General features: G+C 38.3%; 2 protein-coding genes across 13 annotated transcripts; both read left to right on the forward strand.

Moving 5' to 3' along the window:
* The first annotated feature begins 7563 nt into the window (after positions 1-7563).
* On the forward strand, positions 7564-42173 carry mbnl1 (muscleblind-like splicing regulator 1). Of its 12 annotated transcripts, none has more exons than XR_013771402.1 (12): positions 7564-8077; positions 14652-15677; positions 31939-32109; positions 32326-32550; positions 34545-34784; positions 35831-35884; positions 37020-37173; positions 37941-37976; positions 38765-38856; positions 39274-39329; positions 40488-40559; positions 40760-42173. XR_013771402.1 is itself a non-coding variant. In XM_079244192.1 (12 exons), the coding sequence occupies exons 2-11, from the start codon at positions 15504-15506 to the stop codon at positions 40542-40544; spliced, it is 1248 nt and encodes a 415-aa protein (XP_079100318.1). In that variant the 5' UTR covers positions 7564-8077; positions 14652-15503; the 3' UTR covers positions 40545-40559; positions 40760-42173. The 12 variants fall into 12 exon arrangements, 11 of the variants coding, with proteins under 11 accessions (XP_079100318.1, XP_079100324.1, XP_079100326.1 ...); XM_079244192.1 differs by having other exon boundaries at positions 39274-39318; XM_079244198.1 differs by having other exon boundaries at positions 39292-39318.
* Positions 42174-45600: 3427 nt separating this feature from the next.
* Positions 45601-47659, forward strand: LOC306758660 (ras-related protein Rap-2a-like). The gene has a single exon (XM_079244002.1). The coding sequence runs from the start codon at positions 45928-45930 to the stop codon at positions 46474-46476; it is 549 nt and encodes a 182-aa protein (XP_079100128.1). The 5' UTR covers positions 45601-45927; the 3' UTR covers positions 46477-47659.
* Positions 47660-58990: the final 11331 nt, after the last annotated feature.

The raw sequence follows: 58990 nt of genomic DNA on the forward strand, positions 1-58990 counted from the left end.
GGCTCAAGGCCTTATGTGATTGGCCAAGAAGGGATATAATTATCTATTGCACGTTTTTAGAATAACAGTAGGTCCCATGTTGAGTTGATAGCTAGGTTACGAAAAGAATATTTTATTGGTGGTCAAACACTTTTTAGGTGCCTACAATCAACCCAGTGATCAAACTTACTTAATATTGGAAATGTCATTATCACTTATTCATATCATGAGCGGTACCCATTCTCTCTCTGATTGTGTTTTGGTGCAAATATTTGTATTACACTGAATGGATAATTGCACTTAATTCTTCAATCACTTAATGTATTATACTGAGTTTTTCTTGTGTTGCAGCAAAACATTCTATATTCTGATTTCTGTGAAGATGGCTGAGGCTGCATACAAATACTTTCTTTAACTATAAGAAGGCTTCTGGCTCAGCCAGGGCACTTACTTCCGTACTCACCTTGTACCTTTGTGGATATTTTTCCCAGTAAATAAATATTGTTAGTTTGTTCTGTTGTCCAAAAGCATGCATGTAAGATTAATTAATCACCTTAGATTTGTGTGAGTGCAAGTAGACCTGCCTTACCTCTCACTGTACAGGGTCCAGCCCCCTCCAACATTCAACTAATGTAGAAATTAGAACGCTAAATGGATAGATGGATGGATTTAGCAACATTGTTTAATATTAGACTAAATAATATATAGAAAAGGGGTTTTCAAAGTGTAACACAGGCCTCCCAAGGATAGCTCTTAACAGTTCCAGGGAGGGCACAATGAACAGAGAGGGGGGTATATTAAGTTAGTTAATAACAGTAAAGTGTCGTGTGGTCAAGGTGTTTAGACACACTAATTTTGGGAATTTTTGTCTTTTTCTTTTTAAATAAAAATACTTATGTATTTTCAAAAGTTGTGATTTTACGTTAAATCTGTTAATCTGCCTTTTTCTTCCTTCTTTCCTGTTAGTGGCACACATTGCATGCAAAATTGTCGACATCAAGCCAGTTATTGGATATCACACTGGCCTTGTCCCCTCAATATGCATAACATTCGGACAAGGACCCTAAATAGACTAATGGGATTATGTCAGTTGGTATATGCTGGTGTTGTTTCACACACATGCAGCAAAATGACAGCCGTGTATTTATCTACACTTCCCATACGAGGTGGTAGCTAAACATGATGCCTAAACACACAACCATAGCTAATCTTGTTCTGTTTGCCATACCATGGCTTATATGATCACTGTATGCAACTGTGCACAGTCATATCACAGAAAAAAATATTAAACTGTAAGGAGGCTTAAAGCTAAATGACTAATTGAATCCATTTATTTTTAATACACTGGCTGCTATGGTTTTTAGATAAAGATGTGTGTATTATTTTTATGAATGGACAAGAGTTGACATGTCACTTTGCTCTTTTTTTTTAGGTGTATGTGTCATCAGACATATGTAGAAACATTTAATTAGTTCATTCTGTATTTAGTTAGCTGAAAATTGATTTAAACACAGATAAAACAAAAATACTAATACTATGATAACATCGGTAAGATTGGGTAGTTTGAGCAGTGTTATGTTTCTAGTCTTTCTAACTCTGTCACATGAAATGCAGTAAGCTTATGATGGAGAAAAAATACACTTTCAGGCAAGCTGCATCTAGTTTTAGTTAAGTGTGGCATTATCAAGATTATATGGCACCATGTCAGGGCTTGGCTGAGTGAATAGTATAGGGTACTCTTTTCAGGTTAGTCTTTACACCTCATTACCAGTGTGATCTTTTTTTTCTTTTTTCTTTTTTGCTAAGTTGTGTTACTGTGAAATTGATCCTCATGTCTGAGGCAGACAGTAAAGCTGACTAAATATACTTTGAGAGGTGTTCAGATAAGATGGGTATAAATGTGTTACAACCGGATGGTGAAAGTAAACCTACAAAGAGAGAAATTTCTGTCAATGTGAAATATTTACATATTTTCAGCTGTACTACATTTAGACTTTTAGAGTCTGAAGATTTTTAAGGTGCATCTGAATGCCATTATTTAAAAGTCACTTTTCTACATTTCTCTCTATTTCTCTTTTCACCTCCTTAGTATATTTAAGAATGCAGTAGTGCCACTTGACTGCAGTGTCCAAGGAGCCTTAAAAAGGGAAGGAGATGCTCTCTGATTCCTGGCAGCTTGTAGAGCAGTGGAGGCTAAATTAGACCTTGTTTCATTGACTTCCAGTCCCTCGAGTCACAACACTGTTCAGCCCCGAGCAGGGGTGCATCCTTAGAGCTTCTTCTGATGCTGACACAGTAAGTTAAAAGTGGTATATTTATAAGTATAGGCAGGACAATATTCGGAGTAAACAGAATCGAAGCGTCAATGTAAAGTTTTGCATTGTGTACTGTTTTTACATCACATAATCATCAGTTTACTTCAGTGTAAGTTCACTGTAAACAAAGAGCAAAACTATTAAGCATGGTTTATTTGTCTTTACATTTTTAGATCTGGGAAAAAATGGAATCAAAATAAGTTTGAAATTAATTTTACATTTATGCTCCTTTATCTGGGCTTTAAGAAGACTTAAATGATTGTACCGGTTATTTTACTAAATACACAATTTATGTAGATGTTTTCATACAGAAAAATCTCTTAGTGAACAACTTTTTGATTGCCTAGGAAACTGTCAGATGTTTATCAAAGAGCACTGAACTATTTATATATGATCTTGCACATTACTGCGAAATGATGCAATATAAAATGAAGAATGTGCAACCATGATCAGAGAAATGCAGGAAAAGTGAAATAAGATGAAGTTGATGTTCATCCATACCATTAATCAAAATTTATTTTCAATGTCGCTGGTGGCTTCCAGTGCTGTTCAACACAAGATAATCAACATGAAAACAATTGTTGCTGTGCTCAGTTTAAAAGAGATGCTATCTTTTGGTCTTATGTCAAACCCATCCGACCACTTCCCTTCAAAGTAGTGTGTTCAGCCCTAAAGTGAAACTAAAAAACTCAAACTGACTTCCTTCCAGGCTGAGGCATGTTTAGTTCAACTTGAACTTAAATGACCAGATTGACCAGGCCAACCTGACCTTTTGTCAGCAAGAAAGGTGACACCGATTTGGCTTTTTTGGAAGCACTGTGGTTTAGGGAGTTTGAAAAGAAAATTTTTGTTTTTAAGATTCTATGAATTGTCATTTTTTTCAAAATGTACATTTTTTCAGCTATGACGATATTAGTATTTTAACATATGTGGAGATGTTTGTTCATCCAAAAATGATCCATTATTTTAAGTCAGAAGGTACTTAAAATCAAGGTACTGTTCTTCAATAGTATATTTAGCTGATGAACTGTCTGCCACCCACTCTACTTTTCTTTCCCCTTTGCTGTGCTGTCCTGTGTGATTGACCGTGTCGCTTTCTCTGTGCTGGCAGTTGGAGACAGGTGCTGAGTGCTGCTGAGTGTTTCTGCGTGTGTGGGCCCCAGGGGCCTGGTTCAACATTCCAGTGATAGTTTGATAGACACAGTCCTTTGGGGAGGAAAAGGAGGGGAGTAAATGTTGCACCAGTCCTCACAGAAAAACAACTCAGGGGTAAGTGAAGTCTTGTGATATGGGATGGGGTATCACACCAAGATCAGAGTAAAAGCCCCTGCTTCCTGATTTATTGAGTTGTTTTAATGCTTATTCCTCATAATGAAAACTACTGTAAAGTCACATGCTCTTCCTCTTTTTACACACTCTGTGTTGCACTTGCTTCTATGGACGTATGTGTATGTGCACCAACATTCAGACTCTTCTTCATCTCATACAACAATTTTGCTGAAAAGTTTACTGTTGAAATCCTAAAAGGATTTGTCTCTTGTTGACATTTTTATTCAGTGATATATTCTGTTGTAGTCCACGACAAGATCACCTGTAACTATTTGGCATGTTTCCAACCATGACCTCAAAGTCCAGTTTTCAAAAGCTTAATTTTTTAAAAGGATAGACATTATGGCAGGACTTTTGCATCGAACTGCAGTGTTTCATGCATGTGTTCATAATAAAATGAGTCCACGTGCATTTGTGCAAATGGAGGTAAAGAGGAAGTTACAAAAAGAGGATCTAGAAAGAGGCGGGGAAAATAACAAGGTGACCATATTTGGCATAAGTATATAATGCAAGCAGACGATGCAAATGTGATAAGGAGTGGTTGTCATGGAGACTTAATGTTGCACAGCGATGGTTCGCTGTAAACCACGTTTGCGGTATGGCCGTTGCCAAGCAGAAGGTGCTATTATGAGAGAGCAGAGTGAGAGAAGTAGAGAAAGGGAGAGATGAAGATGTCAGTTTATCCCACAATGCATTGCATCAGCATGACCTGTGCTGAAGTGGCTTTGTCTGTCCCAGTGGTATATCAGCGATAGACAGACACACAGGTAAAGCTTCTGTCCATAAAATCTTTCTCTAGTATCGATGTCTGTTGGTAATTTGAAGTGAAACCATGAGCAGATTGTTTGTCTTTTATTATATTCAATTTTTCTGGTTCTTTTGTTTTTGCTTAACTGCGTCTTTAAACTGCAAGCTGGCAAACTTATTCTGTCTTAAGTGTTGCAAAACTTTTTCTACCGCATCATGTAAATACGTAAGATGTTGCCCTTTCCTCAAATTAATCTTATTTTTCATTTAGCTGTGATGGGTTTGTGAGTTTAAGATGTAAGGGGAGTGTAATGGGCATCCATATCTTCCAGCATCTGGACAGAAAAATAGATGGAAGCTCTAAAGAAAGCTTAAGGAGAGGATGCTTCTACTCCTTTTCATTTTATATCCACGATAAGCTTCAAGCTTGAATTGTGTGTTTTCTTAGATTCACACAGCTGTGTGAGAAAGGAACAAGACAGTGTGCTATTTCCTCTCACTGTATTTCAAACCTGACATCTTGAATTGCACCTGCTTCCCTCCAATATGTCGAAATGGAAAGGAGTTAGGAGAAAACCTCAGAGACTGCAGCAGGCAAATGTTGTTGTAAATCTACACCGGGGGAGAATGCTTGTTTTGAATTAAAAGACACAAACTATTCAGCTTTCAGACAGAAACAGCTTGAAAGCAGCATTTTTCATTGACATCCTTCCGTGTCTTATTTTAACTATTGCGAAGTGGTCAATTTGAAATCCACTTCAAGACTGTTATCCTTTCTCCAAGACTATTGCAGTTGTAGTGATGATTTGTAATGTGAGTCTAACGTGTATTTGGAGACTTAGTGACAGATGAGCTGTCAGAGCTTGGCACAAAAAGCTCTGCGACGTTTCTTCAGAGAAGTGAGAGTTCACATCTGCCAGCCAGTGTCATTTACAGAGCACTGAGAAATAGCAAAGCAATGAGATGATATGAAAGTTTAAAGTGGAAAGATTTGCTCTGTAGGGTGGAGGGAGGAATAATAAAACTTGAAATGTTAGGATTCAATAGTTTGAACAATACTCAGCGGTTGTTCATGACAATCAGTGTTAGTTAAGGTTTTCAGGCGTAGCAGTTATCTTTTATTCATTATCCTAACCACTTAATCTGATGAAGGGTCACAGGGAAGCTGCAGCCTATCCCAGCAGTCTTGAGGCAAAAGGCAGGGTACACCCTGGACAGCTCGCCAGTCCATCACAGGACACATAACAGTTAATTGTTAAAAATTTCTAAATGAATTTCAACATTTTCTTTTTTTTAAAGTTTCATCTTCAATGATCCTTTTAATCTCAGCTTTGATTAATTTCTAAGAATGTGTGCAACATGCATAATAAAGATAAATTAAAGCAATAATCAAATTCAGTGTATTGAGGAGAAAGAAAAATAATTTTTCATAATGTGTCTTGATGATGGTATTGCAATGACTACATCCACAGACTTGGCGAAGGTCCCTCTAGATTTACAGCAGACAATATATTACTGTTGTTTCTGCTGTTAATACAGAGTGAGTCTTACTCCCTGTGAGTAATTCACTACTCTACAGTTCATCATAGAAAAGTGGTGGAATTTCCCTTTAGTACGCCACATTCACACCTCTTCCTGTTTTCGGTTGGTTGCCATTAGTTTGTACATGAGCAGTTTGCTCAACATTAGTAATTAAATGCGTGCTCTTTGTTCAACTTCAAATAGACCCATTGCCTGACTGAGGTCTAAATATTTTGGAAATGTGAAATTTGGACCATCTGTCAGGCCTGCAATTGAACCGAATTTGGAATTGAACTATAGGGTTTTAGAATAAACGATTGATTGTGTGGTAGTTTCCAGGGGTTTTCTTATGAGAAAAAAAGATGCTGTGGTTGAAAATAGATTATTCCATCATTAATAACTTACAGTTGAAAACAGATATGTCTAACGCTATAATTTCTTTTTGTCATTTGAATTACAACCTGTTTTTGTTTTCTCTCAATGTGCAGACACATTTCACCAGGCTATTGGCTTGGTAAAGCATCAGCATTACGTTTGGCTGACATGCAGATTAACACCCAGGGTTTAGGGATCTGCTGCGTAAATTAGAGATGACTTAACACCCGCTTTGTATTAAACAGTCTTTCAGCCGTACAGGCTTGGTTAGAGAGATAAGGAATTATAAGAACACAAAGATAGATGATGCAAGACAGCTTTATATTAGCCATATTTTTCATGCAAGTTTAACCAAATATGCCAAAGAAAGAATTATGCTATGGTTTTTACCTAGCAGTCATGTTCAAGAAAAATATGTCAAATTGCTACTGTAAGCATGGTCAAAAGAAAAATATTATTTAAAAAAAAACAAAAAACTCCTAGCATGTATTCTGCCTTAATAAGAATTCCTGCAGATGCCAGGGTCACTATATCCTTAGCTACCGGATATTGCAGCATCAGGTTCAAATGAAATTTTTGGAGGCTCCTCTAGTCTCCCTGGCTTTCCCATGGATGCAAGACTGGAAAGTTGGAAGCAACGGTTGCATTAGTGTTTTTTCAGTTTGACTGTTTGTGTTGCTAACCTGTAATAAACTGCAATGGTCTGCTTCTTTTTTGTAGTGGTACATTTAAAACTTCTTACATTGCATTTAGAACTCTGTATATATACAAGAGTACTACACTTTGATTTAACTTACTTTGCTGTTCAGTGCAGTTGAAATAAGGGCAAGCTCTGTGAAACTGAGCACAGGATGTCACAACAGAAAAGTGGTATGAAACAGAGAGAGGGGAGTTGGACAGAAGCCAGTCTGTTTCACACTCACTGTAGATCTTTCCATGGTTGTTCCATCCACACCCTTTAATATACTCATTGTTTCCAAATGCCTTTTTCTCCTTCTTATTCTTTGCCTTTTTAAGTCACTTGTTTAATGTTTACTTTTAGCATTTTCTTTCTGATTTGTATCATTGCATCTGGCACATCAGTGTCCTAACTTCTTGCTTTAGAGATCCTCTTTCTTAGTTTTCTTCTCCAGCCTTTTTCCTCTCTCCTTCTTCAGCTTCAGTGGAAAGGCAAGGGCAGTGCTGCTGTAACTGAGCCAGCACTTCCTGGTGTTGTTGTGGGGGGCGTGGCGAGCTTTAGTGTTGAGGAAAAGGAGGGAGAGGGAACTGCAGGATCTCTATGCCCAGTGCGGTCAGAGCTCCCTCCTCCTTTTCCGCCTCTTCCACCTCCACAGCTGTTGCTACTGCCGCCGAGCGAGCACCACTTCCCTGCAGCAGACAGACGATCCAGAGGCTGGGGAGTCTGTAAAGACACAGCCCAGGCTGTCTCAGCACAACTCCGCACAACCCAGCTCAGCCATTTGAACAGGCTAGGGAGGGGAGACACTAGCGCACACAGCCAACGCTGCATAACACCCACACACACACACACACACATTCACACAGACAAACACTCCTCCTCTCTCTCTCACTCTGGTGCTCTGCTCCGCACAGCTCCTTTACTCATTCGCTGCTGATTCACTCGCTCACTCGCTTGCCTCTCCTCTGCCAGTCGCTCTGCCTTGCTGTGTTCTGCCTGCCTGCCTGAGAATGGTCCAGCCGGTGCCTGAGGGTCTGCTGTCGCGGCCTGTCTGAATAAACGCATAAACATACAGTCAGCCGAGACGCGGAAGCACACAAACGCACACACTTACTGAAGAGCAATGTGAGAGGTAAGAGCTTGCTTCATAACCTTCCTGCCAGTCTCATTGGTTTATCTGGAGCTTTCGTGCTGGTTGTGCTTCTGTCTTCACTTTCCAAAGTCAGCGTGCTTGCAGTGGAGCATAGATACATGGATGTTATTAGCCTAAGTGTCTGTACTGTGTGTGTGTTTAGTATTGGGACCACAGGGCTAACTTCTTTTTGTTATGGCATGTTTTGTAAGAACGGACACATGCATACACACTGAAAGACATTCTTGGCTGAAAGCAGGCAGTCCCACAATTGCTACTTCCTGAAGGTAGCGCTAGTTAGCAAGAAAATTTGTTTTTGTGTGCAAGTGTGTGTGATTGGAGGGCTATGGTTGTTCCAGGAAGCAGTAGAGAGGATCAATAGATCGCCCACTCAGCTTTCATTCCATCCATCTGACTCAACATTGGACATGTTGGGAGTTATCCTGCAGGGCTTGGTCAGCATAGAGAATGGTGAAAATCTTCTTTCCCTTCTTGCTGCGTCAGCCTAAAGGTGGGAAGCATGCTTTTGCCTTAGTGTGTGTATGTGTGTTTCTAACATGTGTGTTTCGTGTAAGGCAAACTCCCTCCCCAATGTATGTAAATTATGCGTGACATGTGAAGCTGCTGCTACCTTATATGGTGAGCAGTATTTCAGTATAGTAGAATCTTGCCAAGCATTCCGGGTCGCGGGAGGAGAGTGTGTTAGAGGGCGACTCTGTCTGTGGGACTGCATATGTGTGTGTGCGCGTGTGTCTAGTTAAGTGAGAACTTGCATGCATCTGACAGAGGGGGAGTAACTAAAAGGAAGGAAGAAAGTTTAAGAGAGAAGGAAAAAGGGAGAAGAAGTAGAGAAAAAGGAAGAAAGAAATCCAGTAAATGGAGGGATTTTACTTGTTCATGCTTAAACGGGAGTGAAAGTAAGTCGCTTCATGCCCTGTTGCATTTTCTTTCCTTAAGACGATAGGTTTGTCTTAGTTGATCGTGATAAACAGGCCAAAAGTGTTTTTGTTTGTATAAATTAATTTCCTTCCCAAAGTCTTTTTACTGCTTCAGTTATTTGCTCTTTCATGATCCAAAAGTTGTCTAAATTTAATGAATGAGTAGTCCTAATTCAGTTTTGTTTTGAAAGGAAAAGAATAATCAGATGATCAAATGTTCATTATGTTTTAAAGACAGAAGATCTTCATAGATTTAAACTCTCGCCTTTTTATTCTCTCTTTGTCCCACTCTTCACCTTCTCTGTACCTCCTTGCCTCTTTTGGTTTCTTCTCGGTGGCGTGTCCGTGGTTGGGGCAATCATGTGGAATGTTGTTGTTGTGACTGAGTTGCACTCATGGTGGCCCGGACAGTAGCACACACAACCCAAGTTTTTGCACTCCTGGAATGAGGTGTCACACAGGCAGATGTGCAACATAGGCTACTGCACTTAGATTTATTAAAAGCCCCCAGGCTGCATGGTTGCTAGTAGACTGACAGTTGCTGTCTGGTAGAAACTTGGGTAGCATGACCGTACTGTCAGTGTAAATATAGATGGCAGTTATGCCAAAGATTATATTGCTCTTATTTTGTAGGGTTTTACACGCATATCGACTCTAGGGCAAATTGCGTTTGTTTTATGTGTGTTCCTTATGATTTAGAATATGCCCCAAAGACAGAATTATTTGCATGTTTGAGCCTAGTACTGACAGGTTAAGCCTTAATTACACAAGGATTCCTATAGTTCTTCCTGTAATGTTATGATCACATTTCTACCCCTTCAAGAAACAATTTCTAGCAGCTTTGGTTGAGTAAGATATCCTCCACTTTGCACAAATCCAAGTTAAGTTAGCATAAATAGGCTTCAATAGCTGTCAGAGGCACAGCTCCTTATTACCTTTTTGATAAACAAGTTTATAACCTGCCATAATACTTGTTTGTTTCTGTTCCTACCAACACTTACCATTTTTTAAGGGTTATGACTCAGTAACACATTGCAATACATAACCCACCCTAACCTTAGTCTGATTTTAAACTGTGCCTCTAATATGCAGCATAAGGTTGTTTTTTGCAGCTTCTTTCTGTGGAATAGATAGCTCTTTAACATTCTTCACTGTAGCACATATACCAGTGTAAGTCTGTCCTTGCGTTTCTTCTACACAGTTGTATAGTGTCCTGCTTCCACTCCTGACAATGAAAACTTTCCAACTAGACAGAAGTGACACACAGCTCAAATATTCAAACTGCTCCCTCTAATTCACAAATAAAAGAATCTGCTTTAGAAATTGTGTCTTGACTGAGTTTATCAGTCTAATAGAAGCAGGCTTCAACAAAAGTCAATGAATTCACTAATTTGGTCTTATTGTCTAAATTTATTTTTCTTTTCTACCCAGAGCAGGTAGCATTTTATAGACCTACACATGTTTTTGTACATCTGTTCTGTCTTTTTATGTAGAAATCAGCCTGTGTCTCAGCAGCTCATTATACCATACAGCCAAGTATTATCCTCGTAGTCTGTTGATTTTACCTCATCCTAACACTGACATATGTGCACAAAGATGCAGTGTTGGACACAGTTAGATATATTCACCACAGCTTAGGAATTCTCAGTATTGGTACAGATAGCGGTTTGTGTATTTGCAAAGGTTTGCATTTATGTGTGTTTTCAGTGCGTTTTGTGTGTGTGTGTGTGTGTGTGTGTGTGTGTGTGTGTGTGTGTGTGCGCGTGTGTGTGTGTGCATGGCTCTGACTATGTATGCTAAACAAGAGATCTCATTGTCCCTAGAGGTTTGCCTCAAGAGGCAATCAATAGCCATTGTTTGTTTTGCATTCCTAGTTGAAGCTTTGTTTTAGTGATACTTTATATAATTAGAAGACAAATAAATTGGTAAAACTATTACGTGAGAAGAGTTAATTATTTAATCATGACAGCAAGAATGATGACAGCAGTAATTAGAGTGATAGTATTCTTCTCAAAATAACTAAATGACTGGGATCTCTGGGATACAGCTCTCCATTTGAGTTATGTTTAATTAATAATGAAGTAGAAAGATATTGTCAGTTTAAACAGGGTACTAACTGAATTTTGCTACAACATACATATTTTTGCTCTAGCTATTGGATCCATTTACTGTAGAGCTCTGTGGGTCTCAACCTAGAAGAGTTTCAAGAGAGATGTGCAAAACCCAGGTAATGTGAGGGTAATGAAAGAATGTCAGTCTGCAGTCTATATATTTTTTTGTTTATATTTTTGCCACCTTTGCTTGGGAATGTAATCCAAAGTGATCAAGAGACACATGAAAGAATATTCTTGTGTGTTTGTATGAGCACAACTGTATATGTGTTTAAGTAAAGGTCAGTGAGGACAATATTGACAAGCTTTATTCTGAGCACATGGAGCAGTACCGGCCGGAAGGCCAGGGTGTTGCATTTCTTACTGCATTATCCACTGATACTTTGTGTCAGCACACTGTCACCCTGACTCCACCTCTGTCAAATTGCTGAAACCGCTCCCTTTTATTGAACATACATAAAGCAAAAAAAAAAAAAAAAAAAAAAAAAAAAAGATCAACACCTCCGTTACTGTTGGCAAAGTTGAAACAAAGTGCATGGTGCAAGATAATCATTAGTATGTCTCTACTGTTAATTAATGCCAGTATGTGTAACATGCCAGGCGAGTATTTAAGAGGAAATATGTGATCTTTGGAGATTGCATCTTTATCTATTTGTTTGTAAAAGTATGTATAAACTCCCAAGACAAACTTTCATGGACCTTTGTGGAGAAGAGGGATATAAGGAACAGGGACAGATCTGGATTGCTTTCATTAAAACTGCAAAACACAACATTGGCCGTGTTGCATTATTACTTTTTTTTTTTTTTTTTTTTGCATTATGTACACTTATACACTTTGAAATGTTCAGTGTCTCATGACGTCTGCTGTCAAGCTGTGTAAATATGCACTTAATTTAAATTATAATGTGCAACTCATTCATTTTTCAGGTAGTCTTATCATAATTGTGAACCACATTCTACTTTCTTTTTCTCTTAGTTTCTAGCTGTAAAATTAATAACCCCACTTCAACCCCAGCCCACTGTTTAATGACGCACAACCAGGAGAAAGTAAAAGATGGCTTGTTTTTCACGAAAGAAAGTGTGAATGCTGTTCAGGCATTTGCTGGTCTCACATGATTGTGAGCTGTTGGTGAAGAGCTGATATTGAAGACACACTTCTTCTTTTTGTAGCCCGATAATATTTCTACCACGTGTTCTAAACCCAACAGGAAGCACACATTCTCTTGCTTGCTCTCTCTCACCATCCCCTTCCTCCATTGTGACTGACCTTGCACCAGCTTGCAAGACCTTGGAATCTGAGGGAGTGTTGCTGAGGATGGTGGAATAGAAAGCATAGGCCAGACACTGAGATATGAATGGAGTTGAGATGGTAAAGAGCTGAAAGATCAAAGAAGTCAAAGATTTGCCTGTAAAATATAATTATGAATTATAAATGATGTAGTAAGAGCATCAAAAAAATGATAGTAAGCAATTGTGTATTTGGACACACAGCAAACCAAGAGCACTGATAGTTTAAGGGGATTCTGGCTTAGGGAGTGGTATAGCAACAGGAAAAATCAAGGAGATAATCAATAACGGAAGGATGACCACATCCAGACATGATGTATCATAAGCACTAATAATCATTCTTGTACATAACACCATATGTGTGTGTTTCTAACAGATTTACGCTTGTTTGACTCTGAGTATCACGTCAGAACTCCGGGAGGATCAGTTTTCATTCAAGTCATTGTACTTTATTTTACTGAAAAACCTACAGATAAATGAATGAAATGAAATGAAAATTACTTTTATCCCAGAGAAAAATTTTAACAATAATAGTAATCGTAATAATTCCTCTGTTCTACCATCATTAGCTTTTGTAAAAGTGCTGTAGTAAAAGCAAGCAATACCAATAGTACATGTTATTAAAATACAGGTTCTCAGGCAGACATTGCTGACTTAGAGTAGTGAGAAGGAAATGATGAAAAACTTGATATAAACAGAGTTTATGGGAAGAGAAACCATGCTCTTAAACATGTAACAGGAAAGGACATTTATTCTTTTTAAACTGAATGATAGCATGTAATATATTTTTTAAATTTTTTATTTGCCAACATGTAGAAAAAATTCCCCTCTGCTTCAATAAACCATTCCCTCCATCATCATCCATGGCATGTAGCTCATTTACTGATCTTGTGGGTTTGTGCACTTACATATACATAGTACAGATCAGGCAGTTGTATCAGTTGCAAATAGTTTCATTTTTATTCCAAACGTCTTCTGCAGCAGTAATGCTGCTTATGCTTTAGGGGTCATCCAAGGTTAAATTGCGCAGTTTTCTCTTTCAGTCACACTCTCACTCTAAACATATTGTATATGCAAGTTGCCAGGTCACATCCATGTTAATGGTTTGAACTGCTCTGCTGCAGGGCGGTGATATAGAGTAATGCAGTGTTGTAAAGTTGGCAGTGGTACAATGCATTGCTGAAAGTGCACATGCTTTTCTGGGTAAAGCTGTTTCTCTACGATGGGTGTGGTGTCTCACACTGCCTGTGTGATAAGAGCAGAATGGGCCCCTGGGAGCCCAATCATGCAAATTCCCCAAGCATAAACTGTACAGTGGATATGCCAAAAATAGACTGTCAGCAAAACATAATCAGAAAAAAAAAACAATCCATGTTTTTTTCCCTCTGTTGAAAGAGATATAATAAGCAGAATATTACTGCTGCAGAGCAGTTAACGTCTAGGCGAACATGTAAATCTTTGATATTATTGTTTTCTTTGTTTTGACAGACTACACTATGGAAACTTTTACTAGACATTTTACAGATTGTCTGATGGATTTATCATCTGTTTATAGGATAGTAAGTAGTACAAATAGGAAGCTAAACCATTATCTCAGTATATGTCTCTGTCTGTCTCCAGCAATGGGCAGGTCAGTCTTCAATTTGCTCCTCCTTCTGCTCTCACCTGGCCCTTAGCCCAGAATGTTGCTGCAACTCTGCTGAATCTCATTGGTCCCCACTCTCACAAGACTTTGCAAGAAAGGAAATGACTAACCTCTTCTCCCTCATGCCCTGCCTCAACTTCCCCCTTGCTTTCACTGTCCTCCATTTGTTCACCTCTAAACGCATTAGTAATGGCCGACTTTGCCTCACTGCATGGCAAGTGATACAGAATTTGATATTATTTTGCATCACCTAAAAGAGATGTGAATTGCTGCACTGTGCTTTTTTGTTTTGTTTTTTGTAAGTCTGAGTGCAGCTGTGTTATAAAGTATGTTTGTTTGGAGCAAAGGGCAGGGTGAAAGTTGTATTTGTTTTAGCTGACTCCCCTGCATATCTGACATTTTTACATATTCGTCATTCCTACAGCTACAACAAATAGCACTAGCATGATTTAGAAACATGAAGCTGAACAAAATCTTCTCTGGGACATACAAGGGAGGGATGATAAACAGAAATGTTTTTGTATATATTTGCATATTTATAATCAGACTAATCTTTCCATCTTCCCCTCAATTCTATGTCATTCTCTTCTCAGAGGAAGTGCCTTCCCTGATGTCTGCTGCAGCTTTGACCTGCTTCTACAGCTGAAGCTCCACCCTCCCCCCTGCCTCGCTCGCTTGCTGCCACAGAAACACGAGTACAAGGACAGCAACCACAACCTCCTCGCTGCCTACACTCTGACCCGGTCGTCCCTCCTCCACCATCACCATCCACTCCACACAGCTGGGTTTAAGTCTCAGCTCTCTTCACTAGACAACCCTGCTGCCGTACGCTCACCATCAGCTGACCAGCCTTACCACTGCAGCCCAGCACACCACCAGGCCCACACAGCATTTCACCTACCTTGCCTTTCACCTTCGCCTTCAACCCTTGAAGCCTCCACTCAGTCCTCAGTGCCCTTAACCTTCCTGAAGCAGATTACAACAAAGACTGTCACCTTGGTTGCCTGCTTCACTGCACCTAACCAGAGGGCTCTCAGTTTGGCCTGTTTATCTTTTTGCCACCTTTGCTTGGGAATGTAATAGATGAGACTGTCGTGTAAGCAATAAACAGAAAGTGAGAAAAAAAATCAAACTAAGAGACAACTGATTAGGCTAAGAATTCTTCTGGATATAATCACGTTACCAGCTGCTCTTTGGAAAATGAACCATTAACATCCACAACAAAAGAAATCCTGTTACATTTCACTTTGGAAAAAGAGCCCTCTCAATCAATAGCAACTTTCCTTTTTGAATGTTTTTTCCCCCCACTTAACACAGATAGTAAAAACATCAACGAATACATTTTTTTTAAAGAAAGACCCTAAAGTTGTGGATTAAAACACTAGAGGTACTTTATTACTGGTTGAACATATTTCTGTTGAGTGGTTTTTCGCCAGCGTGTTGCCATGGCAGTGAACATAGCACATATCCGTGACACGAAGTGGCTGACACTGGAAGTATGCAGGGAGTTCCAGAGGGGCACGTGCTCACGCTCCGACCAGGAGTGCAAGTTTGCTCATCCAGCCAAAAGCTGCCAGGTGGACAATGGACGGGTGATCGCCTGCTTCGACTCACTTAAGGTAAGAAGTGAAGTCAATTATACAAGAAGAGATGATCAGGAAGTCAGGAGGTCATGTTATAGGCAGTGGGATGGGTCACAAATGAGAGATGGCTCACACATGCAGTCTGATAGACAGTTCGAGTAATAATCTAGAGGTGCAAACTGGAAATAGCATGCTACAGTGCACCATCTGGCCACAACATGTGCTCGTCTTAGTCCCGCCTATTTCTGGTCATGTGACTGTAACACAAACAAGGAGGTGGAAGAAGATTGCATTTTTTTAAATTCCGAAAGCTGTCTTCTGGCACTGAAATTTTCTGGAACAGTCTAAAATGTTTGACCCATGGACACTGCACTTATTTGAAACATGAATTATTGAAGAGTCAGCTTCATTTTCAGATTGATTACACTTCACATAAACAAAGTTACATGCATGTCTACAACAGCATCATTGCTCTGGAGGCAAAAACACTGTGTTTTTCCAGCTTTTCAGTAGAAAACACAGATGAAGGGGTTGCTATGTGTTCAAACTCATTTAGATGCCTTAAGTATGACACATCTCATGCAGCTGGAGAGGAGCAAGGTGATAGCATCACCATATTGCTTTCACTCACTCAAACCACTTCCTGTGCAACAACCTGGGGCAGCTAGAGGGGGTTAATGTGTGTGTATTTCTATGCATATCTGTGCTTTTGAGCACAGTTAGGAAACTGTATCTTTAGATATCAGTAGGAAAGTAAGCACTCATTTTTCCATCTTTTCCATCAAATCTTTTAACCATTATTGTGCTTTTTCTTTTTTTAAATACAAGATCTGAAGCACAATCCAACACTTCCAATACTAACATGACACATACAAATAAATATTGGACCCTGTGTATTTTTCCTTTTTTGTATTTTTTCATTGCAGACACTTTTTCTTAAATTATCTATGCTAGTCAATAAGAGCAGAGTTTACACTTTTCAGGAAGTTTGATAAATTGTAAAATAAACTGTGTGCCTCGTGGTCATTGCACCTATGTGAGCATGAATAGGATTAAAAAAAGAATAGCATGTTTAAATCTTCTCACAAGTATTGATATTCAGATGTGAACAGTGGAACATCTTTCGACCCACGCCAAGTTTTAATTTCTTCACAGATTTCTTGTTCCAAGGGTTGTGTGTAAGTTTCTAAATTCTTAGTCATACATCTTGAAAATAGTTTTTATTGTGGCCATCATTCCCAGCAGATATAATTGCCACCAGCATCTATTTCTTGAGTGTATCTAATATAACTCAAAAATTAAGTAAAACTTCACCTTTTTCTGCAGAGGGAAGAATGGCAAGAACTTAATCATAAAGAAGGACATGTATTACCTAAACTGACTTTGAGTTAGTAAGTTATGGAGGTAAAATGTTAATAAAAGTAATAGAGAAGTTGACAACTGCCAAAAATAAAAAAAATGAAAAATCTCAAACCCATGCTGCAGAAGTATAACAACCGTAAAAGCATGCCGTAATATTGTCCTGAATGTCTGGAAGTCACAATCCTCTTGGTTGCTCAGCAAGCTTGTGCCACATGACTGTACAGTTACAAAGAAATCAGCCTATATCAACAGGCAGAAGGATGCTGATATGTTCATTTGAGCTTATATTGTCAGTGACCGTGAAGTAAACGTCACCGTTAGAAAGGAGTTGCTGGCAAATGTATTGCAGTTTTTTTTAAGACCCAAGGGGCCTATTTTAAGAGTTTGGATTCATTTTCCATTGGATTTGTGCATTAATGAAGCTGGGTGATGCTTTTTTTAACCACTTGCCCCATTTTTTCCACTGGTAATGAAAAACAGAGCAGGTCTTCAAATCTCAGACCAGAAACAGGAGAAAAAAGGAAAAGATAGAAATAGCAAATAAAGATGGATGAAATTAGAAAGTGAAAGCTGTCCAATTGCCATTGAATGTGTACAATAAACAGGCACACCTGCATTCACCACTTTGTAAAAGTTTTCCTGTTACACAGTAGCACAAACGCATTTACTGAAAGATCCGTTGCCCTATTTTGCTTTAACACAGACTGAGTGGTTGAACTAGGACAAACTCTCAGATGAGTAGTGTTACATTAAACTGCATTGCTCTCCTTTAGTCTTGCACACACTAATGCACTCTTTTGGACACGTGCACATGATTCCTGCCCAAGAGAGAGGATCGACCTTCTTCTTGAGAAGTGTATAATTAGAACAGGTCTCACATGATCACCATTGCATAGCTGAGCAGGTCACACCCAAACCAAGTCATTTCCCCACCATCTACTCTATCTCTTTTTGGCTTGTGATTTTACATGATGCACACACACACATGCAGGCAAATACACTTATACACACGTACATGCTCACGGTTACAGCTCCACATTAAAAAAAAAAAAAAAAGGTAGATTGCAAGACAAACTGTCATAGTTGCATGCTCTTTAAGCCACTGAATTACACTTTTTTAAATATTTTTTATCATTATTTGTATTTCTGTGTGAATGTCTATACATAAAAAATATATGCATGGGTGCTTTCTGGCCTTACACTTGGCCTTAACCCTGGAGCATAGCCCTTTCTGTTGGCTGTCTATCTGGTTGGAGCAGCACAGACAGCTCAGCTATGTTGAGGCAGGGTAAATATTTGGAGAGGGATAATGGTAGCCTAGACTTTCCAATTTAAAGTCAACTTTGTAACCTGGTCTGTTGATGATTAACTGCTGAGCAGATAGGTTAGGTGTCATATGCTGACTTTGAATCTAAAAAACATGTTTATAGCTAAAACTGCCATGAGGAACAGATGAGACAGGTGAAATATTGTTGCCCATGCTCCATTTAACTGAGCTATATCAGGCAATTACAACAGTGGAGTTTATTGCATTATCATTAAGCATTATCATATTTTAATGAAGGATGCTTACTTTTATCCTTTGGCATCTGTCATCTCTCCATTTTACATCCTTTTAGTGTAGCAATAATGCTTTTCTATTATAACTGGAGCGTAAGGATAGTTTAGGGTTGCAGAAACAAGGAAGTTAATCCCTGCCTCATTAGTTTATACTAGACTGTAAGTGAAGCGATAAGGGTAACTCTGCTTTGAAGGAACTTGTTGTTGCTTGTTTTCATTCCTGGTTGGTTCCTTCTTCTTGATTTCCTGCTCAGTCTGGTTTGTGCCTCATTTAGTCCAGGGCACACCCATCCCTTTACAGCATGGCTCAAATTACACCCTGTTAGCATCCCCCACCAACAGACACACACACACACACACACACACACACACACACACACACACACACACACACACACACACACACACACACACATTTACATACATAAACTAATGTGGCTGGAGTTTAGGGGCTCTAGTGACCTTAGGTGATGTTATGTGAACTTATCAGCATGTGCAAGTCCTTTTTTACCCCAACACTGCTTGCTATGTTGTAAAAAATAGGAGTGGTTAATGTCTACCGAGGGCAACCGTTTGAAAACACACTTTCATGGATCATGGACTTTGCACTCTACCTGCTAACGGACACACCCATTATCATCACAGCTCAATTCTGAGGAAAAATAGGCTAAATCGGAGTCTGTGCCTTCTGTCCATGTGGATAGTGTTGCTGCAGCTGACTTATGAGCATTACTGCATAGTTCTCAGCCATCATTCTGTCCCTGCATCCTTTTATCTGTAGTCGAAGAACAGATATTTGGAAAACAGATACATGTTGGCTCATATGAATTTGTGCTTCAACATATTATTTTCAGAATTAATGTGGAATTCCTGAGCTGAAATAACAAGCATTTATCATGTTAACGTTGGTATGGGAATTGAAGTGGATTTGTCTGCAATGATGGCCAAATACAATAATTTAAAACAATAAGGAAACAGGATTATGGAATATTACTTAAAATTACTTAAATTTAGGAGCAGATGCCTGGTGCATAGCTGCTAAGTAATTTGCATTATGCATTAAAACACATGTATGACTGTGAAGTAAAGATATTGTACATGATGCAAACCTCATATAAACATATAAACATTTAATACATGTTGCAATTCTGAGATAATAACCTTAAAAAACTTAAATATTTTATTTATCAATGAAACAGAATAAAACCTATTTTTAAAGGATAGAAGGAGTAGGAGAAACTGTTATAAAAAAAAGAAAACAGCTCATGACCCAAAGCACTAAAAAGATACAAAGCATCTGCTGATGGTTGTGCATTCAAGAGTTAGGGTGGTCACTGAGTTCAAAGAGTTTTCCATAAAATATAAAATATGATGCTTTTGCTCAAATCTTTCCAGTTACATTTCAACTCTTAAAATCTTGGCAATCATGTATTTTGTAGAGAAGATCTTTTATATGGTTCTGTTTATTGATGTAAACGCACTTTAATGCATTATAGGTGATGTCATTTGAATGGGATAAAGTACAGTCCTAGAAACACAACAGTAAAAAGAGAAGAAATAGATGAATGACCATATACCTCCAGTCTAGACAATCTCTGTCTCTGTCTTTCTTTATCTGTGTCTCCATGACTTTATCTGTGTTTCCTCTCATTTTGTTCACAGTGTTTTGACAGCATGATTATATTTAGTGGTCAGGTGTTAGTCAGGTTAAACTCACACTCACTTGCTTTAGTAAAATAAGTGGTGTTAGCCAGACACACATGAGGAATAAATATTACCTTTATTGTGTTGATCCTGTTTTTATTGTTTCAAACAAATTATCTTTGACAAGTAAAATCAACATTTTGTGCTTTCTGTGTATGTCAAGCACAGGGTCATAAGTTCACAAGGCTAATGTGTATTTGTCTCAGCTGGCATACAACACTGAGAAACACACTGTGCATTTCCATGAGCAGACTACAATTCTCATCTTTTTTGCCAGTGATGAATTACTAGAAACCAAGTACAGCCGCACAGTTTAGAAATATTAAAATGGCTTTCAAAATCTGTGTATGGCAAGGCGTGTTTACCATTAGCTTTGATAAATGACAAATCTGTTGTGTTCAACTGTCCACAGATAGTACTAACCCCCACAACAAAACATGAAAGTACTTGTCAGAAAAAGGTCAAATTCTGACCAACACTGAACATTATAATAGTTTTAGTTCCGTAATAGTGATGATTCGTTTTCAGTAGCATGCTGTGAATCTCCTGTCAGGTTACCGTTCTACTTCAGACACGATTCCTGAGTATATATCATCTTTCTTTCTCTCAAGTTAATGCATGGAATGGTCATCTTAATTGTATTTTTGATGGGATCGCCGTGGATGTAACTGCTATAAAGGATTCTCCTTATTACTTAAATTTGATTTACAGGGTAGATTCAGGCATCTGGAAGATACAGTTTTTGATAGATTTTTAGATTTTCTTTTGTATGACTGTTCTCCTTCTTCTTCTAATTACAATGAACATGATGCCCCAAAGCCCCATTAGAGTTGGTTTTTTTTTAGAAAGTGTGTTCTCTCAGGCCTCTTCATAATGTTGATGGGTCTACCCCTATGTCTTCCTCACTTTCATGCTGGAGGGATTTGTGTTTTGAAGCACACTAATCCTGACTTTCACAGACACTAAATCACAGAGAGTCAGTCTCTGGACTCTTCGTTTTATGGCGTGCACATCCTTGTCACATCAGCATGGCTTTGCATTTTGTCTGTGAGCTTATGTGACGGAAGATCGTCGACAACAGTCTTTTCTTTTCAGTGTCAGCCGTCCCTGTCTCCCTGTCACACTGGCCCCATTTATAACACTAGTGATACAATGATTACACTTCTGTAGCTGCCCTTTCTGTGTCGTTTTTTTAACAGACAGACATGCTAAACAACCTCAAATAGCCTTTCAGGGTAGCTGGCTTTGCCAGTTAGAAAATTGTGATGATCAAAGCATACATGGCTGTTTTAAATCATGTAAATCTTTTGGTTTGAATAAACTAATTTATCTATTTATGGTTAATATGGATTTTTGGCAAAGTACGTCTTCTTTCAAGTATTGAAGAGATTACTTCAATGCAGATATTCATCCCTTTGAACTGTTTAATAATCAGTCACACCTACTGTAACTGATTACTTAAAATGATTTGCAGATGGTCTTTCAATGAATATCTAAAGGCAGTTAAAACCACAGTGACTTGCATAAAATACAAGCTTCTTTGTATACGAATCCTTTGCACTTAGCCATGCAATTTCAGTCCAGTATGAGAATAACAACTCTAACTCCTGATTACTATAAAGCTTATATTCTAACTTTCACTCTCTTTCTTAAAAGCTCCACTATTACCTCTTAGCTTACATGTGGACACAAACTTAGCTAGTCAGCTCAGATATTATCACCCTATTAGATAAATGAGAGACGAGCTTAAAGGCATTTAGGTAGCCTATTTTAACCTGAAATAGCTTGTGTTAGGCCTGATTATTTAAAACAATATGCCTGTAATTACATTACATGGAACTCTTCATTACTTTTAACTGCCACTGATTCTGCTCTGTATAATTTATAGTTTTAATATGATTATAATTATATATCTGCTTCATTCATTAATTTTCTTTAACTTGGAACCCCATCAGCTGCAGCTGCTGATTGATGAAGTATTCTGTATACTATATTATTCATGTAATTTACAGAAATAAACCATTTGCATTACTTGCAGTACAACAATGATAAATGATTTACAGTAAATGTGATACTGAGTCTGTTGGGCTGAAGTTGCAGCTATTCTGGGGTTTTAATTATTCTGCTCATTTAGTCAATGTTGCAGCAAGGATACATCACTGCTATTGTCCAATGAAGGAGGGAGTTTTCAAATACATTTATTAAAAAGGAATATTTTTCTAAACAATTTCATATCATGAAATAAGAGACTGTTTAAAAAGAGTCTCCTTCTAATGGTGCCAAATCTGAAGGAGATAATCACATGCAGACATAGTATTTGGTAAATTGACAGTTAGAGCTGTGCTGTAGATAGGATTACAGTCTGTGACATGAGATTAGCATTACACGTACCAGATTAAATCTGTTATTGCTTCAAACTAAATTAATTATGATCCCTGTGATTATGTCCTGGCAGCTGGTGGAAGAATCCTTCTGTAACCTTGGATTACAGAGCTAGAGAAAGAAAGGTGCTTTATGTTAGTGACGGTTTTTGTGATAGAGGTTAGAAAGGATGTTGGGAAGTGAGTAAGGTATTTTAAAGTGAGTTTACTGCTGAAGCTCACTTTTCACTGGAGGTTTAAAAATGTTCCGCAAAGCTGCGATTCTTGAACAATGATGTTAGTTTGCATAAAATACTTTCAAAGAACTTTTTTCTCTGCAGCCTATTTGTTCCTCTTCTCCCATATTTTGCGTAGACTACAATGACATCTATGTTTAGAAATTGTTAAAAAATGTTAGTTTAATTTTAGAGGGATCTCTAGTAGTTTGTTTTAGAGGGATCTTTGGTAGAAGATGATCATTTAAAAAAGACAAACCTGTATTACTCATCTTGGTTTGACATGGCTGCTCAACATAAATGGCTGCAGACAGTGGTGGATAAAAAAAAAAAGAAAAAAAAAAAAAGATTACTTCAGTTATTTCACTAGTAACAGCGTCTTCGGTGTCACCTTACCACTGCTGGGACCTTATGATTTCAGCACAATGACTCTTCTTTTTCACTCCCACTGGGAAGCAGAACTCTTGCGATGATTAAATGAACATTCCCAGTACGCTTCTCATTCTCACAGTTTGAGCATTAGGTGGTTTTCATGAAGTGATGCTGCTCAAATCAATACCGATGCTATTGCTCTGTTATTGCTGATAATGAAACGTTTGCTATCCCCTCACAGGAGGAGAAGCAGCACAGACATGAGAAAGGAGGAAAAAAAAGCTGGTGTAAAAAGCAGCACACTAAAGTGTGTTTGTGTAAAAAGAGACAGGAACGAGAGGGGGGGCATGTCAGGAGAAAAACAGAGAAGTCTAAGTTTGGATCCAGGGCTCCTGTGTACGTGACATCTGACCTGGGGCATTTCTTAGAACCAACACTCTCTCAAGTGTGAATAACTCATTGCTCTGCATATATGTGTGACTGTGTCAGACGATATGAATAGTTAGTGTGCTGTGTCTAATGCTTGTGTGTATTTGTATTTAAACACTCTACATTTACACTTTCTTTTGGTTTTGTTTGTTTGTTTTTTTTTCATCAGCTAAACACACTACTTCAATTTTCTTTTCATATTTTTCATACTACAAACATTTTTATCTGGCTAACATTTCCACATTCTGTGTGGTCCCTTTTTGGTTCAGCCTATAATCCTTTTAACTCTGTTTGGTAAGGGTAGTAATGCGCCACAGGGGGCATATTGTAATATTATCATAGATTAACACTCTTCCCCACCTCCATATCTCCACAAGCCCCCGTGGTTGCATCAACACCCTGATCACTAAGCTGTGCTTCATGGATCACTGTGTGCACTGAGAGCTGGCAAGGAGATACAGACATAATCACAAGAGTATGACTGTGTGTTTATGGTCTGATAAAGAAATGCAAGCCCCAGCACAGAAACAGCCCTGCAGCACCCATGACTTTACAGATCTATGAAGTCCTTTTCTCTCTTCAAAACAACAATTTTTCATTTATTGCTGAACTAAGCAGATAAAAACAAAAAGAAACACACAAACAATGAGATAACATTATTTACTTAGATGAATGGCATTTTCCTGCTGACTTGCTTCTTACTTAAAGAACTATGAGCAAATTCCAGGTTATATGGGTGTAACAGGATGTTCACATAACATATATACATACCTAGATGATATTTTATATGCTATCCCATATTTTAGTGCACAGTAGAAAAAGAGACCAACTACTGAGCTGGTTTCTTTGAGCCTCTGCTACTCTCCAGCAGAACAAAGCTTCTTTCACAGTGTATGTGGCGAGAGAGGGCTTTCATCTCCTCTGTATGTATAAACAGAAGACAGTGGAACGCAGGGCAGAGAACAGTGTAGCTTCACACCCCAACCCAACACAACTGAATAACATGATACCGCAACACCAGAGCATCAAAGACAAGAAAGAACGAAAATTTGAGTGTATTTGAAAACATGGATGATCAACAAGGTATTATGATAGACATCGATGACCATGTGTTGGAACAAACATGATCCGCGGCAGGTAGTGTTAAAGAAAAGTTTATACAGGTATTTAGTTTTATTGAAACAATTGGAAGGCCAAAGAAAATTAGTCAACTCTGTTCCACATCTAGAGGGCAAATTAAAGTAAAAGGTCTCACTGTTTGCTAGAGATTTAAGATAAACATAACACTTTTAACATTTTTATCCTGCAAATTGTTTGTATAGTGAATGGACCTTTCTTATTTCTAAATAATTCATCTAAAACTGTGGAAGAATCCCAAAGTGGAAGAAAGTGTAGCATGACTTTATACTAAGAGTACTTTATAAAAGTCGTACTTACAGTGAGAAATGTTAATGCAATATAAAAACAAAACTGTTCTAAAACATGATAAGCTATAATTGTACATAATATTTTAGGTACATACTTAATTCTGATTGGGTGCATAGTTATTATTTATTCCTGTCCCAACTGTTGAGTGCTTAAAATATCAAGCTCCATGTGAAGCCATAGCAACAGAGATGCCGTCAAAGCAACCATTTCAGATTTATTGCAACAGTTAACAAGGTAACACAAAATTAGAATTGCTGTGCATCTGACTGTTCTGGCCTTCAGTCAGCCATTTATTCCCTATAATAAAAATCTTGTAATAAATTATTCCAAATTCCCGAGTCTCTATTTAAAATAGCTAAATATTAGAAATGACTTTTAGTTATTTTTTGGGCTTGTTCAAAATATATGATTTTTTCACACAAGCACCTGCAACAAACCATCGGCAGATAATCCAATCCAATCCACTTTGTTTTTATAGCACATTTTATAAATGTAAACATTTTCCAAGGTGCTGCACAGAATAAAACAAAAACAATGTTACAATACTAAAATGTCAGTAAATACAAAGTAATAAACTTAAAATAAATCCCAATAAACAGGTAAAAACTAATAAATAATTTAATAAAAATTATATAATAAAATAACTAAAAAATAAATAAATAAAAGTACACAGAGGACCCCACAATGCGGTCTTAAAAGCCAGAGAATAATCTAAGCAGTCTGAACAGATGATGTTCTAGCATCAGTGATGTAGCAACATCAGCAACAATTCAGCCTCTTATAAACAAACAGAACTGAGAGGTTGAAAGTCAGAAAGGTTGGGTTTATTTAATATATTTTATCATAGCACTTGGGGTAACTTGACTTTCTTGCACACACGTACTGAAACATGTGCATTCAGACATCTTGCTGCATGTTTCATCCTTTTCCTCAAAAGGATGGGATTTAGCCACACCCAGCATTCTTTACACATTGGTTCATTGTTTGTATAAATCCCGCATAGTCACAAAAGCAGGGTGTGTGTCTAAGAGTGAGACAGAGAGTTAGATGAGAGAGCGATCAGGGTGGGACGTGTTATTACAAGTTATCATCAAACAGCCTGCCCAGTAGCCAGTGGGATTATTGTTCCCAGTTGGCTTGGATTTTGGCTAGTCTGATCTCACCAGGAGCAGTGTGGACTTCCTCTACTAATATTAAACATGGAGTGAACCTACAGAAGAAAGATAAAGTTCAATAGAAGAGCAGAAGCTCATTTGAAGCGCTAACATGCTGTTACAGTGGATAAGCAAATAACTAAGAAACTAAGTAAATAGGTAAAGAAAATTGTTTAAAACAAATCAACAGGCTCAGCTTTGCTTGATAGTTTGTGACAATCCATTATACTTTTTATGTCATTCCAGAGGTTTTCACCAAGGTTCAGATCTGGAGATTAAGCTGGCCTTGACACTCTTATTGTAGTGATACTCCATCCAAACCTTGATTCCCCTTGGCTGTATGTAGGATTGTCCTGTTGTAATCGTCTCAGTTGGGGAGCTCAGTTTTAGCATAAATGTTTTTCTTGGATAATCTTTTATATGGCTTGATTAATGAACCCAAAGACTCATCTGCCTCATTCCAGCCTTGCTAAAGCACCCACTGATCATCCCTGATCCTCCTCTATGTTTAAAAGTCAGTGTGGGACACCAGTTTGTAGGCCTATTCAGGTGTCTGTCTAACGCCGAGGTGTTGGGGAATAACCGGGAATTCTCAGTGTAGAGGACTTTTCTTCAGTCCACTGTCCAATTCATGTTGTCTTTTTCAAACCTGGGCCATCATCAGGACCATTGATGATGGACCATTTTTTTCAGCTGTTCTTTCTGTGCACTTCAACCCAGTCTCAGTTTGATACTTTGTTTGGTTGATGGTTCTTCGTTGTAATCCCTCTCAGTTCATAGTTGTTCTTGCCCCTTAGGAGACTGTAGTGAAGCTTTGTTGTTCACATAAACCAGAATGAGCTGTGCTTGTGTAGGAATTAAATTGTTGGTAGTATTTCTTGGTGATGCAGATTTAACCTTTTGGTGCATCATGTTTACCATAGTGGACACCTGTTTAAAGGCTGTTTTTTTTATATATATATATTTGCAAATGAAGATGGTATATTTGCAATTTTGCCACTTCAGTGAACATTATGAAAGTCATCCACAAATATACAAATATAGTATTTAATTTCTAATATACATGTACATGTAATTGCCCAATTTACGTCAGTGATAAACAAGACAAGAAAATGATACTTTTTAATTTTATAGAATATTTTATATAAATATGACTAAATATGACATCATTTTACAAATCTTTCAATGGACTAGACAAACTGAATACAAAGTTATATAATAAGTATAAAGAAAAATATCTCATGTACATGTCTATAGGGTGGGCTGCACGGTGGCGCAGTGGTTAGCACTGTGGCCTCACAGCAAGAAGGTCGCTGGTTCAATCCTTGGCTGGTTTGGTCAGTGGCCTTTCTGTGTGGAGTTTGCATGTTCTCCCCATGTATGCGTGGGTTCTCTCCGGCTTCCTTCCACCTTCCAAAACACATGCATGATAGGTTAATAGGTCACTCTAATTGGCCCCTAGGAGTGAGTGTGATTGTTCGTCTCTCTGTGTGTGGCCCTGCAATGGACTGGCAAGCTGTCCAGGGTGTACCCTGCCTGTCACCCAAAGCTGGTTGGGATAGGCTCCAGCTTCCCCGCAACCCTGAATTGGAATAAGCGGTTCAGAAAATGAATGAATGAATGTCTATAGGGTAAAATTATTGCATGTGAAAAAATGTGGCATTGTTTTTTATAATATATGTATTAGAGGGTTAAGAATAGATGCAATGACACGTGTAGTTGAGCTTCATTATTTTGATATTTTTGCTGGAATGTTTTATATGATTTTCATATTATATAAATATGCTACTTTACCACCTGATGTGGAGTAGAAATTAAAAAAATACCCTTTGGAAAATAAAGACAAATACATAACTTATCTTTGTTCACAACCTGTACTCTCAGGGATTACCCGGTGATGTAAGCCTATCCTTCTGCAGATGCTCATTTTACACAGTGAGCACAGATCACTTTGTTCACTTTCCACATTCTCATCATTGTTGCTGTTTTCTTAGTATCCCCTGACACATCATTTAAAGCTTTTAGTGGATGGCTTTTTGTGCATAACACCCTCAACAGTTGATTTGCATAATGGTGTCAGTTTCATTAAAACAATTTTACTCTTTGTTTAGTCTGAAGTCTCAGTGGAGTTAAAGAAAAGCTGTGATAAGAAAGAGGAAGGTATCTGTCATTTTTCTTTTAATCTAGAGTAACCTTTTTAATTAGCAGCTAAGGTGTAAAAAAATAGTGTTGGCATAAAAAGATTCATATGGGTGTACACATCCTCTGGTTTTGAGCTAATTGTGACCACAGGGTTAGTTGTATCTGTTGTAATTTCTTTGACAAGTGTCTTTTTCTGCCAATGATCACACGAAATGAAGGAATCACAGGGTAGGAGCTTGCTGCTTTGTTGCCGTGGACACCATGTGTATGTAGTCTTCAAGGCCAATGATGTCACAGTAAAAGAAACAAACATGATTTGAGGGGTGACGTCTTCCCGTACTCTGTCTGCATCTCCATTTCTGTCTCCCATCCCTGCATTTGACAGCCCCCACTTATCACTTCTTCTTCTGCAACTTCTAAAATTTCCCTGACGCAGTCTCACTCTCGCTACAGAGTCGCCATGACTCTATCACTTTCTCTCATTCTTGTCATGCAGTCTAATGTTCCTTATTCTAGGTCTTAAGATTTTTTTTAATGGCTGCCAGTGGTTGCTTTGCATTTTCTTTCAGTTCGGACGGGAATAAGTCTAGTCAGCTAATATGAAAACTAAATGTTTCCCATGCACACATGCATATAAACAACAGCAGTTGTTAATCTAGCAGTTGACGGTTTGGGTCATATGGGGTGAGTGCAACTTGATCTTTTATGTCTTTACAACCGTCCGCCCTCTTTACGCACGCACAAACTCCCTTAAAGCCCATATACACTCTCCATCCCTCACTGCATATCGCTGTCACTCTCTGGACTGCTAGTAGAACCTGACTTCAATACTTTTTTTCTTTTTTTTTGCAAACACAGACTTTACATGCCTTAAAAATTGTGTTATTTATGGCATCAGGAAGAATTTTATAAGTTTAAGCCAACCATTTCTCTTTTCCCTTTCTAAACTACTTTATAAATGCTCTGTGTGTCCCCACATTGCCTGTAGTGTGGTGGGTAACCCAGTAGCCTCACATTGTAGTCTCACTGGGGCTTTCCTGTGTGGAGTTTGCAGTATTGTTCTTGCGCATGTTCAGGTTCACTCCAGACCCTCTGTTTTCCTTACACAGCTAAAATAATTTATGTTAGTTTAATTATGATTGTGAATTGACAGTACCCATAATTGTTTGTCTTTTTGCTTGCCCTGTGATGGGCTGGTGAACTGTAAAGGGTCTCCCAAGTCTCTCGACAGGTTCCAGCCCCCCTTGACTAGGATAAAGCAGGCATAGAAAATGGATGGGTGATGTCGGTGACATGCTGTAGGTTAAGACTGAGTTGAAATATGCACATCTTTTTGTTCATCTTAAAATCTTCTTTTAGACTTTGTAAAAATCTTGTATTTCTATTTTCACATTGCTCTGTTGGTTACTAGTGGGCATATCTTGCTCTTCCTTCCCCAATCTTTTTTTCTTTTTTTTTGTTTAACTTATTACTTCTGCATGAAAAGTTGTGCATCATTTGACTTTTACTTTCACTGCCTCTTCATTTTCCTTATAAGTGCATTCAGTGTTGTTCAGATAACATCATACATAAGAAAGTGTGTATTTGTACCTAAAATAAAAGAAATATGCCACTTTATATGCACTGTTTTCAACACAAGCCTGACATATTTGGCAACAACTGAAAAACTGGTTCAAAATTTGAACCAGTAGATATGATTATTGTTAGTAATACAAAACCATTTTTTTTTTATCCTCAGTAATATCTGCTTTCAGTTTGACCTTCATAAAAGGTTATAGTTAAAACAAACCAGTTGAAAGCTCTAGATGCCCAGTTCTTTATTTTAGTCCTCTCTCTGGATCACAGAAACCAAGAAAGAGGCTGTAATCTTGGTCCACTTGTCTGAGTTGCTTTTCCGCCTGCTGTTTGTAGCATAAACTGCCGTTATTTAAAACAGAAATAAAATGAGAAATTGCAATAGCTGTGTCAGACTAGTGGACAAAACGAGGTGCCTCTGCCTTCCAAGTTCCCCCTTTCTTGCTGTTGTATCTTCCTCTTTTCTTCACACCTGTCAGGTACTCAATGCAGTCAAAGTAAAGGAGATGGAAGCCATGACAGAATATACGAATGAATCCCGGTGGGGTCAGATTTGTCACCGATGAAACACAAAGTCTCCCACAGTCAGATCACCTGTGCCACTGGGCTGAAAGTGAATACACATCTTTCCTGCACTGTAGACTTGTTGGTGTGTGTTCTTGTGTTTGCATTATGCACATTTACTACCTATTTTACGTGCATTACCCCAAAGAGCAGGAAGCCTTGCTTGAACAAGAATTTGTTTGCATGTGTCTTTCTGCAGGACGACTCCTCTCCAGACTTAAGGCATAATTAGATACTTGCAGCAAGCAGCAAAAAACTATCTCTGTCTTAAATAATTATTCAGCTTTGATGTGTGACCCCTGGATGACTGCTGAAAAACAGTATAGACAGATCATGAGTGGACAGTATTTTTAGTTTCAGTTAGATATGTAGCTAAGCTCGATGTCTTGAGAAACACAACACAGTATAAGTCATTACCCCCCAGGGCTAGTGCACTCACACACGTCTCAGCTCAGCTGGGACTGACAGAAATAGCAATATGTTAACAATTAGAGACGGAGCCAAGGCCTAATCTGAATTTGAGAGTCTGAGATTGAATATACCCGGTTTCAGTAGACAAACTGTGTTACACCTGTTTTAAGAACCCACTACATTCAACCTAGCAGCATTTTCTTCAATTTCATAATATAAAAACGGTGGAAAAACTTGCTTTTTACTGTTATGTTAACATGAGATACCATCATTTGATGGTGCTCTAAGTTTAGAGCTCAACATTACTGTCAGCATGCTAACATGTCATCTAAAGAGTCATAACATAGCACATAGTTCAACACAAATATTGTTTACCATATTCACCATCCGAGTTTAAACTGTCGTCATACTAGACTTTGCAAGTCAACAGGAAAATTAGACTGATGGGAATTTAATTGTTTTGGTTGTATTTGGTTGTAAACTAAAAGATTAGATGAAAAGGAAGTTTTAACATGAAAATGCTTGAAGAGCAAGATATTTTCCAGTTCATTCAACTAATGCTTTCACTTCCTTTTAAAAGGAAGTTTTTTTTTTTCTTTCTACTGTTCCCACCTGCCCAATCCCCGCTCAGGATGGGGGATTGAATTGGAGAGAAGATTTTTGTGAAATCTATTGGTTTCCTTAGCTGGGCAAATTGTTTTTATGGCTACAATCATAGAAAATTATTAACGTTTGTTTCATTGGGCCATTATTGGACTTCAATAATTCTGAATTTGACTGTACCTATGAAGTACCTTAAGATGAATGAAAATAAAATTTCTAAATAAAATGTGATTAAAAATGTTATAAAAGTTTATACATGTGATCCCAATAACAATACTCTAGCTAGTTCAAAATACACATAAAAAATTATATAGGTTACACATGCAATCATCTTATAAACTCATTTCAATCAAACCTTCCGATATTGAATCTGGTCACTTCTCTGTATTCCTCTCAGGGTCGATGTTCAAGGGAGAACTGCAAATACCTGCACCCTCCTCCTCATCTAAAGACGCAGCTGGAGATCAATGGCAGAAACAATCTGATCCAGCAGAAGAATATGGCCATGCTGGCCCAGCAAATGCAGCTTGCCAATGCCATGATGCCTGGCACACAGATACCACCTATGGTGAGAGGACACACACGTATGAACACACCACAGCTACTGTCCATGGTGAGACCACATGTATGTAAAGACTTACACATAAATAACTCTTTCACTTTGTGTTACTTTGAGAATTTTACACACCCTTTTCCTTTAGTCCCTATTTTTTTTTGCACACAGAAGCCTTCTAGAGTGTAGTTTATCTGTTAATTTTATTGCTTCTACTTTGTTCTACTTCAGCCCATGTTCTCAGTGACACCAGGGCTGGCCACCAACGCCAGTGCAGCAGCAGCTGCTGCAGCTGCAGCCTTTAATCCTTACCTAAGTCCTGTGTCACCAAGCCTGATGCCTCCAGAGATCCTGCCCAGCACCCCTGTACTAATGGCCTCCAGCCCCACCATCAGCCAAGTCCCCAACGCTGCTGCTGCAGCAGCTCAGAAACTGCTGAGAACAGACAGACTTGAGGTAACAAACAGCCATTTGCTACTTTTGACAGTGCTTTGTTTTAGAGTTAGCTGCTTTGTGTACATAGGAATCTGCTTCTTTCTCCCCAAAAACCTCCAACCAATAAACTTTACTTCATGCTGTGACTCTCCATTAGTCAAATTGGAGCCAACTATAAAAAAGAAAAAACAAAAAACAAAAAAAACAAAACAAAACAAAAGTTGTTAACAAGTAGTTTAACAAGCTAAAGTTTAATGGTACCTATACTTGACTTACAAAAACTGTTTTGGAAACTGAACTGCAATATCAAGATTAAGTTCAATAATGTATATCAATTAATTAAACTAGTCACATAAAAAAAAATAATAATGAAATGTAGGATCAGCCATGACCTTAGATCTGTTTTATATTAAGAGTTTTTATGCTTCATGGTGGATAGTAGATGTAGCACATGCTTTTGTTCATACTTTTGCACAGAACACGTCAGAAAACAACATGAGGCACTTCCCACATGTGACTCTAAACTTGTTTTATATTGATTTATGTAAAAAAATATATATGTACAATTTCCACATCAACTTTGATAGGTCAAAAAATTAATTACTTTGTTGAGCAATGATCCTCCAAACTTATAAATTGTATTTAATAATAATCTATACTTCCATAATATAAAAATAATGCATCTGTAATAAGTTCATTACACAGGAAGATTAAACAGCAGAAAAATAACCATGACATAGCTCAGATTTAAAAGAAAGTGCTGCCCTCTGCTGTCTTCTGTGTAGACTTAAAATGTCAGACTCACTTTCCAATACATCTTTACTTTTAATTGTACATTTAGAAGAAATATAAATCATTATATGTGTGCTCATTATGTTCAAGTTTAAAAGTCAAGCATAGCTTGGACCAAATTTGAACCTTCTAATTGTGTCACAAAATGTATAATTTCAAGACGCAGTTAACAGTTCTGGTGAAATGGAGTGTAGACATCCCTGCTTTACTGCAAAAATCCCCAGGGATATAAAAGGACACTGCACAGAGTAAAGATGGTTTACACACACACACACATCGGGTGTATTCTTTGAAAGCCTTTAAATTTAGCATTATTCTCTTTGCCTTAAAGAGAGAGAGAGATAGATAGATAGATAGATAGATAGATAGATAGATAGATAGATAGAGACTGACAGACAGACAGACAAGACTTGCAGACAGACATGCAGGAAGGATAAAACAAGTGGCTTCAAAAACAAAGCACACAATCAATGACGCCTCTAAATAAAAAAAATAAATAAATAAAAATACCTAATAAATATGTTAAAAATGACTAACAATAGTAATAACAAAGTGCACATACAACGGTACAAAGGTGCAGAGCGACACCACTACACGGACTTGCTGCCACTGTGTTAATGTTATAGTCCTACTGTCATTTTATATGTAAACACTAGTAGAGTCCTACATTCACTGATGATGAATCCAGAGTTTATTGGCTATATTGTGGTGTTTGTTGCATTTCGTTGCATGTTTGTAACTTAATTTGTTATCTTGCAATGATGAAATTTTGAAAGATCCTGTAATTCTTCCTGTTTTGGATCATAATATCCAGAATATTACAAGATCTATCTTTGACATCTTGCAAAACCTGTTTGTAACTTCTATATTTTTAGGGCCAAGCTCCCTGACCATTTAATGTGGAATTATATGCATATAATGATAAATAATCCTTAAAAGAAATCCTGAATCCAGATGGTGATCAAGATCACTCCCAAAATAAAACAGAATCTGAATTAGGCAGATAAAAATTAATGAAATTGCCCAGTAGTTTTTGTGCAAAGTTGCCAACAGCAAAAACAAAAACCTCCATCACCTCCTTGTCAGATGTAATGACAGTAAAAACTTGATGAGTCATGCTGGAGATGTAAAGACATAAATTAAGAACCAGCTAATATGTGAAACTATTCTGAGACTGTCCTGAAGTTGCATGTTCACTTTTTATCCTCGTTTCCCTGTTCTAGGTGTGTCGGGAATATCAGAGAGGAAACTGCGCTCGAGGGGAGAGTGACTGTCGCTTTGCTCACCCTGCAGACAGCACCATGATTGACACCAATGACAACACTGTCACTGTATGCATGGACTACATCAAGGGTCGATGCTCCAGGGAAAAGTGCAAGTACTTCCACCCGCCAGCCCATCTGCAAGCCAAAATTAAGGCTACACAACATCAGGTGAACCAGGCAACAGCCGCCGCGGCCATGGTGAGCAGTCTATTAGTGAAGTCATACGCATTCATGCTTACAACAGGTTGAGTAGCGCTGTCCAAAAAAATTAAATTGACATTAAGCATAGGCGTGTCAGACTGGATTCCCTTAGGTTTTATGTCTCACCCATGCATTCATGTTCAAACTTGTCTCACTTTCCTGATTGGTATTATGTAACATTTTAAGTTCTTCTTTTGCTGGGTTAAACTCAAAAGGTCTGCATATGGATTTGGGTCAAATCTGCTCAGTCCTGGGTGACATGAAAAAGGATCAGACAGTAGAGCATTATAACCTTGTATATTGTTTGTCAGATGTTTTTCTTCCTAGTTTTACAAACTGACTGTCTTGTTCCTTGTTCATTTCATCTCATGCCACAAGCAGACAGTCCAGTTCCTCTCTCTGTCTCTCTCTGGTGGCCTGGCCTTATTTTGACTCCATTGTTTCTGTACTTCCTATCTAAAACTTCTCTTCCTCTTGACATAATTAAAAAGGACTCATTGTGCTTTTGGTCTTGTCCTGCAGTAACAGCACCGGTGAATAGTAGTGGCAGCCACACTTGTCTGTTGTTTACAGTGTTTTTCTACATTCTCTCAATGACACAGTGAGCCTTGGGGGTTAATCATTGTAATGTGAACCTGACTATGATGTGCACAGTGAAACCAAAACCTGCAAAATTTGCTCCCATGTAGTTTGTCTTTCCAGTCACTGAGACTCAAAATGGTAGTTGAATAATTCTTTTCATTGCTATATTCATCCATTCTTGTGTGACACTGACTAATGTAGAGTGGTAGTTATCATTTATTCTTGATTATCATTTACCTGTTGAGTAGTAGAGCTAGTGTCCACACTGTGCATGCCTTAGTCCTGTTTTCCCCTTGTATACTGCATTCCAATGATTTGTTTTTTTATTTGTTTTGTTTTTTCTCACCTATACCCAAACTGCACTGCTGCCCCCATGATGCACCTCTGCTTGCTGGTTTATGTTAATGCGCTTGAACCCCATTGGCCCATTGCCATCATGTGCTCGCTGCCTGCTAATTAAGACTCAGTCGGCTGTCAAATCACTGAAGCGACCCCTCGACGCAACCTTTGACCTGGTACTATGACCTTTCACCTTTTAGCTTGGCATGTGGCTTTGTTGTAGAGCAGTGTTTTAACCAGATACCTAGCTATGTCTGTGTCTCAGTGCAATGTCTTTTCTGTCTTTCTGTTGATCTGTCATTGTTGCCCGTGATAAAATGATTGTGGCCTTTTGATGGTTAAGTTGCACCTAGCAACACGCCAACTTCTTCATGCAGCAATCACAACAAACACAAAGTTAACATGTGGAATTAGTGACAAGAAGCCACAATCAATTCATCACCTGCAGCATATTTAACAAAATCCAGTGACGGCTAGGGAGGTAGAGCTTTGGTAATGGTGACATGGCTTCAGTCTTATGTCTAAATGTTAGTGTTATGGAGCAGCTCAATCAAATGTGTGCATGTCTGTGTTGCTAGTGCATGTCAGATAATTACTGGGTGGGGTTAAGAATAGTCTTTATAACCATACAGGAGTGATTTCACTGTAACTGGTTATCACAGTTCAAATGATAGTTCACTCAACATCTGATGTTGTCATAGATATTCAGACCTCAAAAATGGCCTCCTGTGAAGATTAAACTCACATCCAGAGTTTTTAGTATGTAAATATTATAAATCAGTTGCAAATGTGTTTTGACCTTAGGCCATTTTTAACTTGTGCCTGAGAGTGAACCATCACTTAAACATGGCTTACACAGTTTATCATGGAGCTAGCAGTGCAGCCTCCCTTTCTCTGTGCTTCCTACCTGTTCCACCTTGTTAGCAGCCTTATTGTTTTAATAGTTAATGCTTGCTTATGTTGCAACTAGTCAGACCTGTGAGTACAAAGTAAATAAATCTATATAATAAATATACGAATGCTTGGTAGCACATAGCTCCAGTAAGCACCATGCTCCTGCTTGTGTAGTACTTGTGTCAGACTGCTGCTTGCTTGCTACTGATGATATGAAATTGTTATTGCTGTACGCACTAAGATGTTGTGATACTATTCCTGTGAAGTCCTCTAACGTATGTACCTTTTTTTGTTTTCTTTCCTATTTTTGCCTCTTTCTAACGCTCTCTCTCTATTTCACATACCTTTCTCTGTCTTTCTTCCTCTCTCTTCCTTTTACTTTCTTTCTTATTGAACTCCCTCCATCTGGATGGGCAGGGCATTGCCCCTAGTGTCATGGCTCCCCTCCCAAAGCGGGCAGCCCTGGAGAAGGCCAACGGGGCCTCTGCCGTGTTTAACACTGGCATGCTCCAGTACCAACAGGCTCTGGCCAGCATGCAGTTTCAGCAGCAGGCTGCTTTCCTCCCATCAGGTATGGCTCCTGGAGCAACTACCACGAGTGCTCTTACCAACCAGTGGATGGATCAGTCTAACCTGGTTCCTGCTTGGCTGGGGTTGGCTGAGTGTCACACTGAAAATCAGAACAGAGCAGTTTTGTAGCAAATTTCATATCTTTGTGATAATAAGCGTCATTCTGGGCCAACAGGGATTTTACACACATATTTTAGTGAAATGCTTTAAAAAAAAGGTGCTTTATGCTTTGTTTGGCAATGCATGGCCACTATGTAATGAGAGGGAATTAAAATGTCTTTTTACCTACTAATTTCCTTAACACAGCTCCACATAGCTAGTTGCACTTGCCTATATATGTTAAAACATCCTTTTGGTTACAGAAAGAGACTAAACTAAAACTAAAACTAAAATACAGAAGGTAGTAAACATAACCTGTCAACAGAGTAATCACCAACAGTTCTGGGGCTTTGTCTTGGGCTTGGATGAATGGGGGCTGAATGGTTTCAGTCATGAAATCTTACAACTCTGTTGGATAGCTAACAGCATAATTAAGATCATAACCTTGCTGTAACTCTTGGTGAAGTATGCATTTATAAGATTACACTACAGAAGAAAGTCTGATGAGTTCATCACTTCACCTTCTCCAATCACCGATGTCTGTGTCCAAAAATATTAACCTATTTTTCCCACGTTATCTCTCCCTTCACTCTAACGAACCTTGTGATGGGCTGTTTTGATTTCTCTTCCCTATCCAATCCACTTCCTGTTGCACTGCATGATGGGCAGGCTCAATATTGTGCATGACACCTGCAGCCAGCGTTGGTAGGTTCCAGATCTTCTCCTTCAGTTATTTGTAAATTCATGTCTGGTTATCAAAGTCAAAGTTTCCAGTGAAATTTACTGTATTGTATTTACAACTAATTTAGTTGAGAGTCTCTGTTTTAGTTCTGTAAAAATATATGTTGTGAACTGAAACATAAGGAAGAATTTACACAAGAAAAGGAAAGTATTGTGCTATTTGCATATTATAAATTACCTGTATAAAAGATGTTGTGGTTCAAAGTATCAGTCTAAATAACTTGTAACTTGTTTAGGGTTTTATCATTTTTGTATGTATGTGTGTGTACACTTTATGTATATTGCTTGAACACTCAATCTCTTGCTTGACTTAAACTTGGCTCTTGGCTGGACTAACCTGACACTTAGTGAAACTCCTTTAAAAAAAAATTTTTAACTGAGGGTGTTCAATTATAGCTCTCCCCTTTATCTCATCTGCCATAAATACTACATACAAACTATATTTACAAATATGTTTCAATGCTACAACATTTGTTTTATAGGACCTTTTAGATTTAGTTGCCAAAGAAGTACAGCACTCATAAAACTGACAAATATAAGCAAGTCCCTGCTGCTACAGCTACACGTTTCCAAATCAAGTTCTCAAAATTCAACAGCCTTGTCAGACGTGGCAGAGGGAAAATGGGGAACCAGTTAAATCGAATTCCTCTCTGGCTGTTTTCCTCCTTCTCCCGCCCTCATTTGCCTGGTGTGTATGTGGCAACACTGCTCCTCTGTGTATTTATGCTTACATGATTTTCCCTCCAAAAAAGTTCCCATGATGCATGGTGGTACTCCAGCCACTGTGTCTGCAGCCACCACATCCGCCACAAGCGTTCCCTTCGCAACTGCCTCCACCAATCAGGTTTGCACCTCTACCAACTCTATCTATCTATCTATCTATCTATCTATCTATCTGTCTGTCTGTCTGTCTGTCTGTCTGTCTGTCTGTCTCTCTATCTATCTATCTATCTATCTATCTATCTATCTATCTATCTATCTATCTATCTATCTCCTCATTTCTTTAAGTGCACATTGACAACTTGGAATGCTTGTGTCTTATAAGGGGTTGGGTAAAAAGCGGTACTCCTCTTGTTGGCCTACACTAGAGTCCAACATGCAGTCTTATATTTTACTATATTGTCTTTTAAAACCTTCACATACTTAAGTTTAAATTTTAACCTTTTCTTTAAGCATCTGTATCTATCTATAGAAGCATACTGTATTTAATTTAATGTGTGTCCTCATTGTAACTTCAATTTTTGTCCTTTCCCATTTTGAGGACTCTTCCTTATCAAAGTTGACTACCAACGAATACATGCAATTGGTATGTATGAGGTAGTTTTTTAAAAGTTTTTTATAAACATCTTAAAACCATTTGCACAGCTTGTGCAATAGTTGCTATCTGTGCCCTTTGGTGCTTGGCTTACTTTTTATTTTTTTGTTTTTTTGGGGGGAGTCTTCTTTGCAGCTGCTTCCAGCAAGCAAAGCAAGTGTTTACCATGTTCTTTGTGTTTAAAAAGCTGAATAAACTAATAGTTTAAATAAGAAAACATTTCAAACCAGCCTTTGAGAAGATCTGCAACATTTTGATTTCCGTTCTGATGAAAGTATCAGATATAGCACTATTAAATGCACAATCTTTAAATTAATATTGCAGATCTTTCATTGTGGGCTGCACGGTGGCGCAGTGGTTAGCACTGTGGCCTCACAGCAAGAAGGTCGCTGGTTCAATCCTTGCTGTTTCAATCCTTGGCTGGTTTGGTCAGTGGCCTTTCTGTGTGGAGTTTGCATGTTCTCCCCGTGTATGCGTGGGTTCTCTCCAGGTACTCCGGCTTCCTCCCACCATCCAAAGACATGCATGATAGGTTAATTGGTCACTCTAAATTGCCCCTAGGTGTGAGTGTGGTTGTTCGTCTCTCTGTGTGTGGCCCTGCGATGGACTGGCAAGCTGTCCAGGGTGTACCCTGCCTGTCGCCCAAAGCCGGCTGGGATAGGCTCCAGCTTCCCCGCGACCCTGAATTGGAATAAGCGGTTTGGTGAATGAATGAATGAATCTTTTATTATTATTATTATTATTATTTCTCATTCTGAACCCATTTTCTGCATTTAACTGAGGTGTGCAGGTCAACAACATGGAGGACTTAGATTTGCATGGGGGAAGCCATCTAACTGACAGTTTCCCACCTCCCCCTCCAACCTTACTTGTCTCTCCCCTCCTATAAAATCATCCTCTTTCGTTCCCTGCTACCCACAAGTGTGTGTTTATTCAAATGTCTCGCTTATGTATACCATGTCTGGACTGGTTGTTCCTTAACTGTAACCAAGTAGCTTTATTCATCATTACATCATGGTCCCTTTTTAGCAATTAACTCATTTTAACATGAAAGACTGTGGTTATTTGATGCCGATTCATGCTTGCTCTGAGGTCAGCATTCAACTTTATGTGTCTTTAGTGTAGCATATTTTATTTAATCTCTGTTTTCTGTCCCTCAGATTCCAATAATATCTGCAGATCATCTGAGTAGTCACAAGTACTTGACTCAAATGTAGTTCCTTTCAAGAACAGTGAGTTCCTTTTTCAATCCTCTCATTCTCCCTATTCATTTTAAGTTTAGTTTGTTTTTATCTGTTCGTTTTGTGTGACTCCTGTAAGTTCCGGCTCAGCATTTTGTGTCCATGCATATAAAGGACAGGTTGTATTTTCCTTTCAGAAACAAAAGCTTTAACATCAACTTGATTCAAATGAAGTTCATCATCTCTTACAGATCAAATGAATGTTTGCTGGCACCGTCCAGGCCAAAAGAGTTCAGCCTTTATGTACATAACCTTCAGAATGTCAAGCAATGGGACAAGGAGGGTCTGTCATCTCTTACCCAGTCCACAACGGTGGTCCCATCACATTTGTAAATGTCAAGGGTACAACACACACTCTGTGCCATCTTCCCACATATCAATATCAAGAAGAATTTGCTGTCAAATTCAACGTCCAGCTGAGAGAAGAGGATACCTTGGTGCCAGGGTCGGTGGGAAACGTTCACATTATACCTCTGTGTCTAAATAGATCATAGCACTCAGTTATCATTATTACTGCATGCACAGAAGGTCAAGAGCGTTGTTACATGAAACAACATCAAGTGCTGGTGCGTTAGTAGACCAAGATTTTTCTTTCTTTTCTTTTTTTCTTTACTTGTTCTGCTTCATGTTTTAATTAATAGCCATATTTCATAGTTTACAAGTGAAATGAGAACATGCACCTTGAGTTTGGATTGAGATCTAAAAGGCACAATGATTTTAACAGAAATTTTATGCGCCAAATGCATTAGGCATGTATAGTATTTTGTTTTTATGGCTACTAGTGAAACTAGATGTTGAAATGAGGGTCTTGGACATATGAATGTTCTGGGTAAACCAACATACCTGTGTACCTTTAAAGCACAGCCTGGCTAGCTTTTCTCATCTTATCATGTGCCATCAAGGCCATACAGCTAAAACCAGAGTATTATCTCAGCAGTGTTATTTGTTTACCGAAGGTAAAATTTTTGTTTGTTTGTTTGTTTTGATTTTCTTTTTTTTTTTTTGTATTGTTTTGCATTCAGAATCTTTATTGTGAGTGTTTTGTTTCTTATTATTTTTTATTATTATAATTAGTTGTAGAATTTTGGTTTTCTCCAAATTAATTTCTTCGATAGGCCTATTTAAGTTTGTGTTTTTGTTTTTGTTTTTTTAATCAAATTGGGTAGGTTTTTGTAGAAATTGTCATGCTTATTTTCATGAACTGGTGTTCTTATTTGTCAGGATTAAGTATGTGAATTGACTTGAAAGCCTGGTGAAGGAGAGGGTGTAGTTTTAATTGGCATTGTGTCACCTTGTTACCCTCCTTTTACAGAGGAGCAGCTTTAAAACTGTCTCCAAAAACTGGTTAAAACATGTATTAATAGGAATTTTAAAGGACAGACCCAAAAATATACTTGGTCATATAAACCATATGTGCATTTGAACAATTATACATCTTGTCATCCTGTTCTTTTTCTCAACCCATCCTTTTTTTTTTTTTTTTTTTTTTGCTGCTATACAAGATGTCAAATCTTTGTCTTGTATTTTTAGCAAAGCCTGAAAGTTTTCATCAACTAGTAGGTCTGACTACAGAAACCAAAGCACAGTTTTTCACTCAGTCTTGTTCACAGATGGCCATTGAAACATCTCTGGTAGGCTTAAACAATTAAGAAAACATGTTCACCGTATTTCATTTATCTGTGTGTCTTATAATAATTTACCTTTTATGTTACCACAAAGGTGTGTCTTGTATCTCTACCGATTGTTATGTACCTAACAAGGCCTTAGATTGCAATTGAACAGTCAGTGCCCAATCACGTCCTTTCAATCACCATGCAGAAAAACAACACCAATGATTTTTTATAGTTCTCACATGCCGCTTTATCCTTTTATTTTTTGTTCTTGTTTAGTTATGTTTTCTCTCTGTTAAAGAAACATTACTCTCTTAAATTTCATTGAACTTATGTGTTATGTACTACTTAAGGATTTGAATCTATTTGAGGTATGTAGTTTTAGATTATTCTCTTTTTTTGCCTTATTATATTACTTGACAACATTGATATAGCCGTTTTAGATGTTAAGGTAGTATGACATTCATAACTTTCTCAAATCATATAACAAATAATCTGTTAGATATTCACTTCATTCATATAGCTGAATGTCCTTCTCAGTTGATGTTACATTGTAAGTTCATTTTATTGATGGAAAACTTCTTGATACAAGGAATAAGATTGATTCATCTCTGAGCAGAGGAAAAAAGACTGTTTTAACCAATTTAAATTTTCCTTATAACATGTCAGCGTCATGTTTGAAGATACTATAATGAAATTTAGACTGTCCATGTTTTAGAGTAAAGATTATTTTCTACTGTATCCATTTCAAAGATATTTGTACTTTTGTTGGAATATTTCTTAAGTTTGCCCTGAATGTCAGGCCAAAACAAGCAGTGAGATGGATGTTGTTATTAGGTGAGATTTGGAGGGAGAACGCAAATACTTTTCCACTGTGGAGGAGTCAGAAATGCTGCAGATAATGAGTTTTAACCTAGAGGAGGAAGGTTGACTTTTTGCACTTCTGTATATAGTCAAATGAACAGAGAAAAAATGTGTATCATATTGAGATATTATTTTGAATAAAAAAAAGATCTATAATTATTAGAAATTTTCTTAGATTAATTTAAATTCTTAAATTAGAAGACCAGCTAAAATTTGCTTGCAAAGAAGGGCACTAGTTTCTTGGCCAATGCATTCAGAGAAAGCTATGCGCTTTTTGTCTTATTTTATAAGTGACTCGTAATGCCAGAGAATGTTGCAGGGGAGCAGATACCCCCATGTCATGCTAAACTCATGCCTCTCATAGGACGACACCTCCAACAGTGTCCATGGATCATTTGTTGGACTTGGTCATGCAGTATTGCTGCTCCCATGGTACAGTTGATGAATAAATCTATTTAAAAAATGTCTTCTATTATATTTTGATTTGACTGCATGTAAAAGTACAGTGCAACCATGTAGACAAAAGAAATTGCATATGTAAGAACAGATAACACCTTCAACCAACAGAATACACAATACTTGTTTCCTTTAAATTACCGTAGATAACATTCACAGTGGGGAAAAATAATGTTTTAAAAACAAATTCATCTTGTGTTTCCAAGCAAATGTGTTCTTCTACAAAATGATAACATAGTAGCACTCATACACCCCAAATATTTTCTCATAGAAAGAGGATTGCAGTAGACACTGACTCACAAGTAGTTGGTTCCTGCTTTCAGAGCTGTGCACTCAGCAGGTGAAGGCCCATCACACCAAAAGCATATTTGGTAAATTAGTCTTCAAAATGAATGTAACAGTCGTTGTCATTGTGCTTCAAACTTCAGGCTGCTTCATATAGTCGCTACAGAACCAAAGCACCATTTTCTCCAAATCAGTCTACTGAGCTCTCTCTTCCCTGCTGGGTGCACATGTACGCTTTGACTTGCTTTCTACTTGTAAGAGCACCCACCACCTATGTATTTGCTAACATGTGCGACACAACAATATACTGTTCTGTCTTCAGATTTGTTTAAGCACATTTTATTCTTGCTATTATTGACTCTTGCTGTATGAATTTAAAAAAATCTGAATAAAACAATGTTTGATTTGCTCACGCAACAGTCATGCAGTCAGTCTCTGTGTATTGGATGTGTGGGGGAAGTTGGGATATAGAAATGTTGCTAAAAACGCTTTGTTGCTAAAACATGCTTTTTAAAACATGCAGGTCAGTGTAAAAGTATTTATTTTTCCTTTACATTTGAGCCAATTCTTTCATGAAGCTGATGAAGATGACAGTCAGTATTGTTCCTGAAGCTCAGTTTTGTGAGCAGCTCTCTTCACCTCAAGGTTTCAGGGTCATCAGAAAGAAAAAGGAAAATCTGGGGCACCTCTCTGGAGAGTTATATAAAACATATCCTGAAAGTTAGATTGGGTGTTCTCATTGCATTTTTATGAGATTGTGTGAGTTATATAGGTTAAAACTAAAGTCATTTAAAATGAAACCCCTACAAGCTCACAAAGAGAAAACCCCAATTCCAAAAGGAATCAGCTAAACATACTTTGTACTTTTCTATTGTTGTGAATATAATGGATAACACTGTAGTCACATTTCATCATGCAGAGGATCCTTGCATCTATGTCCTGTTGATGTTTGGGTAGTTCTGGTTAAAATGAAAGACCTTTCCAACAAATATTTATTTATTTAGACAAACATTCCTGTCTGTAAATAACTTTTGTAGCAGCTTTTTAGTTCTTTATCATGATTATTTGCTCCTACTCTTGAGCTGTTTGGCAGGCACTGCTGATGTGGATAAATGGAGATAACCATAAAGTTTCACAAGACTTGTTTCCCAGAATGCTTCAAGCTTGTTACATGCCAAAATGGGGAAAAAATAGATGACTGTGAACTTTTGTGGTGAAGATGCAGGAAAGGTTTCACCCATATGACTATTCTACATTGGTCATATTTGTACAGATGTAGTTGGGCAACAAAAATTTGCACCACACTTTTGTACAAATCCATTTACAGTCAGACAAGTGTGTGTTTGATTTGCCTTTCTGTCTGCAAGAAGTTCATACTTAGGTCAGATCATAAACAGACCTACAATTCATGTCAATATTTATGTGTTAATGACGCTAAGAAGTAAGGAATCTTTCTTCTCTTTGCAATAAAACAACAGATAAGAACAAGAAGCACAATGACAAGGAGGGATCATCTCAGAAAATGTGCATGTCTGACTGCTTAACATGTTAGTAATGATCAGTAATGGATTAAGTGGCTGGCCTCGTAAGCAGACAGGTTTGTGTATGTAATAAAAGGGAAAATGAAAAATGTGCAGCTGAGGAGCCTCTTGTTGAGAGCAGTGACCGTGAATACGTCTCTGAGGGCAAAGGTCGTGCACAACAGGCCACAGACTTGCGTGTCTGGTCATCTGGTGGCTGTGACGGGGAGTTTGGGTGACGGCTCCTTTAAGAAAGCGGAACTGAGCCTCGGCTTTTGACGCGCTGAGGATGTGGGCAGGAAACGCCATGCAAGAGCAGAGAAGCGATCACGCTTCCCCGCACCGTTGCACAATACAGTACGATCAAAATGTGTTTTAACCCGCCTCGCTGATGTCCAGGAGCGGTCACACTCCTCAGATCGTTGCTCCGTGGCCCTTCCAGTGCAGGCTTGGAGGATCTGACTGCTATCCGAGCAAGAAGGCAGTCTTCCCAGCCTGCTCGGCTTGAAAACATCGGGGCTGGTCAGCGGGGTGGAATAGAGAGGAGGCTTCGTCTCGGAAAAAAAAGGAGGTGTCTGCCTCTTTTTTTTTTTTTTTTTTTTTTTTTCCTCTCTCCCCTCAGCCATGAGGGAGTACAAAGTGGTTGTTTTGGGTTCGGGTGGAGTCGGCAAATCCGCATTGACGGTCCAGTTCGTGACGGGCTCCTTCATCGAAAAGTACGACCCCACCATAGAGGATTTCTACAGGAAGGAGATCGAGGTGGACTCGTCCCCGTCGGTGCTGGAGATCCTGGACACGGCAGGGACCGAGCAGTTCGCCTCCATGCGAGATCTCTACATCAAGAACGGGCAGGGGTTTATTTTAGTTTACAGCCTAGTCAACCAGCAGAGTTTTCAGGACATCAAGCCCATGAGAGGCCAGATCATCCGGGTGAAGAGGTACGAGAGGGTGCCCATGATCCTGGTGGGAAACAAGGTGGATCTGGAGGGAGAAAGAGAGGTGTCTTCCGGGGAAGGCAAGGCGCTGGCTCAAGACTGGAGCTGCCCGTTTATGGAAACTTCGGCCAAAAATAAAGGATCAGTCGACGAACTGTTTGCAGAAATAGTGAGACAGATGAACTATTCAACTGTTCCAAGTGGTGGCGACCAGTGCTGCTCGTGTGTCCTTCTATAAAACGATGAAAAATAAAATAAAAAAAAACCACAAGAAACTGCGCGGAATTTGAGCTGGGAAGTTGTGCTGCTGGGCTTCTTGCGAAAATATCTCTCCTCACACTGTTGTCTTACTGTTGCACACAAACAAAAATCGACAACAACAATCGATTATGTAAAATAGTCTGGAAAAGTGTTTACATGACAAAGTACTTGAATGTTTTTGGATTTTCTTTATTCTTTGTTTTGTTTTTAAATAGCTTTGTATTTGACACTTCTCTGGAAATGTGCCTCAATGGGAATGTCTAATTGTGAAACCTAAGAGACACGTCTTTATCTGTTTAATTTTCTAGTTTTTGTTATTTTAGTTTACTGGTATATGGCAAATCCATGTTATGGCTTTGTTCTTCTGGTTTTGGAGGTTGATTATGATGATGGTGGGGGGGTTATTATCATGTCCAGTCCCCAGGCAGGCAGAAGGTAGGCACTTTTAGGGCCTTTTGGTTGGAGAAGGCCTGAATGCATCTCTCAGAAACTCACCACTTAAGCCTGGTACAGGTTGTTAAAATCCAGTCTTTTGTAATTCCTCCAATTTGTCAGGTGTAATCCAGGAGGCACAGGCCCTCATACTGAGATACAGTGTCTAGAGCTTTGGAGTGGAGATGTGTTATGCTAATATATTTCCGTGCTCCCCCACCCCTTCTCCAGTTTGGTGATTTTTAATTATTATTCTTTCTTTTCCTTATTACAAATCTTGCACCCAGCTGATGGTGTGCCTCTTCAATGTGCACATACAAGGATGTTGGTGCACTGCTGTCGCTGCATGGGGAACGCCACAACCCCCTTCACCCCATGTCAAGTGCCTTCCCTTAGGAATCTCCTGTGACTGTGCCAACTGATGAGCCCTACTCCCTCTTCAGTGCGTCTTGATGGCAATCAGAACTTTTTACACTCTGATTTCATTTGGTGTTAAAGTTTACTGTCAGGAGGCTAAGCTTGTAATAGACCTGCTGTTTCAGGGTCAGACTCTAAAGGTACTTATCTAACAAAATAACATTAAAAAAACCCTTTCCCATGGGGACTTTTAGTTTAATTGAATGGCAAGCCATGTTTGTATGTATTATCTTAACTTTTCTTTGCTTTTCTAAAATGTGACATTTTTGACTTACTGTAATTGTGAATCTCCTTTTTGGATGAATCTTCTGCCATCCACCTGTCAGTTTTGAAAGAGTTGTAATACAAAACACATTTTACTTAACTCAGCGTGTGGTGCTGGTCTCTGCTCATGTGTCCGTGCATTTTACTTAAAGGTGTATTAGATTTAAATGTTGCTGTAAAAAATTTATAAACTAATTAATCAGTTAATTTGAAAATTTCAGAATAAATGACTTGTATGAAACATATGCAGCAAAAGCTTCAACTACAAGCTACTACCAAACTGAAATATTAGGATTTGGACTAATTTAAATCCTTTAAAGAACTTGGGGAATTTGTGCAATTTTCTAGTGTTTTTAAAGGCTTTTTTTTTTTTTTTTTTTTTTTTTTTTGTTAAATATAAAATCCATCTAATAAAATAGGCGGACTTCCTATTTACATCTGTTAATCTACACAATTTGTTACATCAGTTTACATCTGTTTTTAAGACGTGGCAAAAGATGGCATATTTGACACATTTAATAAAGTTAAGAACAGCTTTCAGCCCTCAGTTTGTGTTCAACCCTGTGATGGTGCCTTTCGTGAATTTAAAAAAAAAAAAAAAAAAAAAAACTGAAACTTTCAGAGCCCTTATTTGGTTAGTCACTTGGGTTTCCAAAGAGTGTGTTTTAGTTTGGGGTGAGCTGCTCCCCCTCTTCCTGCCGCATGTTTTCTAGGCTGCAAAGAGCAGGACAGAGAGGGTTTTTTGTGTCAGCAGCCAAGTTTAGTCAGCCATACATGCTGTGGACTGGCATTCAGTGAGTTGTTTCTCAGACTGGGCAGCGAGCTGCTGCTGCTGCAAGTGTCCCTCTGCTCAGAGATTCAAGGTCAGATTGCCAAACTGAGTCAGAGGAGGTGCTCCTACTTAATGTCAATTTATAAGTAAAGATAATTTCAAAGACAGTCCTACTTAATGAATGCACAGAACAGTGTTTGGCTGTTTGTCAGCAAAATCCTTCTTAGAAAATGAGCATTTTACCCACTTATAACCTCTGATATGTTAATATCTTTCCAGTTATTGAAACTCATTTTAAGGATAAAATAAATGAAGTTCTTCCCTTTTTGGTAAACATGTGGAAAAGGGGATTTATTACTTGTATACACCCTGCATTTATGTTGAGAACAACTGAAAGAAGTGTTAAAAAAAGAATATAAAAACAAAAAAAAAAGGCTGACCCTATACAGATAATAAAATAAACCACATATATCAATAAAATATGTAGTAATTTGCATAGTATTAGAAATAATGAACAATTGTTTACATAGCAGTTCTAAATAAGATATATCTGTAAGTCTGAATAAGCACATGTTTAAGTGGCATTTTATAATTCATGTGTTTTGGTTTATTTTTCAACCCATCCCACTCATCATTCCTTAGAAAAACCTCACTTTGGTTTATGATCTGCAGGCCTTTGGTCATATGACCCAGAAGGTTTTACTCTGTTCTTTCAAAGTATATGAACAGTAACATATAGCTTGTGGATTATGGTTCGACAGTGTCCTGTATTTTCCATTAGATCACTGCAGCTATGATACCTGACTTAGTTGAAAGCACTTTGTTTGTATATAATTAGTTTTTTTTTTTAATCTATATCAGTACATCTCAGAGCTGGAGGTTTAGATATAACCTTACAACAACATCTGATTACTCACTACAATACAAAAAGATACATAAAATCTAAAGGCAGTTTTAAAGCTTTTAATTGTTTTCACTCAAAGCTTTTCTGCCTGTAGCCAGTCCTTCAGCAGAACATTGCTGCATGCAAATCCATCAACCACAGCTCAGATATGCTGGGCTTTTTTAGTGCATAGAGGAAAGGAAGGGTGGATGACAGGGCACTTCCTGAGTAACTTCACCTCAGATCTACAAAATGTTGAAACAGATAAGCACTTCCTTTATGTTGTCACAGCTTGTCCTCCTCTGAGTGTGTGTGACACAGGACGTGACCTCGCTTTTGTAATGCTCTGCTCTAAGAAGTTGGCGTTTTAAACCCTATTCCATTTATCTGATAGCTACCGAGGGAAAATGAATGCACTGGAAAAGAATGAAGACTTAGCATGTTTGATGGGATGGTTGCAATGGCTCCATGTGATCTTTGAGCACAGGAGCCTCCAGGATCATGTGACAATAATTTACAGTATATTTGGTTGACTATGAGCTGTTTTATGTCAGAAGAATGAGGAAGATCTACTGCAGACACGCCAAACTGGAAACATATTCTGTCTTCTATTTTTATTAAAAGGCTTTTTTGACTGTGCTACTGTTAAACCACCAAATAAAATGAACTAATTTCAGCATGACAGCTGACAGTACACACGATCAGTTTCTCTCTTGCAGTGTAAAAGAGATTTGAGAAAATCTGCATGCAAGAAAGTGTTCTTTCATTCTGTGTCTTTGACATTGCAGCTTCTCTGTCAGTACTTGTCAGGGGTTCAGTAATGCAGCATGGTTGCTGCTGGCAAGCTTGTGGAAGCTCAGATGGGGTCGTGTGTTCACTAGCTCTCTGTCTACATGAAGGGAAGGTTGAAAACTTGGCAGAACACTTTTTTATACACAGCTCGGCTCTGTTTACTACATGTACTTCTTTTGACCTGATGATCACTCTTCCCTTCTGTTGTAAAATCAACTTTATCTTTATTTTCTCATAGTTTTCATTTGTTTTGTGTTTCCATAAAGACTGACAAAGTCCAAAAATGGTGTCACAGACACGTGTTCGAAGTGCAACAGAAAAGCGGTTTGCCTCTTTCCCACAGACAACATCTGTGCAGCTCGATAAATGACCTAACATGACCCCTTCCACAGGCATCACTAGTTAGTATGGATAACCTTAAAATTAAATGAAAACTGCATATGCAGAGGAACCTAAAGTATATTATTTCATTTCAGAAGGGGAAGAAAAATCTTCAAATTTAGTCAGTGGCAAGCTCAGAGCTGCAAGACCAAGCAGGTGAAAGACCCACAGGAGAGTTTTTGAACTCCACTGATCTCTAACATGGAAGTTAAAAAGTAAAAGAACAATTTACTGTACACAGTTTTATTATACATATAAATACATTATTTGTTTTAAAATTTATTTTATTTTACTGGAATGCAATCACAGCTTACAGAGAGAATAACAAATGTCCAATAAAGGAGCTGTGGTCATTCGTATTATCAAAAATCCAGGTGTTTTCCCGCAGCCTCATATACACCTGATCTCCTGATTCAAGTTGCAAAGTCATGCTATTGGTTGCTGTCTCGTGTCGATTTCCAGCTACATGGTTGTACACGGTAACCATCTGCACTCCATTTTTCATCAGTCGCAGCCCCATTGGTTTAGATGATATATTATGTCCAGAGAAGCTGAAGTAATAGACTCCTTTGACTGGAGCGGTGAAAATACCTGTGGATGATCGATACACTCTTGATATCTTCTCTTAAAGTAATTTTATTGCTAACAACATGTTAGCATGGGAATGTTACCTGTTGCAGGGTTGTATGACCCTGTGTTTGTGTAGACTTTCTTATAGGTCAGTGTGATTTCTACATTAAAAGGTCCAATATTTCCAACATCGCTGATAGTTGCTCCAAATGCTACCCGATCGCCTTGAGTTTACATGGAAATAAGTGTTATTTATATTTGTATTGTTTTTATTATAATGAAAAGTAAACACAGAGACAAAGTAAAAACATACAACTCTTACCTTGGATCTCTGACCTCAGGTCCTCTAACTGTTTCGCTGTGTTTTTAAGTTTGTCCATTAACACTTTTAAGGTGGCATCAAGTTCCCAGTAGTTTTTCTGGCTCTGTGCTGTGTCAGCAGCACAGACACACTTACACTCGTTGATCGTACCAACAGGGTTATTAGCTTCTTCTACTCTGTGATCTGGGACTTCCGCTGCATACATAAAGAATATGTGCAAAGTTAAAATCGCTATTGAAGTCAGCATCATGATTTACCTCTGTCTGTAGGCATCAGTTCTGCATCAATTCCCCTCACTGAGCATTATATAGCACACACAGAAGGAAATGTCCTTGGTTTTGAGAATAATTACAGTTCAAAGGTTTCTTTGGTTATTTTTTTACTATCATCAATAAGGAACCTCACATGGTTTTGTATTTCTTTTACTCTAACCTTTTTTATTAATGGTGAAATGGGCCACAAAACTGATACAGGATGACAAAGTTGTAAATATGTGCAGTCAGTAAAGCCTGATATGTATAAAACACGCATATAACTATGGTGCATATTGTTAAGATGTGGAAATCAGTCTTCTGACACAGTTTACTGCCCATACTGATATAGTTATTAAAAGAAACCGTCTATCATATTCAGACAACGGTTCAGAATCAATGATAGGGAGAACTTTAAACAATGCTTCTTACTAGTGGCATGCTATTTCACGTGAAGTCAAATGGGCCAGATAGTTGTTGGAGAAGCTGATTAGATAAGGAAGGAGTAATGGTGTCATCTGGAGTAGCTGGAAGGCTTAAAGAAATCTGTCTAAAAAAGCTGAGAACTTGTGAGAAGAACTTGAAACTCACAGTAGCTGGAACGAGTTCAAAGTCTGGGGTCTCTACAGATTCTGTTGATTTATCTAAGATAGTACAAACAGAAAATGTCTTCTTGGACTTAATGCTGAGGTCAGTTTATCTTATGTGAGTTTGAAAGGACCAGCAGTAATTATGTCCACACACACTCTCCACTGTTTGTCTGCACTCATGATTTTGTGGCCTGAAAAGGTCTTTACTCTCTGCTTGGAGAAACTGTAGCCGTGCCACAAGAAAGATTCTCCAGGTTCTGTCATTTCTCTCTCTTTGGCTGTTGGATCACCATCAGGTCTTTTCCAAACTCAACATTACTCGATCATTTTACAGGACAGTGATGTAGGAAGAGAGAGATGGGGCTTGGTTGGTTCATGTATTTTTGATGTGTCAGCAGTACGAGTTACCGTGAAGGACCTGGTCTATGTCATTCTCAAAGCATTGACACTCAGATCTACCTTTCCATGAAGCCAGATGAAACCAATAAATCTCTGAGATTACAAAGATGTCTTACAGACATCATCCTTTTAAACTCAGACAAGACAGAGGTCGTTATCTTCGGGCCTGAAAAACGTGGGACAAAATTATCCAGCTATGTATTTAATCTGGATGGCATTAATTTGGCTTCCAGTACCATTGTGAGAAATCTTGGAGTTATTCTTGACCAGGATTTGTCCTTTAGTTCACATTTAAAACAGGTTTCTAGAACTGCTTTCTTCCACCTGCGTAATATTGCAAAAATTAGGGGCATCTTGTCTGAGAAAGATGCAGAAAATTAGTCCATGCCTTTATTACTTCCAGAATGGATTACTGCAATTCCTTATTTATGGGTTGTCCCAAATATGCCCTGAAAAGTCTCCAGCTGATCCAAAATGCTGCAGCGAGGGTTCTGATGAGGACTAGCAGGAGAGATTATATTTCACCAGTTTTAGCCTCTCTACACTGGCTCCCTGTTAAATCCAGGATAGAGTTTAAAGTTCTTCTCCTCACATATAAAGCTCTCCATGACCAAGCTCCATTCCACATAAAAGATCTTATAGTTCCATATATTCTAAACAGAGCACTTGGCTCTCAGACTGCAGGTTTACTGGTGGTTCCCAGAGTCTCAAAGAGTACTGTGGGAGGAAGAGCCTTTAGCTATCAGGCTCCTCTCTTATGGAACCAACTCCCACTGTGGGTTCGGGAGGCAGACTCCCTCTACACCTTTAAGATCGAGTTGAAAACCTTCCTTTTTCATGATTCTTATAGTTAGGATGTGAGCATCTCCTGAGTTGGAGTCTGCATGTATGGGACCCAACTGTCCAGGTTATGCTCTTTGCTCTTATAGTTATGGGTAGTCTAGCCATCCATTACTTACGTAGCAATGGGGATGTTACCGGATGCACTGAGAAGTACCTCGCTCTAGTTCTTTAATGTATTAATGTATAAATTTATGACAATATTGCCGTCTCTAACTTGTTTCTCCTTTTTTCCGCAGGTCTTCCTGATTATTTGCAATTGTACATGTTGATCTGTCTTTCCTGTCCTCTCCATCCCAACCAGTCGAGGCAGATGGCTGCCCTCCCTGAGCCGGGTTCTGCTGGACGTTTACTTCCTGTTAAAAGGGAGTTTTTTCCTTCCCACTGTCGCCTCGTACATGCGCAGGATGGGGGATTGGATTGAAGTCATGATTTGATGCAATCAGTTGGTTTCTATTATGGGCAATGTATGAATTGCCTTGAAATAATGTGTATGTAAAGTGCCCTGTGACAACATTGTTGTGAAGTGGTGCTATATAAATAAAGCTAAATTAAATAGAATTTAATTAATCTCACTAGCTAGGGTGGCTTTGACACTGATGCTTTCACAGCAGCATAGAAATCTACAGACATCAAATGACACATTATTTGCATATATTCTCAACAACACTTTCTCTTTTGCAGTTCGTATCTGAAAAAAAATGTAAGGTGAAAATATGTTTTTCTTTCTCTTCAGCTCTCAAAAAAGAGACTTGCTACCATGACCTGCTATGATCAGAGTGGGATCATGGAGAATTAATTTGTAAGCTTTGCAAAGCAGCCCTAAAACAGGAAGAATGCCAAAGAGGCAAATGCTTTCACAATGCATTGGCATCCTTGTATTATTTCTCTGTGGTGAGTCAGGATGGTGAGAAGGACTAAAAACATTGGAAAGAGAAGAAAAAACAGCCTCCATTGTGGCTCGGTTAGCACTGTGAGTAAAACAGTGTGAGTCTAAAGTGGCAGGAATCTTGCCTTTTATGTGGGAGGAGAACAGCACTTGTTATGAAGCACTGGGCTACCATTGGCTGAAATGGACAAGCTACTTTCCAGCAGTGAACAGGTTACAATAACCATTGAATATTTTAAGTTGTACACACACCTGCTAAAGCAAAAACTTCTATATTCATTCACTCTTAGCTAAAATCATGATTTCTGACTGAATATTGATAATGTGGTGAGTAGAACCTGGGCAGACTTCCTCCTATAGAGAATAAAAAATTAGATAGTCTATCATGTTAGTTCACTTAATTTTAATAGATCATCTGAAAGCCACAAATCTACTGTGGATTTTGTGGAAATGAAAAATCAGCACCACTTAAAAATGAGAAGATATAATCCTGTTTAGACTTTCTGTGACATGAAGCATATGTGTGTGAAATGTTTAATGCTCTTTTAACCAAAACATGAATTGAGTTATGACTTTAATAGTTATTCTTTACGGTGTTGTAAGATTTGATAGTACAGGAAAAACAGGATAAGAGGACACAGAAAAATAAGATAGGAAGCTATCAAAAGATAAGAAAATGCACAATGCAGCATTACATTTAGAACAACACTAAAAATCAGTCAAACGTGACAGGTGCCCTTGTTTATGATGAAGCTGGATAACATCAGCACTCTCCATTTGATTGTCTGATTTTCGTTTTTGCCTCTCTGCCTGCAGACAAGTATAGATGAGTCACTGGTCTTAGAGGGAACAGTGAAGAAAAGCATATCCAGGGACTGAAATAGAATAAATGCTCTGCCTCCACACTGCTTGCTGAGTGGGAGGACACAGCAGACACAGAGGTGCTCTCAGCTCCCTCATATTCATCCAACACCTTATCTCCATTTTCATTACATACGCAGATACACCCAGGCTTGTGAATGAGTGTTGATTGGTGCTGGCAGGTTTATCTCTGTGTGTATGTTTTATATTTATCACTTTTTGTATAAGACTGAAAGATCCTTTTCTAGAATGCCCGTAAGCATAAACAGATACAGAGGTTTCCAAGAGGGAACCCAAACCCTCATCTGGACCTGGCTGCTGTCTCCCTTCCGTCCACAAGAGGGCAGACAAGTACAGATTTGAGAGTAAACTTGTTTAGTTTGACAGGTTGTTCAGCTGTACTACTGATAGCCAGAACTAATGCTGATTGTTGCTTCTGCTGGGTAACAGTGTGAGTATGTCAGTGCTGTGATTTATCTGTGCTTATTAAATACCGGTCCAACCTGTCAGACTCATGCAAAATATTTCTTGATTCCTCTGTCAGATTGTAATGAAAACAGAAATGTCATTGTTTAATGGGCGTATGACTCTCTCTTAGCCTGTTTAGTGAAACACAAAATATTTGCCACCTTGGCTGACATTTTGTTACATGGATATATATGATTTGGAGATGATTTATGTTAGGTTTTTTAATGGTAGTGTGATTATTCCTTTAGGAATTTGTTGGTATTTAGTTTGATCCATTGTCCCTATCAATGAGCCTGTAGCGGTAAAACAAGCTCATGGCATTATCCATGCAGTGCTCTGATCATCTTTTCATTAAATTCTGCATCCATTTTTCTCCACAATTCACCAATCCAAGGGAGTTGTTGTCTAAATGTGTCCAATTTATGCGTGCAATAAACCACCAGCCCAGCTGCTGCTAAATATCCCTGAGGATATTTGGCAACTAGTCAGTCAGGTGCTCAGCTGTTAGAAGTCTTGTGATAAATTCTCCCCTCCAGACCTCATTTTAACCTCCTACATTATCCTTTCTGATGCTTCTTTATTGCATTAAGATGAGAAAAGATCACTACCAGAAAACACTTTATAGCCATCTCCTGGTTTGTGAACATCAATCCTTTTGATTTCCAGAGTGCTATGAAGCTGAACAGTCCATGGCTGTTGAGTGTCAGAAGTAAGCAGGAAAAGATTGAATAACATTTTGACTTTGTGTCAGCTAGTCTAAAAACACTACAGTCTTACTCATTTTTAAGATTAAACACTGTGGTTTAAGTATCTGAGAGTTCAGATCTCCTGGGGACGTCTTTTGCATGGGGGTACCTTTTCATGTTCATTATTTTCTTTCCATTTTCCTTTCAATCTGAAACTTAATGGAAAATATCCACTTTTGATTAAACTGATGAAAGAAAATTACACATCTTTAAAAAAAAAAACCTTTGAAAAATCTGTGAATTATTTATTTATGTGAATTTAGTCATAAAAATACCCGTTTTGCCCAAAACTTGTGCCTGTTCTAGTCACCAAGTATACCTAATTTATCTCCTCTGTATCCACTCTTACCTGATTCCTCATCTTTCCTCTTCCTCTTCTAAGCCTGATGACCACCATTTAAAATGGTCCATTCTGAGTCCCTCTATTGAGGAGTGCCTTCTTGCTGCAGAGCTTGTGACCATAAAAGTTGTGCAACTCGATTAGGACCCAGTGGGTGCAATAAGGCTGTTTGGCAGATCTGAGAACAGCTGCAGCTTTTGCTTTGCATGCTTAACTCATTATATCTGATTCCCTTCTGTCACAGAGCAACAACAATCCTCTTTGTAAAGCTTTGCAGATGTTTAAACATATTTTTAGCTGTTTGACAGAGATCAAGTGGGATCATGTTATATTTATTTGCCTCCCTAGGAAGGTGTGGCCTCATTTTAACTTGTGTGTTTGCGGTAGTACCAGTATTCATTTACAAATATTCCACATTTCTCAACAACTCTTCAAGTTCTGCAATGACTTGTACATTTCTTTCTGTAAATTACTTTTGTACATTTGTACATAGTAACACAGATTTGTAGCTGATGCCAATCACAAAGAGTTTTAGTTGAAGTTAATTCTCAGCGCTTGTCCCTGGATGGGCCTTTCTACACTACATTAAAATACAATGACATGTTACAAAACCTACATCAGACCCACATTTTCTGACAATAAAAATCGGTAATTCATTACAAAACCTAAATTAAACTAATTTGTACACACTATACAAAAATCTACTCTTCATTCACACATACACAAACACATATAATGAGATGAAGGTCTTGAGTTTAGTTGGTTATGAGTTCCACAGTTTTGCACTTTTGTAAGAAAATGCAGACTGACCAAATGAAGTTCTGCAGCGTGGAAGCTTACACACATCCCTCATCAGAAACAAGTGTAGTTATGATGACATGTCATCTGTAATCCTGATGAAAGCTAAAATGTCTTTAGATTCATCTTTATTCCTTGTTTTAGTTTTGACAGTTTGCGCCATTTCAAATGCTGCAAGCAAAAACTTATTTCTTTTCTTCGCTGTCGTACACAACTGTTCCAATTTCCAAAACATATTCAGCCAGGCAAGTTTAAGCTGGATTTTTACCTTTCCCACTAACATTGAAAACAGAAGCAATGAATTAAAAAAATCACTCAAACAGACTCCGGAAGTTTGTGGATGAACGAACAACTGCTCGTCTCTTCCAGGAGATACTTGCTACTGGTGCAAGTCAAACATCCTGGAGCTTAACAAGCTGAAAATCCTGGAGATGTTGACAATTTAGATATTTTTCCTAAGATCTAAAACTGGATCTTAAATGTCAATACAGATAACCATATTCTCAAAACAACAATGAAATGGCTTCCTGTGCCAACGCAGGAAGTTCAGGCTCCTGTGGGATGTGCTTGAGGCATTTTGTACTCCTGGCTCTCTGACAGAACAAGGAAGGATTTTAATAAACTGTCTTGACAGCAGAAAATATTACTCTGCTTGCTATGGGTTCCCTAAAAAAACTGCCTGTAATGGACAGGCAACTTGTCCAGGATGTAACCTGCTACTTGCTGAAATAGACTGCAGCTTCCCAGCAACCCTGAATTGCATAAAGAGGTGGTGGAGGAATAAAAGAACCTTGAAGATTCAACATGCTGAACTGGGAATGCAGCATATAACTCATTTACAAAAAGGATCAGAGAAAACTATACTTCGTAAGGAAGCTCAGATGATTCAATAGCTGGACCAAGATGTAGCATATCTTCTAAAAGTTCAATGTGGAAAGCACATTCAGTTTGCAGCATCTGTTGGGCAGCAGCATCACAGTAAGAAACTCAAAGAAACTAAGCAAACTGATGTAAAGAAGCTGGTTCTGTGCTGAGAAAATCTCTGGAGCTGCCGGAGCTGATTGTCCAGAGAGGAATACCGTACAAGCTGCTAAAAATAATGGAAAATTCTTTGCATGCGCTATGACAAAGTAAAAAGAACAACATAGTGCGCTCAGTGAGAAACTTCTTTAGTCCAAGACAGGAGATCCTTCCTGACAGAAGCTATCACTTGGAGCAAGATCTTATCATCTTCTCCTCATCAATTATTATTATAACAGCGTTGCAACATCCATCTGGCATAAAGGCAATATTTTTCATTTAATTCTTGATCATATTGCATATTACTGTTATGTTCAGAGTGTTCCTGCATTTACAAAGCCAGATCTTCTGAGATAAAAAATATTCTGTTACTGACATTTACAGAGTGTCAGTAAATGTGTCAGAAGCTCAGAAATCACAATCCTGTCAATGAAAGCAGTGAACTATGACAGCCCC

This window comes from Telmatherina bonti (genome assembly GCF_933228915.1).
Source record: "Telmatherina bonti genome assembly, chromosome: 7".
Lineage (NCBI taxonomy): Eukaryota > Metazoa > Chordata > Actinopteri > Atheriniformes > Telmatherinidae > Telmatherina > Telmatherina bonti.

Excerpts from the sequence above, each read along its gene's own strand:
- mbnl1 (XM_079244192.1), top strand. The coding sequence starts at position 15,504 with ATGGCAGTGAACATAGCACATATCCGTGACACGAAGTGGCTGACACTG. Across the intron at positions 32,110-32,325 it reads GCACACAGATACCACCTATG|CCCATGTTCTCAGTGACACC; the intron begins GTGAGAGGACAC and ends GTTCTACTTCAG. Across the intron at positions 37,977-38,764 it reads GACACCTGCAGCCAGCGTTG|TTCCCATGATGCATGGTGGT; the intron begins GTAGGTTCCAGA and ends CCTCCAAAAAAG.
- LOC306758660 (XM_079244002.1), top strand. The coding sequence starts at position 45,928 with ATGAGGGAGTACAAAGTGGTTGTTTTGGGTTCGGGTGGAGTCGGCAAA.